Raw genomic sequence first — 72,089 nt, 5'->3', positions numbered from 1 at the left:
ACGTCCGGTCAAATCTAATGATTGTTCTAAAAATATGTTGTAATAACTATTATTTCACGGTAGCCTGAGAAACTGACCATATGGCAAGGATATTTTAATATGGACAGGATAGTAACTATTATTTGAAGACAGTCAAGTACGTGTTTTGGATAAGGAGGCCGATTGGTACAAACGAGGCGTGAAGGAGGCCATCTACGTAATGGGTTAGACATCTATTGTCTGCCACATACAATGCTGTCTTGACACCTTTTTCTGGGAAGTCTTTATCACCTACTGACTCCAATTAGGATAATGGAATCAACACCTTTGACCCCATGCTGGGTATAATTACCAGATGTGGATTCAGTTACATATTTATTCCCAGAATTTTTGTACAATCACTCAGAATTGAGAAAGCTCGTTGGAAGAACGAGTGAAACGTATTCAAGAAATCTACAGTACGTCCAGTTGCCTTGATTTATTCTTTACAGATATATACCATTACCTGGATAAATGAGAACCTTCACAGACACAGTAACTATTATTGTGTAGGAGGGAGTTTGTTGCGGTCAATTTTCTAAACCCCTTTGTCAGTAATTGATGAGTACACTTCAGGGTTCAGAAGTGAAAGACCACCTTTTTGCCTTTGCAAAGCAGATTTTGATGGATCAAATTCAACAGGCTCTGGGGTAACAGTATAGCCATTTGTTTTTAACTTGAAAGTTTGATTTTTATAACTTCTTAACACTTTTCAAACTTTTTTTTTACTTTTTATTTTTGTCCCACTAGGGGACTTCAACTTTTGAGGGTCTGATCCCTTTTACAATTAGTGCAATGCAGACAGTCACAATGCATTACAGTACACTTTGTGTTGTTATGCATTGTGACTGTCAGTGTTACACTCAAAGTTGCCTATGAGCCCCAGCCCGTGAGTACAGTTTCAAAGTATATCATAGTACAATATTCTCCTAGAAATAGTGTATGGACAGCAATAATGATGGTGATTATAGTATTCCTTCTCTGTAAAGACTCTTTGCAGTCTCTCAGCAGAACCACAGGCTTGCAATAAGGTTTGTGTTAAGTCCTTCTGCAGTTCACAAGCTGAGGGGTGTAGAATTGACATATGGGTGGCCAATCCATCTCAAACTATGGAAGATTCAATTGCAATGCTCCCTTCCACAGCAGCAAAGCCGTTCTGCCATAAACTAGAACAATATATTGCTGTCTGGGTCCAAAGCATTACTATGTGAGTTCTAGAACTTCTAATCTCCTTCTCCAGTTCTAGACTTTCTACTCTCCATCCTTGCACTGCACCATTTTATCTCTTTTAGGCTACTTTCACACTAGCATTTTTACTGGATCCGGCATGGCTCAGTAAAAACGCCTCCGTTACTGTTAATTCAACCGTCTGCATTCGGTTGTATTATCTGTAACATAGCCAAGACGGATCGGTCATGAGCTCCATTGAAAGTCAATGGGGGACGGATCAGTTTTCTATTGTGTCAGATAGTGTCAGAGAAAACTGATCCTTCCCCATTGACTTGCATTGTGGGTCATGACGACCGATCTCAATACCGGAAAATAGAAATCTTAGCGTGAAAGTAGTCTTAGACCCTTTAGCTAGCCTTACTACATACTATTACTAGAGCTACAGTGTCCCAGGCAGTTAGCTAGAACAAATACAAAAAACATTATAGGAAACAGACCTACACTCCAACAGAGGCAGACCATGGGGCTGTTATGGGACCTATTCATCTCAGTCTACAAATACTAAGGCTCCCAAGCCACTGTCTAGGGCTTGGGCCCTGATTTCTAGCTTACTGCTTCCCCTGTGCTCATGCGGGTGGGAACATGGGCTGCAACTGTCCTATTCCTTGTGTCAAGCCACTTATGAAGCAGAGACAACGTCAGAAGCCTCTTAAGGGAAAGGGAAAAAACACTGTACTGTTACTTAGTGGTCCAAAGTCAGGTGAAAGTAAATTTAGCATTTTATTTGGAAATCAAGGTCCCAGAGTCCGGAGGAAGAGTGGAGAGGCACACAATCCAAGTTGCTTGAGGTCCTGTGTCAAGCTTCCACAGATGGTTTGGGGAGCCATGTCATCTGCTGATGTTGGTCCACTGTGTTCATCATGTATATCATGTCCAAAGTCAGAGCAGCCGTCTACCATGAAATTTCAGAGCACTTCATGCTTCCTTCTGCTGACAAACTTTATGGAGATGTTGATTTCATTTTCCAGTAGGACTTGCCATCTGCTCACAAAAAGTACCAATAGCTGGTTGAATAACTACGGTATTACTGTGCTTGATTGGCCAGTAAACGAGAATAGAGAATCTGTGGGGTATTGGCAAGAGGAATAGGAGAGACACCAGACCCAACAATACAGACAAACTGAAGACCACTATTAAAGCAACCTGGCCTTCCATAATACCTCGGCAGTGCCACGGGCTGATCGCCTCCATGCCACGCTGTACTGATGCAGTAATTTATGCAAAAGGAGCCCTGACCAAGTATTGAGTGCATATAACGTACATACTGTTTAGTAGGCCAACACTTCTGTATTAAAAATAATTTTTAAATTAGTCATGTAATATTCAAATTTTCTGAGATACTGAGTTTTGGGTTTTCAATAGCTGTACGCCATAATCATCAACATTAACATGTTATTGTATTATTTACCGTGCAGGGGGTGGGGCAGGGGAGGAGCCAGGGCAGGTAGTATGAGGGGGCAATTTATGGGAGGGGCTAGGAAGAGGGCATAGGAGCATAATTCAGATTCTTGCCTTGGTCCCAGTGATTTTTTATGTACGCCCCGGAGCTATATATATATATATATATATTTTTTTTTTTTTATTTTTATTTTTTTCCAGTAGCACCATTTGGTTGTACAAATCATTTATTAACCACTAACCAACCAACCATAGACATTAAGCGTCGAGGCGGTTTCTGAACGTCCTTGCAGAATTGGCAGCTAATTTTCAGTGACAACAGGGGTCCCCTAAGGCCCCTTTCACACGGGTGAGTATTCCGTGCAGATGCGATGCGTGAGTTGAACGCATTGCACCCGCACTGAATCCCGACCCATTAATTTCTAGGGGGCTGTTCACATGAGCTGTGATTTTCACGCATCACTTATGTGTTGCGTGAAAATCGCAGCATGCTCTATATTGTGCGTTTTTCACGTACCGCAGGCCCCATAGAAATGAATGGGGTTGCGTGAAAATCGCAAGCATCTGCAAGCAAGTGCGGATGCGGTAGAAAATAATACAATCCACAGAACACCGATCCCAAGCCCGAACTTCTGTGAAGAAGTTCGGGTTTGGGTACCAAACATGCGCGATTTTTCTCATGCGAGTGCAAAACGCATTACAATGTTTTGCACTCGCGCGGAAAAATCGTGCGTGTTCCCGCAATGCACCCGCACATTTTCCTGCAACTGCAACACCCGTGTGAAAGAGGCCTAAGGGCTGTTGCACACAAGTAAGTCCATTGCGGGAATCACGCTCACACACTGGACTTGCAGGAGCGCATGGCATTATCATGATTTATAATGCTATGTGCCTCTGCTTGACCTTACAGATACATAAAGCTGTCACTATGATCCTGTATCAGTAAGGTCACGCAGCGGCACATAGCATTATAAATCATAATAATGCTGTGCGCTCCTGCAAGTCCAGAGCAGAAGATCACGCTCACACACAGAGCGTGATTCCCGCAATGGATTCGCTCGTGTGAATCAGCCAGGGACAGGGAGTCAGGGACAGTTTTTTTTACTGCCTCTGCCTTCTCCATCTGTGATTGAGCACTTTGTATACAGATCAGGAAACGGCAATACGCTCCTGTTCTAGTCCTAGTGATCATGGGATTGCCAGGGGCTGGGTGTCTGCACAAGCTGATCGGACCCTGATCAATTTTGTACAACCTCTGTACTGCCATGTAAACCTTTCTAGAACCCCAATCCCTGTGTAGCTGGAGTTAATATATCAGCCCCAGTTACAAGAGAATTCAGCAATAAAAAATCTAATTAAATGTCTCATGAAGGTTCAAAAAAAGAAAAAACTAATCACATGCCACACCGCACCACATGACCATGACCATAATCACCTATACGAAAACAATCATTATGGAAAAATATATATTTTACAGTATCTCAGTACAGTATCTTACTTTTTTGTAAATATTTTATTATATCTTTTCATGGGACAACACTGAAGATAGCAGTTTGATAACACTTTCATCATGGCATTCCAATGGACTTTTTACCTTTTGTGTCGCACTTATTTAATCATAGAGTGTAAGTTCCTGCTAGAGGGTTCCCCATCTGAATTATTTGTCGCTATGTAATGCCTGATTTTGTCTACACATCAAAACTCTGAATTGTAAAGAACTGAGAAATACGGTATGTTGGCACTTTATAAATGGAGATGATCATTATTAAAGATCTTACCTTTACGGTCCATTCACACATCCGCAATTCCATTCCGCATTTTGTGGAATGGAATTGCGGACCCATAAATTTCTATGGAGCCGCACAACGTGCGGCCCCGATCCAGAATTGCGGACTCACACTTCCGGGTCCGCAATTCCAATCCTGAAAAAAATAAAACATGTCCTATTCTTGTTCGCAATAGCTGACAAGAATAGGCATATTCTCTTAGTGCCGGCAATGTGCGGTCCGCAAAATGCGCAAAACACACACGGATGTGTGAATGGACCCTAAATCCAACAATATTCAAACTGGTTTGCAGGGATTTTGTAGGACTGCAGCGCACAGTCCTCTGCTGCCCTCTAGTGCCAACATTAATACTTACAATGAATTAAGACTATTCCTTAGAAAAACTCTACACAAATAACTGCATCCACATTTGTTCCTGGCCTTTGCGTCTTTATCTACAGCAGATGACAACATGTGAAGAAGAGGTATTTTAACCTTGCTTTTTTATAACATCTTGGACTTTATGTTAGTGGAACATTTAGTTTTTACACATAAAAAAAAAAATTATGAAAATTTTGCAAAATGTGCAATTTTCCAAATTTGAATGTGTCTGCTTTTCAGTCAGTAACAATATAGTTAATGAATAATATTTGCCATATGTCCACTTTATGTTGGCATCATTTTTAAACATAAGTTTGTTTTTGGAGATGTCAAAAGGCTTTTAAAGGGGTTCTGCATTTTCATTTAACTGATGATCGATCCTCTGATCAGCTGTTTGAGAAGGCAGTGGCGCTCTAGCAGCGCAGAGGCCTTCTCGCTGTTTACCGCCGGCCCACTGACATCATGACTAGTATCAACTAGCGTGGGCGCGGTTAAGTTCCATTCAAGTGAACAGAGCTTAGCCCCGCCCACGCTAGTTGATACTAGTCGTGACGTCAGTGGGTCGGCAGCCCGGAGGTAAACAGTGAGAAGGCCGCGGTGCTGCTGGAGCGCCGCTGCCCTCTCAAACAGCTGATTGGCGGGGGTCCCAGGTGTCGGACCCCCGCCGATCAGAAGCTGATGATCTATCCAGAGGATAGATCATCAGTTAAATGAAAGTGCAGAACCCCTTTAAGTTTGGCAGCAATTTCAAATTTTTTTTAGGAACCAATTGAGTTCTCAAGTGGCTTCGAGAGGTCTATATATTAGAACCCCCATAAATCATCCCATTTTAAGAACTGCACCCTTCAAAGTATCCAAAATGATATATAAGAAACCCTTTAGGAATTAAAGCTGGGGATTTTTATTTACTTTGGGGGCATTACAAAACTTGTTGACTGTAGAGAAGTTCACCGATTTTGCTATATTCAACTATATTATGCTTTTTGTGGCACTAAAAATAAGTATTTGTTCCAGGTACAATCCAACTTTTCAATTAACTTGTAGCTGAAATTCCTCTTAATAAAGGCTTCATAGCTAAGTTGTATTCATCGCTACCAAAGATGGATCCGTCTGAATTCCGTTTTGAATCACGGGTTAGATGGTTAGGTGATATATTTTTTCTGGACCAGGAAGAATAGCAGAGGATCTATCAGTTTCTTTACTGATCTATCAATCTTTACAATTACAATTTAAGATGACACATAGACTATATTATTCAGCCACATGTCTCTATTCTGTTAAAGGGGCTGTCTGGGTTCAGAGTTGAACCTGGACAAACCCATAATTTCACCCAGGCAGCCCCCGGACAAGAACATCGGAGCATTTTATGTGCCGATGCTCTCCTTTGCCTTGCGCTGAATCTGGAGTTTCGGTGACGTACGGGGCTCTCCATAGGGCTGCCAGGTGGAGGCTTCAGCGCAGCACTGAGCCCAGTAACGTCACCGGCACTGATGGGCGGGCTTTAGCGCTGCCCTAGTCTCTAAAACGGCTAGGGCAGCGCTAAAGCCAGCCCATCAGAGCCGGTGACGCCACCGAATACACTGCTGGGTGGAAGCTTCTGCCCAGAAGTGTATTATTGTAAATAAAAAAGCCCTTGCCCTGTCCGATCTAGCGCAGGGCAAGGGAGCGCATCAGAGCATAACATGCTCCGAGGCTAACATCAGAGGGGCTGCCTGGGTGAAAATATGGGTATGTCCGGCTTCAGATCTGAACCCGGACAACCCCTTTAAACTAAGAAGTTCTGACCATTGCCTGAGATGTGCTGTTGTAGGGGCAAATTGGATCCATCTTATGTAGTTTTGCCCAAAGTTTTTCAGATATTGGCAGGAGGTTCTTAAGAATATTTATGGAAGATGCTTGGTTAGTAGACTTTGGATCTACGGTATTGTGTCCTGGGGATATAACGCCGCCGCTTTTATTGAGTCCCACTCAATTGGCAAGAGTATATAAATTATTGTTTGAGGCTCGCAATGCTATTACTAAACTTTGATTATCATCTCATTTTCCTACAGTTCAGGCTTGGGAGAGGTCTGTCTCTTATTTGAAGTTACTGGAGTTTAGGCTTTTTAGATATAAGAGCAGGGATAGTGATTGGTGTGCAATTTGGAAATTTTGGTTTAATAACCTACAGTATATTCTAAAGACTGGAGTTAATGACTGGACTTTGTAATGATAGAGCCTGCCTGTAGCATAAGTGATGTGAAGGTGTTGTTTTATTTTGCCTCTCTCCCCTCCTGGTGATCATCTGGGTGGGGTGGTAGGGGGCTTTTGTAATGTATCTGCATTTGTATTTTTTGTATGTTCCCAATTTGCGTAAAGGACTTATTCCATGATTAATATAAAAAATGAAAATATGATATCATATAGTGCATGACAGTCTCTTTCTAACAAACTTAGAACTTTAAGAAGCTTAATAAATAACCCCATTATTGAAACTATACCAGTGATAAGTAGAGGCCTACTTTCTGTGTATGATTTTATGTACATATACGCTGTGTGATTCTCTATACTGTATGCCACCATTTTGAAATATTGTCTGTATGTTGCTGCTCAGTCTGGAATACAGTCATCCCCTTAGTAGGAAATGTAATTGTTAATGAGATGTTTCCTGGATTGTACATTCAAGCCCCATGGAATGGCATACACCCTAGATATGGCAGCACCTCCTACAGCAGGGTGTCCAGGAGCTTGAATACCAGCGGTTGAATACAATATATCAAAAGCTGTAACTCATTCCTTGTACGACTCGCATATTAATCATAAGTGGTGTAACTAGAAATTACTGGGCCCCATTTTTGAATGCCCCCCCTCCCAAGCAACTTCTTCACAACCCCCTTCCTCCCGTACAACCCCCTATTCCTGTGGCTAGTCAAAATCTCTCTCTCAGACAAGGCTCGGCTGCTGCTCCGTCTGTTTCCTATAGTGTCTCTGTATAATACTGTTGAGGGGTCATGACAATGAACTCTGGGTTCACTCCGAGGCCTGTGTGTAGGGGCGTGAGAGATTAAGTGCATGAAATAGATCGACCCTTGTCAGTCACACAGTGGTGTAGCAAGTATTGCGCCCCTAACCTTTGGCCACGCTCCTTTTTACAGATAATGTAGTAGATATCACCTCCTGCAGTCCTATGTAACACCACAGATAACACCGTGATAACTCTCTGAGTACAGATAATGTAGTAGATGGGTGTGAGCCCCCAGAATTCAGAACACGCACATTGTGACCTGAGGTCTGGGGCCAGGCTGAGGCAGTATGGCCCTAATTCTATATCCACCCTCCCATCTCTACAGAACATACAGGGTAATACAGCGCACATACCTCTAACATCCAGTGATATCTCCTTTGGTGTAGATGTTCTCTTTCCTCATCTTCTCCTTTCAGACCAGACCACCATTTCTTATCCATTTCTCATCTCTGCAGTATACTACTTTTCCATCATCCTCCCATCTTCTGGACAAATCATCCTACCATCCCCAACACTCTGCCTGCCGTGCTCCCCAATATTATACTGCAGAAAGAGATAAACTCCCTGATAATAGTAGTACCATGCAGATAGTGCCCTAAAATAACTGCACCCAGCAAATAGTGCCCCTGACACTAATAGTGTAAACATAACGTCCCCCAAAAATAATTGTGGTAAGCTGATACTGTGCCAAGGTGCCCCCACAGTAATAGTGCTCCCAAAAGTCCCACTAATAGGAATAACTTTCTGCTAGAGCACACATGGCAGTAATAGTGCTCCTACAGTGCCCCCAACATGTCCCCACTGTGCCCCAGAAGTAATAATGCTCCCATAGTGCCCATACTAGTAATCATGTTCCCTCTAGACCTCCAGTAGTAATAAAGCCCACCATAATTCCCCCCAGTAGTAATCATTCTCCTTATAATGGGACAGTGCAAAAAATACCCCCTGTTAATGCCCCCAGTTGAGCTAATGTCCCCATAGTGCCCCCATAATGTACCAGTATAAAATACCCCCATAGTGCTCTTCTTCCCCCTTCCTCCTAGTGCCCCCATAATGTACCACTATAAAATGCCCCATATATAGTGCCCTCAGTTTCCACCCTAATTTGCTAGTATAAAATACCTCTTCTTAGTGCCACCATAGTACTCCTCTCTCCCATTCCCCATAGTACCCACCATAATGTGCCCCAGTATAAAATTCCCATATAGAGAGCCCCCCATACAAAATACTCCTTCTTTGTGACCTCAGTAGATGTCCCCAATAATGTGCCAGTAAGAAGTGGCCCCATAGTGCCACCCAATAATGTGCTAGTAAAGAGTGCCCCCAATAATGTGCCAGTAAGAAGTGCCCCCATAGATACCCCCATAGTGCCCCCCAATAATGTGCCAGTAAGATGTGCCCCCATAGATGCCCCCACAGTGCCCCCAATAATGTGCCAGTAAGATGTGCCCCCATAGATGCCCCCCAATCATGTGCCAGTGAGAAGTGCCTCCCATAGATGGCCTCCCAATCATGTCCCAGTAACAAGTGCCCCCAAATTGTGTGCCAGTAACAAGTGCCCCTCACAGATGGCCCCCCAATCATATGCCAGTAGCCAGTATTGTACCATATAAAAAAAATAAACACTTATACTTACCTCCATGGCAGCGATGTGATGCAGGCCTGTACGGCTCAGGCGGCACAATGACGTCATCACGCTGCCTGCACCGACTTCTGCAGGGGGCTACACTGGCCACCAATGAATTTAATACAGGGGAGGGAGGGGGGAACCGCACTGGCCACCAATGAATTTAATACAGGAAAGGGAGGGGGCCACACTGGCCACCAATGAATTTAAAACTGGGGAGGGAGGGCGGTCTGCCCCCTGCTGCCTGGCAGCATCCGATCTCTTACAGGAGGCTGTGATCCGCACAATTAACCCCTCAGGTGCGGCACCTGAGGGGTTAATTGTGCGGATCACAGCCCCCTGTAAGAGATCGGATGCTGCCAGGCAGCAGGGGGCAGTCGTGTACACAGTTCTTAGTATATTCTAACTTGAAGCGTCCCCATCACTATGGGAACGCCTCTGTGTTAGAATACACTGTCGGATCTGAAAAAGCTGTATGCAGACGGATCTGCGGATCCGTCTGTGCTAAAGTAGCCTACGGACATGGATCACGGACGCGGATGGCAATCTTGTGTGCCTCCGTGTTTTTTCACGGACCCATTGACTTGAATGGGTCCGTGAACTGTTGTCCGTCAAAAAAATAGGACAGGTCCTATTTTTTTGACGGACAGGATACACGGATCACGGACGTGGATGACAAACGGTGCATTTTCCGAGTTTTCAACGGACCCATTGAAAGTCAATGGGTCCGCAGAAAATCACGGAAAACGGAACAACGGACACGGATGCACACAACGGTCGTGTGCATGAGGCCTTAAACAGAGAAAAAGCACCTAATAATTTGCTATGCAATTTCTCCATAGTACAGAAATACCCCAAACGTGATCAGAAACTGCTGTTTCGGGACATGGCAGCACTCAGAAGTGAAGAGGTGACATCTGGAGCCATAACTTGTTTTATTTCTTTGTTGACTGAGCTGTATGAGGGGTTGTTTTTTGCAGGACAAGCTGTAGTTTTTTGTGCTATTATTCTGGGGGTACATTTTGCTTTTTGATCACTTTTTATTTCTTTTTTTGGGAGGTGAGGTGGGCAAAAATTGCAATTCAGTGTTTTTTTTATGTTTATCTTTTATGGGATTCACTGTGAGGTATAATTGAAATGATAATTATATTCTATGTGTTGATATGATTATATTGCCAAATTCTTTTAGTTTTATAGCTATCTAGTTTTTAAGCGTTTTACTACCTCTGCATTATACATAGGAGATGATCGCTGCATGTAAATCCTGCCCTCACCTCCACTCATGATAAGGCAAATCTCTGGGAACTAACGGTTCATTTCCAATAACTGGCTGGTTAGTTCGCCTGTGTGAAGGGTCCTTTAGCCTGGAAACAGTCTATTAGAAGTGCATGTACAGCCTGAAACACAATCAAGTCAATGGACAGGATGATCCAAACATACAGTATACATTTGAAAATATTTCGAAGATATTCAATGGTCCTGGGGCAGAAAAATACACTTACGTGGATCGAAATGCATAGCACTGTATACCATCACTAGATCAGCAGCACAACAATGTCCACCCATGGATTCCGCTTTCTATATTGTATTGGCCCTCACAATGTTGGACCCCAGCTTTCAGGCCCCAGATATTAAATACTAAAGAAACTCCTCTTCAATCACTGATTAACATGTTTATTGATCGAATATATATAGACGGTTCAACTATACAAAATCTATACCAAGATTGTGATCATGTGCTCAATTAAATACGTAAATAAATTAATATTATCATCCTCTATTTCTTTCTCTAGAAACTTTCATCCGAATGCGCAGCTCCAACCATGAAGTGAATCAGCTTAGTGCATTGTTTACTGATAGATCAAGGAAAACCAGGAATGGCCATCATATCATTAGTCATTATTCATTTTCCAAAGAGGACTTCACAGTTTTCCACGTAACCTGTTGCTGCCACTCCTTCCTCTATACCATGAATCATTTATTGCAAAGTTAATGTAATGATTATTGTAAGAGCCGCTGATAAGTTGTTAGGAGCGTTATACGGATGCTCCATTATCATGCTTTACTTTATTGGCTGTTGCCAGATTACTAGGAACACCCCTTCTTGACATTTGACTTTGGTTGCATGTGCCAACATACGGTCCTATCGCTAGGATTTGAGACGCCAGGCATTGCGATCACCTAATAATGTACGGATGCATCCAGAGAACAGAGGGTTCAGCGCTGAGAACTCTGCTTTGCAAAATTACTATTGATATGATGGCTGTTCATGGTTTCCTTGATCTATACGTAATTGATGCACTAAGATGATTCACTTCATGGCTGGAGCTGTACAATCTAAAGCATATTTCTTTGTGTTTTCCTGGCTGTAACGGTGATGTCCTGTGTACTGCTGAGGCCAATAATTGGCTGCACGGTGATCTGTGTGCACGGAACGTCACTGCTGCAGCCAGGAATACGACCTCAGTTGTGGGGAAGACCAGAGAACAGCACTGGAATAAGCAGGGGAAGCACAGCACTGAAAAATTAAAGAAAATGGGTAAGTTTAGATTCATGGAGGCCTGATCTGAGGTCCTGATATGGAGGTATAACTTGAAGGTATGATTGGAGTCTCATCCGAGGTTTAATATGTACAGTGTCTCACAAAAGTGATTACACCCCTCACATCCTTGTAAATATTTTATTATATCTTTTCATGGGACAACACTGAAGATGTGACACTTTGATACAATATAAAGTAGTCAGTGTACGGCTTGTATAACAGTGTAAATTTGATGTGCCCTCAAAATAACTCAGCACACAGCCATTAATGTCTAAACCACTGGCAACAAAGGTGAGTACACCCCTAAGTGAAAGTGGCCAAATTAGTCATTTTTCCTCCCCAGTGTCATGTGACTCGTTAGTGTTACAAGGTCTCAGGTGTGTAAAATTTGGTGTTCTCACTCTATCTCATACTGGTCACTGGAAGTTCAACATGGCCCCTCATGGCAAAGAACTCTGAGGATCTGAAAAAAAGAATCATTGCTCTACATAAAGATGTCCTAGATTATAAGAAGATTGCCAACGACCTGAAACTGAGCTGCAGTGCGGTGGCCCAGACCATAAAGTGGTTTAACAAGACAGTCTACTCAGAACCAGTCCTCGCCATGTTCGACCAAAGAAGCTGAGTGCACATGCTCAGCGTCATATCGGGAGGTTGTACGAGTGCTGCCAGCATTTGTTGTAGAGGTTAAAGGGGTGCGGGGACAGCCTGTCTGTGTTCAGACCATACACCGCATACTGCATCAAATTGGTCTGCATGGCTGTCGTCACAGAAGGAAGCCTCTTCTAAAGATGATGCACAAGAAAACCCTCAAACAATTTGTTGAAGACAAGCAGACTAAGGGTCCATTCACACGACCGTTTTTTCTTTCCTGATCTGTTCCGTTTTTTGCGGAACAGATCAGCACCAGATGTGGACCCATTCATTTTCAATGGGTCCTGGAAAAAATCGGACAGCACAATGTGTGCTGTCCGTTTCCGTTGTTCCGTTCCGCATGTCCGTTTAAATATAAAACATGTCCTATTCTTTTCCACAAAATTCGGATCCTGGTACAATACAAAGTCAATGGATCCGCAAAAAACGGAAGACATTCGGATGTCATTCCGTATGTCATCCGTTTTATGCGGAATCCGTTCCTGGAAACACATAACAAATGTATTTTTTATTTTTTTTTCAATTTTTTTTCAAAGAAATCCAAACAACTTTATTTGATTATTGCAATTTATACATGGTTCCGTTTTTTGCGGATCCGCAAAAAACGGATGACATACGGAAACATTTTCAGGAACAACGGATCCGCAAAAAACGGACCGAAAATCGGGATATAGGAAAATACTGACGTGTGAATGTAGCCTTAGGATATGAATTACTGGAACCATGGCCTGTGGTCTGATGAGACCAAGAGAAACTTATTTGGTTCAGATGGTGTCAAGCATGTGTGGCGGCAACCAGGTGAGGAGTACAAAGACAAGGGTGTCTTGCCTACAGTCAAGCATGGTGGTGGGAGTGTCATGGTTTGGAGGTGCATGAGTGCTGCGCCGGCTGTGGGGATCCACAGTTCATTGAGGGAACAATAAAGGCCAGCAAGTACTGTGACATACTGAAGCAGAGCATGATCCCCTCCCTACGGAAACTGGGCCGCAGGGCAGTATTCCAACATGATAATGACCTCAAACACACATCCAAGATGACAACTGCCTTTCTAAAGAAACAGAGGGTAAAGGTACTGGACTGGCCAAGCATGTCTCCAGACCTAAACCCTATTGAGCATCTGTGGGGCATACTCGAACAGAAGGTTGAGGAGCACAAGGTCTCTAACATATACCAGCTCTGTGATGTCGTCATGGAGCAGTGGAAGAGGATTCCAGTGGCAACCTGTGAAGCTCTAGTGAACTCCATGCCCAAGAGGCAGGGCCAGTTTTAGAAATAATGTGACCCAGGGAAAAATCTAAAGTGGGGCCCCAAATCTTGTAATAATGTGCTAAAAACACAGTCCGACGTCCAACACCTAGAACCCCCGCCGATCAGCTGTTTGAGCAGACGGCGCATGCTGTTCACTGCTGCTGTTCCATAGACATACAGCGGGGAGCAGGAAAAGAGAAGGGAGACGACACGTGCGCACCACAACGCACGCTATCTCCTCAAACAGCTGATCGGCATGGGGTGCCGGGTGCCCCTACAGTACCTTAGTAGTAATAATATTACCATAATGTCCCCCTGTAAGGCCCCCTCTAGTTCCAATATGTAATGTTCCCCCAAGATTGCCAGTTTATATATAATGTTCCCCTGTAATGCAGTATGTATATAATGCTCCTCCATTCCTCCCTAGTAGTGCCAGGTATATATAATGATCTCCCCCCCCCCCCCCCCCCCCCCAGTATTATCTGTGGCTTGTGTTGCTGTGTCCTAAAGCATGCCGTCTCAATGACATCACCACTCCTGCTCTGGGTCTCACGTGATCATGTCATCATGCAAGAACCAGAGCAGGAGGTTGCGTTGATGTCATTGTGGCTTCTTGTGCTGTTCTAATGCCTCACAGGCTTGAGGCCTAGCGGCCTGAGGCTTGTGAAGTTGGACGGCCATGAGTGCACCCCCCTTTATGGGTAGCGAAGTGGCGCCCTAGGCGGATGACTACCCTCCCCTATCCATCATCCCGGCCCTAATGCAGAGCACATTACCACAGGAGGTACAACAGGAGGACTATAACTCCCAGCATGTCTAAGCCATTATTATTTAATATCAGAGCACATTACAGAGAAACTTATAAGAGGATGGGACTACAACTCCCAGTATATCCAAGCCATTCCTATATAAAATCAGAGTACATTATAAGAGGAGAGGACTACAACTCCCAGCATATCCAGGGTGTTGTAATGTACCCTGATATTACATAATAATGTCCTGGACATGCTGGGAGTTTTAGTCCTCTCCTCATACCTCATTTTGTAATGTACTCTGATATTACATAACATGAGGTATAAGAGAAGAGGACTACAACTCCCCGCACTTCCCTGGCACTTATGAATCCTTTAATTCTTCCCATGCATCACTGCTCTTCTTCATTACTTTACTGCATAGCTCCACCTCCTGTTCTGGTCACATAATGGTGAGGTCATCGCAAGTCCTTCACCCCCCCCCCTCTTCTCTCCTGAGCTCCGCTTCCTGCACATGACATCATCGCAGGTCCTACAGCTCCAGTAGAAGAGTGTTGCTGGTGTCCGGAGCTGTCAGTTTGCAGAGCAGCACTGTGGTAATGACTTGTGTTATGTGCACAGGAAGGGGGCCTTACACTGCATTGTAAAGTGCAGCTTTTTCAGCTGTCCGCCTGTTTGCTTCCATAGACATTCAGCTGAACAGCAGCACTGAAGCAGGGGGCCCATTAGACCATGGGACTCTGGTCAATTGCCCAGTTTGCCCCCCCCCCCCCCCAAGAGGGTTAAGGCAGTGCTGGAAAATAATGGTGACCACACAAAATATTGCCACTTTTGACATAATTTAGCCATTTTCACTTAGGGATGTAGTCACTTTTATTGCAAGCGGTTTAGACAATAATGGCTGTGTTGAGTTATTTTGAGGGCACACCAAATTTACACTGTTATACAAGCTGTACACTTGAGGGGTGTACTCACGTTTGTGAGATACTGTATATATGAGTATGATATGAGTACAAATAGGGAATGGGGTGCAAATAAAGAAAAATGAGGAGGACCTCCTCTTGCCACTCCATTCTACTCTCAGAGGAGAGCTCACTGTGCAGTTCTTCTCCATGGTTTGTTAAACCTCTGTATTGTCTTGACCACCGCGCTGCAGCTCATTTTCAGGGTGTTGGCAATCTTCTTATAGCCTTGGCCATCTTTTTGTAGAGGAACAGTTCTTTTTTTTAGGTCCTCAGAGTTCTTTTCCATGACATGGAGGCCTGATCTGAGGTCTGATGTGGGGGTATGACATGCAGGTCTAAAGGAGGTCTCATCTGAGGTCCTGATATAGGGGTCTAACATAAAGGTCTGATAGGAGTCTCATCTGAGATTTAATATGGGGGTCTGATCTGATATAGGGGCTGATGTCAAGTCATATGTGCTAGCACTGGTGCCTTGCAGCGCTGGGGTCCTAGGTTTAAATCCGAGCAAGGACAACATCTGCGTGAAGTTTGTATGTTCTCTCCGTGTTGCATTGGCTTCCCTCCAGGTACTTTGGTTTCCTCCCACACTCCAAAGACACTGGATAATTGGAACTTTGATTGTGAGCACCATTGGAGACAGAATGATGATACTGTCTGTAAAGCACTGTGAAATATAGCAGTGCTATATAAGTGTATAAAAAATAAATATAGGAGACTGATTTGAGGTCTGAAATGGGGGTTTGATCTGATATACTGTACGGTGTGGCGAAAGCCACTTCGCCACAGTGTTTTGGAGGGGGCTGTTTGCCCGCCTCCTGCCCCTGGATTACAGGCCCTCTCATCAGCCAGGCCTCCTTTGTTCACAAAGGACTTGTACTAACTTGAACCCCTGGTCTAATTCTTGCCATTTTGGGATGTTAAATGTCTATGTGTATTGTAAAGGGTGGGACATTGTATACAGTGAGTAGTGAGGTCTGTTCCATTGTCTCTCTGTGTGTATTGGCGATGTCCCTTTGTCCTGAGAGATAATTGAATTACGTCTCGGTAGTCTCCAGGACAGAAGACTATTGTGTATTCTCCTGCCTGTGATGATTGCATCAACCCAGTGTGAGGTAATTGTATCACAGGCAGAGGGGAGGATTTTGTGTGGGAGTGTCTGAGTGTATTGTATGTGGTTATTGGCAGTTTTTACAAAACCCTGTGGGTGGTAACCTTGTTGGAAGATGTGTATAAATCAATGCTTGTGTGTTCAAATAAAGAGTTCCTGCTTTACCCCTTCATGAAGTTTTGGCTCATGTTTGGGGAATGGGATAACTACACTCTTGGGGATTGCTATATCACAATACTTGTGTGAAGGTATGGTGGCTCACTCTGTTTATAGTTATGGAGTGGGTGCTACTAAGCCTGGAATGACTCACCCAGTCATAGGTAAAACAATGTGAAAAATATAGAAAGGCTGAGCACTCACCACCTGGGCCAGACAGAGACACAGACCATGTAGTAAGTGACAATGACAATATTTATTACACCTATTTGTAATCTAGGCCAGTGTTTCCCAACCAGCGTGCCTCCAGCTGTTGCAAAACTACAACTCCCAGCATGCCTGGACAGCCTTTGGCTGTGCGGGCATGCTGAGAAGTGTAGTTTTGCAACAGCTGAAGGCACACTGGTTGGGAAACACTGATCTAGGCTATTAAAATCTATATTAAAACAATAGGATATTAATAGGTAATGAAACAATCATAAAAATCGCATAATATTGGAAAGCATAAAATACATCAACACATCTAATATATATATAACAATATTGAAAGCTAGAAGAATAAATATTATCGGTCAGATAGAATAAGAAATCGATAAGAAAAATCGATGAAATGATCGATGGGGAATTCGATAAGAACTTTGCCAATGAAATGCTCGATATTCGTGCAAATGGAGCTGTAGACAAAATTCGTGATCGATAAAGTCAATTCGATCGTTTGAAGTCAATTCGATCATATAAACAAAATCGACATATAATCAGTTAGTGGGTTACACCTCTTAGTATAGTTCAATTGCCGTCTGACATGAGTTTACGGTGGCGTCCCACGTGGCTCACAATGTCAGATACGGCGGTACCTGATTCCAGTTGCTTTTTTGGAGTAGTTCGGGTAGTCGTATAGTCCCCAATCTGAACAGTCTCCCGATGATATTCACCGATTTTAGAGTCAGGACCTGATTTGGAAATATCGAGGTGTTCGCTCCACGCTGAGAAAGTCGAAATTTCAACGGAGTTGAAGTCCAATTGTCAGGATGTTGGGGTTCTGTAAATGTTCATCAGCTGATGTCCGGGTCTTACAGTAACCAACGCGTTTCGGGGTCCTTTCCTGGCCCCTTCCTGACCCTTTACTAAGACGTGTAGCCCACTAACTGATTATATGTCGATTTTGTTCATATGATCGAATTGACTTCAAACGATCGAATTGACTTTATCGATCACGAATTTTGTCTACAGCTCCATTTGCTCCATCGAGCATTTCATTGGCGAAGTTCTTATCGAATTCCCCATCGATCATTTCATAGATTTTTCTTATTGATTTCTTATTCTATCTGACCGATAATATTTATTCTTCTAGCTTTCAATATTGTTATATATATATATATATTAGATGAATTGATGTATTTTATGCTTTCCAATATTATGCGATTTTTATGATTGTTTCATTACCTATTAATATCCTATTGTTTAATATAGATTTTAATTGCCTAGATTACAAATAGGTGTAATAAATATTGTCATTGTCACTTACTACATGGTCTGTGTCTCTGTCTGGCCCAGGTGGTGAGTGCTCAGCCTTTCTATATTTTTCATATCACAATACTCCCCTGAGTATAAGCTCTTGTAAGAGCTTGTTCATGGTTCCTGTTCTATGGATTTAGGAGAGGTTCACCCACTGGAAGCTGAAGCCCGGTCTTGGGTCCAGCGTGGGTGGAGGACGGTGAGACCCCAACCAAGCTGCGGCGATTCGTGAGGTCTGTGGTGGTTATGGTGTCCAGTTGAGTGCTTGGAGCCCTCGGGTAGCACTAGGAGCATCCATCGACAGAGGTACCCGGTCGGGGTGCCAGGAGATCCGTTACATTTGGTGGCAAGCAGTGGGATGGCATCCTAGTGAGAGGAGAAGCAGCTTGGAGACACCGTTCGTGGATTTACAAAATTGAGGGCAACGATACTTTCCGTACAGCGCCCCTGGTTACAGCAGGATGGAATCGGCTAGTCTTCAAACAGCGTTCCACTATGAGGAGGAGGATGAACCGGACTGGAGGGAGGCAGTCCAGAAAGGCGTCTGGCACGAGGCCCTGGAAGATGTACAGCGTCGGCGGGGTGAGTGTCTCCCCAGTTAGGAGCAGCAATTGCGGATGCAAGTGGCCCTGCGAATGCCCCTTCTGGGAGAGCAGCCCCTGGATGAGTGGGTGACAGAACTGGAGAGCCTGGTATGGAAGGAGCTTTGGCTAGACAACGCCTACCAGGCACTCTGGTGGTATGTGATTCGGCACTCCCCCTGAATGGCTGAGCACGACAGACCCGAGGGTGGGGATTATGATGGCCCTGGCCTGTTGTTTGAGGCCTTCACAGAACCGAAGTTCGGAGATGCTGGAGAGTCCCAGTTCTGGGATATCTCTGACTACAGGGAGGCTATGCATGGTCGGGCTACAGCGAGAGAGGTGAGACAAGACCTGGCATCTCTAGTGTCAAAGGAGTAGGAGCTGGAGAAGGATTACCAATACCTCTTCAGCTCCATTCGGTCCCAATATACACTGCCAGAGAGCTGGGTGGCAGTCCCAGACCTACAACCCTACAGCTGGGAAGACCCGACTGAAGTATCCCCTGCTTCAGTACCAGCTACAGAGGTAGGGGGCCTCATAGACTGGTCCTGGGGGGAAACCCATATGGCAGGTGAAGATGGGACCGAGATCTCTCCACCGGCCCTACAGGGATGCTGGGCAGTTGGCCCAGATCCTCAACGGCAGCCGGAGTTTCAGGGAGTAGGGACAGTTGGTTCTGCTCCCCAGCGGCAGTGTACCTTGAAGGGAGAGGAGACAATCCGTCTCTCTCCCCAACCACAGGTGGACAGCACCCCTAACTCCGATGGGGCAGATGGGACCGCAGTCTCTGCACCAGGCCTACCGGGATGCTGGACGGCCGGTACGGATACCCCACCAACCCCGCAGGAATGCCGGGAGGAGGAGGTAAACGATCCCTCCTCTCCACAGCTGATCCGCAACAAAGTCTTGGGGGTAGAATTCCCTGACCCCATCCCAACAGAAGAGCTGGCATCTGGGCAGAGCGCAGTTGGCCTCTGCCCTAACTTTCCCTTTGTCACCGGGTAGGACTATACCCCGGTTGCTCCAGCAGAAGAGCTGGCAACGGGGCAGAGCACAGTTGGCCTCTGCCCTCCTTTGTCCCCTTGTCCCAGGCGTGTCTACCTGCAGGTCCCCCCAGCTGAAGCGCTGGCACCAGGGCAGAGTACCGCCGGTCTCTGCTCACTCAGTGACCCACAAAGCCAAGAGACCAGTGCCCATCACAGCCATGGTGAAGCCATGGGACCGAAACAAGCTACAAAATTGCCCGGGTGCAGTAACCAAGTGTTGGGGGGGCACTGCACTGCGGATTGTATATTATTGTGGGGGGGGGGGCTGCCTTGTTGATTGTAATTTACTGTGGGTGGGTGACTCGACTAACTCAGGCACTGACCGACAGAAGGTCAGCTACCTGGTTAGTCTCCCCCGAATGGGAAGATATGTGGCGAAAGCCACTTCGCCACAGTGTTTTGGAGGGGGCTGTTTGCCCGCCTCCTGCCCCTGGAATACGGGCCCTCTCATCAGCCAGGCCTCCTTTGTTCACAAAGGACTTGTACTAACTTGAACCCCTGGTCTAATTCGTGCCATTTTGGGATGTTAAATGTCTATGTGTATTGTAAAGGGTGGGACATTGTATACGTTGAGTGGTGAGGTCTGTTCCATTGTCTCTGTGTGTATTGGCGATGTCCCTTTGTCCTGAGAGATAATTGAATTACGTCTCGGTAGTCTCCAGGACAGAACACTATTGTGTATTCTCCTGCCTGTGATGATTGCATCAACCCAGTGTGAGGTAATTGTATCACAGGCAGAGGGGAGGATTTTATGTGGGAGTGTCTGAGTGTATTGTCGTGGTTATTGGCTGTTTTTACAAAACCCTGTGGGTGGTAACCTTGTTGGAAGATGTGTATAAATCAATGTGTGTGCTTGCTTCAAATAAAGAGTTCCTGCTTTACCCCTTCATGAAGTTTTGGCTCATGTTTGGGGAATGGGATAACTACACTCTTGGGGATTGCTATATCACAATACTCCCCTGACTATAAGCTCTTGTAAGAGCTTGTTCATGGTTCCTGCTCTATGGATTTAGGAGAGGTTCACCCACTTGGAAGCTGAAGCCCGGTCTTGGGTCCAGCGTGGGTGGAGGACGGTGAGATCTCAACCAAGCTGCGGCGGTTCGTGGGGTCTGTGGTGGTTGTGGTGTCCAGTTGAGTGCTTGGAGCCCTCGGGAAGCACTAGGAGCATCCATCGACGGAGGTACCCGGTCGGGGTGCCAGGAGATCCGTTACATACGGGTTATCTGAAGATCTGATATAGGAGTCTAAGTTGGATTCTGATAAGCAGGGCCGGTGTCAGAACCTGGCATACCCAGGAAAGTGCCGGGGCCCACTGTAAGTTAGGGGGCCCACTCGTTTCCGCGGCGTGGCGGCGGCCCCTTTAAAATTTTTACATTCTTCAAGTTCATTCATGTTGTGCAACACCCGCCGCCCGGCCCCTCTCTCACATGATCTTCTGACTCCAGGCAGAGCGTCTGTGCACTGTGCGGTGCGAGTACTAGTTTCCACAGCGCACGCTGCACAGGCACAGATCTGTAAGCCTCCGCCAGCAGCAGGACTCGCAGCTGCAGAAGATTCAGACAGGACGCATAGCCGAGCCCAGAGGAAACCTGGCACCCAGGCCAGTCCAGAGGACACCATGGCTTAAGCAGAATGCTGCTGCCGGACTCGTTTTAAATTTAGAATTAAGGTGAACTGGTCTACAGTAACAGACAGACCAAGACCAGTTCATGTAGTATGTTACTTGGGGGGCCTGGCGCCTGGGGCTATCTACAGTGTCAGACTGTCAGTACACCAAAACACCAAAATAAAGGCTCAAAGGAGCCAATAATTGAATAGAGAACAATTACCATGTGTTGTTTTGCTCTTGCTCAGCAGCACACATGCCTCTAAGGCCAAATGCACACGGCCGTGAGCGGTCCGTGGTATTCCGGCCTGGCATCCTGCTGAGAGCTGGAGCGTACGGCGTCATTGGTTGCTATGACGCCGTACGCATTATTCTGCCGCTGCACTACAGTAATACACTCGTATAGATCATACGAGTGTATTACTGTAGTGCAGTGGTGGCATGAAACGCACGGATACCACGGCCGTGTGCATTCGGCCTTACAGGCATGTGTGCTTCTGAGCAAGAGCAAAGCAACACATGATAATTGTTCTCTATTCAATTATTGGCTCCTTTGAGCCTTTATTTTGGCATTTTGGTCTAAGCGGCCTAAAACACAATATAAACGCCTATAAGAAAATACCAGAACGCATGAAATCAATTATACAGTTTATTGGCAAAAATTCATAAGAGGAAATTCTCCTCTTATGAATTTTTGCCAATAAAGTGTATTATTGATTATTATTTTCTTAAAGGAGTTTATGTTTTAGGCCTCATGCACACGGCTGTTGTGTGCCCATGGCTGTATTGTGGCCCGCATACGGCAGGTCCGCAACGCAATACACAGGCACCGGCCAATGTGCACTTCGCATCACAGATGCAAACCCATTCCCTTGAATAGGTCTGCAATCACAGAGATGCAGAACGAACGCATGAATCAGAACCCCCACGGAAGCACTACCTCCGCACCCCAATAAAATAGAACGTATTCAATTTTTTTGCGGGGGGCGGACGGTTAATGGACCCATTCAAGTTGAATGGGTCCGGATCCGTCCCGGCCGCTGCACGGATGGTGCCCATGCACTGGGGACCGCAACAGATGCACAACGGCTGTGTGCATGAGGCCTAAGGGCTCTTTCATACGAGCGGATGCCGTGCGGGTAATCCACTGTGTGAAAGACAGCCAAGCCCCGCTCCGCACAGCAGAAACATGGAGCAGTAACATGATTGATAATGCTCCGTGCCCCTCTGTGACATTTTTACTACAAAATGACAGTGAGATACAGTTGTCACCATGATTTTGTAGTAAAAAGATCACAGAGAGGCACGGAGCATTATCAATCATGTTACTGCTCCGTGTCTCTGCTGTCCGGGATGGGGCTTGGCACTCTTTCACGCAGCGGATTACCCGCACGGCATTCGCTCGTATGAAAGAGCCCTTAGGCCCCTTGCAGACTAGCATTCCTCCCGCAGCGAGTCCACATCGCAGCACGCGGCCTGACCTCCCAGCGCTGCCGGAGGTCACATAGCATTATATTGATTTATGATCTAACCCTTAAAGTTCTGGAATGTATTGGATAACACTGGCATAATGCTGTTAGCGTAATCTAAAACATTCCAGGACTGAAAGGGCTAGATAGCATCATAAATCAATATAATGCTATGTGAATCCCGTCAGCGCTGGGAGGTCAGGCTGGATGCTGCGATGCGGACTCGCTGCGGGAGGAACGCTCGTCTGCAAGGGGCCTTAGCACAGGGGAGCCCACTGAGGCTTTATCGCCCAAGGGTCCACATGAACCTGGAGCCGGCCCTGCTGATAAGGGGGTCTAATTTGAGGTCTGATATGGGTTTTTATTTGAGGTTTGATATAGGCATCTGATGTCTAATATGGTGGTCTGATCTGAAGATCTGATATGGGGTCTAATTTGACGTCTGATATGGGGGTATGATCTCAGAATCTGATAGAGGGGTCTGATCTGAAAGGTAAGGGGGTACTAATTATAAGGGAGTATTTTTTCTACTATTTTTTGTACTGGAACTTATTAGGGAACATTTTCTGCTGCACATTATAAGGGAATTATGGGGAACATGATAACTAGAATGTGCTCAATTGGGGCATTATTACTTTTGGGGGCACCATATGCAATCTGGGAGATATTATTATGATATTATTTCTATTGGTGGGACTTTGGGGAGCACTGTTGCTGTGAGGGGTACCCTGGTACAGTATCAGCTTTGTACAATTATTTTTGGGGGACATTATGTTTACACTATGAGTGTCAGGGACACTATTTGCTGGGCGCAGTTATTTTTTAGGGCAATAATTATTGAAGGGGCGCTATATATTTAGTAATAGTATTTTCAGGGGGATTATCTGTCTCTGCAGTATAGTATTGCGTGGGCACAGCATTGGGCTGTTGAGAAGGTGGAAGAATGATCGAAAAGTAGGAAAATACAAGATGTCTGTTTGTCAAACTCTGCAGAGACAAGAGATGGCTGAAAGATGCGGAAAGAGAATGTCTACATCAGTGGAGACATCACTGGATGTAAGAGGTAAGTGCTGCTGTGCCACCCTATATGTTTTGTAGAGCTGTCTGTAACGTTTTCGAAGTATGGGCCAGATTTATCATGCCTCTGACAGCTCACTCCACTTTCACATATGGCTAAAGTCAGTTTTAGCCAAGTCAGATTTATGATCGGCCCTTTAAGACTGTAATAAATGTGGTTTGACGGTAGCAGTTTATACGTCAGTGGCAGCTTTACAAAAGTCGCACATCTTTACGAAAAAGTTGCACGTTTTTATGAAAAAGTCGCATGTTCTATTAAAAAGTCTCATGAGATAAGCATGGTCCTCACTGGAGTGAAATTGACTTTTTTTGTGACTTTTTAGCGACTTTTTAAATAGTCCCAATAGTAAATCTGTCTAGAGATTCATTTACATAAGAAAACACGCCCACTTTCAGAAAACTGGCGAGCATAGTGCAGAGCAGAAAAAAGTCGCAAATTTGTGCGCAGTTTTAGCGTTTGGGACTTTTTGGGGACTTTTTCACTCCATTATTCTGACCTGAGCTAATGATAAATCTGGCCCTATGTCTTTAAATGTAGGGCACAGGTGTAGGGGTTAGGTTGAGAATTTGGCATGGGGGGAGGGTGCGGTTTCAATTTTTACCTCAGGCAGTAGAAAGGCTAGGTGCACCCCTCCCCCTGGCCACAAAGCAATGAGGGAAGAGGGGGCCCAAGCTGAACTTTTGTATCAAAGCCTGAGAGCCTTTAGCTACGCCCCTGGGTCATGCCTAAATTTGCTAGGTTCAGCCAGCAATAATATAATGTGTTTGGTCAGCTTTAGAGCATAGACAGATTCATTGTGAAGTAGAGATTACCACAAATATAGTGAACCATGTAAGTATATAAGAATAAAACACAACAGTACGTAAAACATTCCATCTTTAATAGGCTATAAAGGTACGGCCCCACGGTTAGGTTTCCTGATCTAGTTTTAGAAGCCAAAATCAGGAGTGGATCATAAAATGAGAAAAAGTATATAGGCTTCTCTTCTTTTTTGAATTCACTCCTGGTTTGGCTTCCAAAACAGCATCAGGAAACCTAAACCTGTGGCCGTAGAACTGAGCCTGAATTTACAGCTTAGACTAATCATCTGTCATTTCCATACACAATATAAATAATTCAATAAAGTTACTTAATATATTGTTACTACAAACCTTTTACTTCAAAACACAAACCAATGCAAATATGAACAATTGGGGCCCGTGTTCTGTTTGCAACATGAGTATACAGGTAAGTGGTGGCGAACCTATGGCACGGGTGCCAGAGGCGGCACTCAGAGCCCACCCGAACCCTGGAAAAAGTCTATGGTGTATGGTGTACCAATATGCCTTAGACTTTCCCCACCATTCATCAGTGCAGGGCGCACTATGAACGGCACAGGCAGCGCACTGAATGTAGGCAGGCTATTATAGATAAGTGATAAAGTACATAGAAGATATACTATAGGGGACTGTAGTACTCAAGTAGGTTTTGGGAATCACTTTGGGGACTTGGTATCTAAAAGCTTCACCACCATGGTGCTGCCCTAGTCATCGGGTGTGGCACACCCTTATATATGTGTGTTGTAAAATGGTATTTTTATCAATTTTATGACAATGTTTAGGAACATGGCACACACTGGCCTACTGCACTGTTGGAATCACACTGAGGGCTCATGCACACGAACGTATGTATTTTGCGGTCTGCAGAAAACTGATCCACAAAAAATAAGGAACGGACACGGAAAGAAAATACATTCGTGTGCATGAACCCTGAACCTTTATTCCATTCACTATGTGAATTACACAGAATCCTTAGGGCTCATGCACACAACCATATGTATTTTGTGGTCCGCAAAAACGGATCCGCCAAAAATACGGATGATGTACTTGTGCATTCTGTGTTTTGCAGAAGGGAACAGCTGTCCCCTAATAGAACAGTCCTATCCTTGTCCATAATGCAGAACGGACATACGGAAATATGGAAACGGAATGCACACGGAGTGTTTTTTTTTTGGGCGGACCCATTGAAATGAATGGTTCCGCATACGGTCTGCAAATAAAACGGAACGGACACGGAAAGAAAATACGTTCGGGTGCATGAGCCCTTACTCAACTAGTTTGTAGGGATGTTAAAGGATGAAATATATGACAAAGTCCTGTCCTGCCGTTTACTTTTTGAACTATTTTTTAGCACTATTTATTGATTGCATTTGTATGTACTGAGTAGCAGCTGCAGTCCACAAGATTGCATACAACCTAATGCTTTGCTTTGGAATGCAGCTTGTTCAAGGAAATGAGTCACCAACATGTTTATCAGCCAGTTAAAGCTAGATAACAACACATCTTTTTTTTTTCTGATCTGTTTTTATTTTCTGATTCAGATTCTGATCCGATTTTTTCGTATTCTATTTTTATTCTATTTTATTCTATGCATACAAAAATAGGCATTTTCTATGGTAGCGACGGCCATGTGCTGTCCGCAAACTGCAGAACGCATACGGGCCAGTATTCATAAAACACTATGGTTGTGTTAATGTAATCTTAAAAGGGTTTTGCCAAATGTTTATACTGATGACCTATCCTCTGGAAAGGTCATCAGTATCTAAATCGGTAGGGGCTCAACACCCGGGATCCCCGCCGATTAGTGGTTTGAGAAGGCAGCTGCAGTTCTGTGAGCTCCTCTGTCTTCTTGCAGCTCACCAGGCACAGTGTGGATATTATGGTGGCCCTCTCAGCACCATTCACGTCAATGGGGCTGAGCTGCTCCTAGGCCATTTGACACATGAATGTCTCGTCACTCGGCCTAGGAAAAGCAGAGAGAAGGCCACAGCACTCTCAGGAGCGGACCTCCACCGATCAGATACCTTAACCTAGCCTAAGGAGGATTCATAGTACATCTTTTTTTATTTTAGCCAAAAATGTTGTGGCTAGATGTCACCAGAAAATGTGTCATCAGAAAAGTATCTATTGCTTAAATCAATTTTTTATGCTAAACATATTTTTGTGAGTTTTTTGTTACCCATGTCAATATCTATATTGAGTTTTATTTTTTTATATAGAATCCTGCAATTTTCACACTTGCCAATAGGCCAAAAATAGGCCTGTCTTTTGAAAGCAGCTACTTGGGCCATAGACACAGTGGACAGTGGAGGGACCCCATTGACTTCTCTGTGAGAAGCATGCTCTGTGACCTGTGCAGAGGTCGAAAGGAGTAGATAAGCTGTGATATCACCTATTGTGAATGGTGGATCCTTTCTTATCTATACAGGGGTGTTACTTGTCATTGTAATTCTGCCTGTCGTGATGATAATAATAATAGCTACTGAAAAGTTACCTGTACTGAACAGGAAATCATGATCTATTATTAGGTCTAGTGGCCAGTGTGAAAATTTCAGAATTATATAATTTTTTTTTAATACAAATAAGTCATGGAAAAATAAAATAAAAAACTTACCAAAATTGTAAATTAAATATGCTTAACATAAAAAATATGTGCAAAGTGAGTAATTAAAATAAAAGTAAAATAAAACATCACATCACCTTTAAGTCATTAGATTTAGTAGTTGTATAACCACTGTAGTACTATATTTACCTGTCTAGTATATGATGGCAATAACTGGTCTGGTTATGGAGATATTATACTGTATGTATTTTACGGTAAGCAGGGGCATAAGTATAGCACTTGCTATGGGGCCCAGTCAGGTGCAAGAACATTGTACTTTATTTTGTGGGAAATAACAATATAGTGGCTTTTTTCTCTAATGTGGCTTTCATGATATATTGTAGTATTTATACATACCTATCATTTTTGCTACTTATGCTGTTGTTGTAATTCTCTGACACTATGGAACCTATGAATCATAGTTACACCCCAGGGCAATGTGCATTCATGTAACAAAAAACTTTAGTATAGTACTTTATTATATTGCCTATTCACATTGGCAAACACTCTCCCAAGTCAATGTCCCGGTGTCTAGCAGAGCCCCTTGTTTTCTATGTTTAGATGATCAATTAATGTCCTAAAAATGGAGCCTTTTCAATAAGGAAAAACAAGCAAATCCAGGCCTCTAGGACGTAGATTAGTATTATTATCTGAGAACTGTAGCAATGCTATTATGGACTGTTATATGTTCATTGTATGACGTTATGTACCCAATATAGCAGTGTTTTATTGCCACTGTTGTATGGAACTGTATTGTGGTATAATTTTGCCTACTATTGAACCGTATGGCAACAGCACATAAGTTTTCCTCCCTTCAAAAACATACAGACATGAGGTCCTGCGCACGTTTACCCATCGTCTCCATAGATCTTGATCTGAAGTTCAGAAAAGTTCCCAAAACTTGGCCCCTTCAGATCTGTTCCAATGACCTCTGATCTGCTACTGCTGAGAGGCCAACCAGCTGCAGGGATGATGCTGGGTTGTTTCTATTTGCTTCATTGGTCAGTAGTAATAAAGACCTTAAAATGGAAGCACTGAAGCTGATTTTCATCCACTCAGAATCTGGATTTCAGAACACAGTTATGTTTATATAAGATTGTCAAGGTGTTTGGATTTTCACTGTAATAGAATTACTTTCTTGGTTGAGCATATGTTCATAAAGCTCAACCTTGTAGGTTTCTTCACTATCATCCTTGCTTGAGTAAAAGTTTTGAAGCATCCTTTCACCAATGTACGGTTCTTTCTGTAGAGAAACATAGACCATTAGGTAAGTGCATTCATTATCATCTACAATTATAAACTATTTACTTATGGTCCCCAGTGTGGATTACCTAATGTAAGATTTACTCTTGCTTGCTTCCTAGGCCCCATTTTGCCATCTTGCAGTCCCAGGCTCATTTACTTATAGCTGTGTATAGACATGGCCAACTAGGCCGCTGCAGCCGATGACTGGCTTCCACAGTGCTGTATCTCCAAATGGCATGTGAACCAGCAGTGATGCGCCACTTGGTGATATGCGGAAGTCATCAGCTCCAGCAGCACACCTTGTCCATACTTATCCATAGGGTATTGGAAGATAGAAGAAGGGGACCCAGGGTGTAGGACGAGAGAAGCAGGGAGAAGGGGTTCTCCAGGATTTTTTCACATTGATGGCTTAATCTGAGGATAGGTCATCAAGATGTGATCACCAGGAGTCTGACTCCAGACTCCCCACTGATCGCTGTTTGAGGAAGCAGTGGCGCTCACCAGAGCTCTTCACAGTTTACCAAGCACAGAATCGTCTTTTTAGCAGTGCTCTATGGTATGGAGACTTTTTGGCAATGCTCCATGGGAAAAAAGTCAGACTTTGACTCATTGGGAGCCAGTTCCAGAAGTTGGCACTAGCAAGATGGTTCTCTTTTCCAGGGAGATATCCCTTGTGCATATTTTTTTCCGTGGAGCATTGCCAATAAGTCTCCATACCAGGGAGCACAGCTAAAAACTGTCCCTACGCAGCTCGTCTCTTTAAAGGAGAGCCAGCCCCCTACCTAAGCTGTGTTCAATCTATTGCACTGAGCCAGACAGAACCCTACTCCATATGGATTAGGAGCAAGCCCCCCTAAAACAGCTCTCTGATGAATATTTGTGTTGGCTATTTTCTCTTGTCATGTTCCAAGGTTTGTTAAAAAGTCAGACTTTGACTCCTAGGGAGCCATTTCCAGTAGTTGGGGCCATCAAGATGGTTCTTTTGACCTGGGAATTACCTCTTTGAATGATGGGAAAAGTAAAAAAAAATCTATGGCTGTTGAAATGAACAAGAAAAAGACATCCAAACAAACAAAATTGGCTGTGGGAGAGGGTTAATAAATAATTCCAGCACCATGAATGCTAGTCAAATACTTGATAATTCTTGTTACATAAACAGGTAGGGTTACATCTATGAAATTTTCTTACCAACACATCGGGGACATCCTCAGCTGGACAACAGAAGTATCGTATCATATTGGCAGATTTCCAGATTGCTAAAACCATTGGTACAAATGCCAGAACCACCCCGAAGACACAAAGAAGTCCAATGAACAGACCAGACTTGTTTACTTCTACAGGAACAGAGAACAGGATCACAGTTATTTATGAGCTCCATCATTTTGTCATCTAATTATAGCATAAACCTGACAATTATCCCTCTACTTTTTTTGTCATTGAGACATTTGCCACTTAAAAAACTATAAGCATGACTGTAGTTAGAGGGGTGTTCTGGTAATTTGAAGTTATCCCCTACTTGCAAGATATAAGATTAGATCGGTCTATGCAGTGCTTCATTATTTCTGGCAGATCCCATAGAGATGAATGGAGCTGCAGTGCACAGTCTCAAGCTGCCGCTCTGTTCATTTAGGGAGGCCTTGTGGGGTAAGGAGCCCCCATTCTCATGATCTGTGGGGTTCCAGCAGTAGGACACCAATGATCTAATTGTTGTCCCCTATGCTGTGGATAGTGGATAACTTCAAAGTACCGGAATATCCGTTTAAATCCAATATCCCATATTCTCTGTCTCATTGTCAGGAGCCCAGGAAGCTGAGAGAGTTGAAACATTTCCTAACAGTGCCTGCTTCAGTAACTTTTTTAATGTCATCTAAAAGTCTTGATTGAGTTTAAGAAGAAGCTGAAATCCACTTTGATTAAAAAAAAAAAGAAAAATCAAATAAAAGCCATCAAAAACAGGCACAAGGAACTCGCTTATGTGTTTTTGGTGCACCATGAGCCCTTAATCATAGTATGGTAGGGCAGCATACTGCTTGTCTACCGCCCCCCTGGTGATGGCTCAGCCTTTCTTAAGGAATTAGCAGAACTTGTATCTTGCATAACACTGAAACACCTTAGGTGGATAATTCTAGGAGACTTTAATGCATGGGTGGATACACATTCCTCTCAGTTAGGAAGAGAGCTACTTCTTTCTATGAATGAACTGGGCTTCTCTTAAGCCATCAACCTCTCCACCCAATAAAAAGGCCACACTTTGGACCTCATATTCCATTCAGAACTTTTAATATCCAATGTGGAAATTGATCCAGTAGTTTGGTCATCCACCATACAATCCACTTCTCCCTTACAGCACCAGCCAAAAAACGCCAAGTAAAAGAACTAATAAAATACCATTCCTTGAAAGGTCTGTCACCTCAACAGCTTCAGAACACCCTCAATCTTGATGAACTGACAGATCACAACTTAGGCCTTGAATCCATGGTCCTCAAATATAACCATTATGTCTCGGCTGCTTTTGACCCCATAGCTTCCTTACGCATTAAACGCTCCGCACCATTACATCACGCTTGCTGGTTTGAGAACTCTGTAAAGGAACTGAAGAAAGCGGGGCGCAGACTGGAACGAAAATGGCACAAACGTCAAACTCCGATCAACAAGAAAAAGTCCTTATTCCTGTCTCAGGATATTGCAAATGCAGCCAACAGACCTACCCAGCTTTTCCGCACAGTCAACAACCTCTGCAACTCATAGTGCTGGAAATCCAGCATCAGACTTTCACAAGACCTGTGTGGGAAATTTGCCCACTTCTTCTCAGACAAAGTCTCCTCCATACGATCTGCTTTTCAATTCACAGAAACCAAAGCAGAGCCATATAATGGATGCAAAAATAGCCTACCACCATGGTCTGATTTCAAGCTAATTACTGAAGAAGATACCCTAGATATCCTTTTAAACCTTCGCCAAACTACCTGCGAACTAGACCCTGGCCCAACTAAGTTCATGTTAAAATGCCCGGAGCTATTTAGACCAGCATTCCACAAAATAATCAACTGTTCCTTACAAGAAGGCAGGTTTCCCACCTGTCTGAAAGAAGCAATCGTCAAGAAACCATCCTTAGACCCAGATGCTCTAAACAGCTACAGATCTGTCTCCAGCCTAGCCTTTTCTGGGGAAAGCTATTCAAAAGGCTGTCTATCTCCAACTTGAAGCCAGGCTCTCAAGGAACAGCATCCTTGACCCTCTTCAATCTGGCTTCAGAAAACACCACAGCTGTGAAACAGCCCTCACCCAGATCTGCAATGATCTGCTCTTGGCAAGAGACAGAGGTCAATGTTCCATCCCGATTTTGCTCGACCTCTCAGTGGCTTTTGACACAGTTGATCACAAAATCTTGCTTAACAGGCTACAAGAGTACTGTGGCATAGATGGCTTAGTTCTCCAGTGGTTCAACTCCTTCCTGGCTAACAGAACTCAAAGGGTATCCTTGGGGCCCTTCCTCTCAAACCCTATACCACTAAAATATGATGTCCCCCAGGGCGCGATACTATCCCCTTTACTGTTCACCATATACATGCTGCCACTTGGAAAAATCGTATAAAAACATGGCCTGACCTATCACTGCTATGCGGATGACACACAGCTATATTTATCTTTCAAACCTGGCGTCACAGACCCTACCCCACAAATAAATGCGTGCTTAGCTGAGCTTCAGGAGTGGATGAATGATAACTGGCTAAAACTAAATGCTGACAAAACTGTGGTTCTTGTTATCGGAGGTCAGCGCTCGACAGCAAAGCAGCTCCAGTCTCTGCCAGAACACACACATCTTATCTTGCTTTTGCATGGTGGAATGGGATATTGGTGTTAACTGAAGTCACAGCTGAATTTTCAGGTTTTGAGTGGAGTCAGATTTAAAGTTTTTTTTTATCATGATTAGGGATGAGCAAATTGACTTGCTTGATTTGCATAAAACTTCGTTCTAGAATGTATTGGCTCCGATGAGCCGAACCCGAGTTCGGGAAATGTTTTTTTACAGTACAAATTAATTTAAGAAGTTATTACTTCATCTCATCTGAGCCAATACATTCTAATACTGCACGGAGCTCCTGCTCCGTACAGTATTAGAACAAAGTTTTATGCAAATCAACTTCGGATGCTTCATCCGAAGTCAATTCGCTTATCCCTAATCATGATAGTATATATAAAGTATGATTTGAAACCTAACCTTTAACCTGGATACAGACTGCATCACTGCCGCTGCTGTTCTTATTGATCGGACTTGCAAATGCAATGACCTCTGCACAGTACTCTTTGCCTTCCTCGGCTTTTTCAAGAAAAGTCGATGTATTAGAACTGCTTATCTTTTTCCATTTTGTCTGCAAAAAAACAAAAGATATGACAATAGACTGCAATGCAAAGTCCTCGATAGCATGTTACAGTATTTGGTAAATTCAGCAAAGTAGCCTTATTAAACTGGGATGAATAACAGAGATGAGAAAGTTTATAAAAAGTTAGATTCGACTGCTTTGCCGGATTTTACCCCCAAAAAATCAGCTTTGTGAAGAATTACTGTACTTAGTCACAAAGCGCATTTCTTTGTAAATAGTGGTGCAATGACGGGGAGCAGCGATTGCGCCGCTCCCCATCATTGTAGCCCTCAGATGCCTTCGTTCATAGCTGATCGCAGCATCTGATATAAATAAGAGTGTACATTTTTTTAAAAATAAATAAAAATCATACATACGGCCGGTGTGGTGACATCATACGTCACAGCACACTGGACTTCATGTGAGATCTTCAAGCAAGATGGCGGCGGCCGGCCCGTCGCAAGCAAATTAAGTAGAAAAGTATATTTATTTTTTTACACTATTTCAGGTTAAATCGATTTGCTACCACGAAGCACAACCAAATTTAGCTTTGCAGCGAATTGAATTTATCATGAAATTCAGATCAAAGTTCACTTTGTGGACTGCAATTCGCCCAACACTAATGAATATATCTGGATGAAACTTTGGTTAAGGCCTCTTTCACGCTATCGTTTTTTTTTTTCGGTTTATGGGCCGTTTTTTGGGTTCCGTATACAGAACCATTCATTTCAATGGTTCCGCAAAAAAACTGAATGTACTTCATATGCATTCCATTTCCGTATTTCCGTTTTTCCATTCTGTTGAAAGATAGAACATGTTCTATTATTGCCCACAAATCACGTTCCGTGGCTCCATTCACGTCAACGGGTCTGAAAAAAGAACCCGAACACAAAAGGAAATGCATCCATATGTCTTCCGTATCCGTTCCGTTTTTGTGGAACCATCTATTGAACTTTTTTTGCCCAGCCCAATTTTTTTTCTTTGTAATTACTGCATACTGTATATGCCATATGGAAAAACTGAACAGAAATGGAAACACAACAGAAACAAAAAACTAAACAACGGATCCATGAAAAACGGACCACAAAACACTGAAAAAGCCATACGGTCGTGTGAAAGAGGCCTAAGTCTAAGTTTTGGTTACGTAAATTGAATAGCCACCCCCATAAAATTCTGAAATGAATAGGTTCTGTAAGATGACACGAGAGGACCATTGACACCCAGGAGTTTTTCTGGTGGGAACCCACCCAGCTTACCTGATGAAAGGAAGGCGCCTGGTCTCCACGTTTGATTCACGGTCATTGCAGGAGTAAAAAAATCAAAAACTGCATCAGGAAACCTGACCGTGTGGCTGCACCCTTATGCTAGGTTTGTCCCTGATGTAGGTTAAAGTTGCTATGACACAACTAATTAAAGCAAAATGCTATAAAAACCTGCTCATATGAATATAATAAAATTACTTTTTTGTTCTTATTTTATCTTTGCTTTTGGATTTATTATGTAGTATAACTTATTTCTACAACATATTTTTGCAGTCATGTACAGTAGTGTTCAAGTCAAGTATTGTTTTCTTTTTTTAGGAATGCAGCCTACAACTAGCCAGCAGAGGGTGCTATATACTGCACATTTTATTTATGAGCCATTCAAAAATGATTGTGTATTGGATTTTATAGCTTTATATATTGTTCTTATCTTACTTTGACACTATATTAAACTATTTAGCAACATTATAAAAAGCCGCCTATCCATTTTAAGAACTTTGTGATATGTTTTCCGAATATGCTTTTGTATAATAAAGTCAATGGGAACAAAACTTCTCTGAAACATCTAAAGCCGAGTTTACGCTTTGCACTTGTGTTGTGATACAAGGCAAATCCCTTGGACGTAGCAATGAAGTAGTCCATTAGACAAACATGTTTTTCATTAGAGCCATCAGAAGAATAATTTTTGCAATATCATAGCAAACATCAGAGTCTCAAATATAAAACTAAGCAAATAATTATAAGCATATTAAAAGTATATAGTCTAATAAAGAAGAAAGATGATAGTTATTTACCGGTAATTGGATTTTCGTCTAGCCTCCACAGAGGCACAGTACTAACAGAGAGTTACCCCGCTTCCCTAGGTACAGCAAACAACGTGGAGATCTATTAAAGCCCCCCCCCCCCCCCCCCCCCTTACCTGCTCCAGTTAATAAGGGAGGACTCTGCATTGGATGCAATACTTTGCTATTTTATATATTTAAAATAAAACAACAAAAATGTAGGCATATAGCGCAAATGAAACCAATAATGTTACAGCAAAAAAACATTTCAGGATGGGAACAAAAACCATGCTGCTGTGGAGGCTAGAGGAAAATCCAATTACCGGTAAGTATCATCTTTTACAAGTGCCTCCACAGCGGCACGGTACTAACAGGAGGATTATCGGAGAAAACATCCTATGGTGGGACTACAGCAGATAAAAGCAAAAGACAAGTCTTGATTGTTCATGATATCTAACTGATAATGCCTAAAAAAGGTAGATGGGGATGACAAGGTGGCCATCTGGCAGATCTATTCCAGAGAGACTGATGCAGATTCGGCCCAGGAGCGTGATACGGAGCATGTTGAGTGGGCCTTCAGACCTTCAGGAGGGTCGACATTTTTGGAGTTGTAACAGAAGACTATTGCTGACTAGATCCATCTTGCAATGGATGCTTTGCTCGTTGCATGTCCCTTATTGGCCCTAGCAAACTGGACAAAATGCTGAGTTGTCTTCCTGAATGTTTTGGTTGCTTCTAGGTAGGCTAGGTACACACCTATGCACATCCAGGTTATGGTACCGAACTTCTTTTTTAGAACCAGATGGAGAACAAAATAATGGTAAAGACACTTCCTGTAGGCAGTCAAATTTTGAGACTACCGTAGGTAAAAAAAAGAGGGAGAGTGTTTAGGAATTATTCTATCCTCTTTTATATTTACATAAGGGGCCTTACAGGAGAAAGTCTGGATTTCACCTATTCTGCTAGCAGTTGTTATCATAATTAGGAATACGATCTTGAAGGAGAGAATTTTTAATGCTATATTAGATAAAGGCTCAAAAGGGGGTCTGCTAAGGCTGAAAGAACTAACTTAGGCTGACTCCTCCTATAGACTGACTCCTCCTCGCCTCCTTAATGAATCTCTTAATAAGCTCTACATTTGCTAGCTCAGTTTCCAGAAAGGCACTCAAAGCCGCAATCTGGACTTTAATGGTACTGACTTTGTCTAGAGCTGATTGAAGGAAATCTACAATGACAGATACATTTAAGGCTACAGTATTGTCCATTCTATGTTTAGAAAATTTTAAAAAAGCTTCCAGGTCCTAAGGTATATTTTTGAGGTAATGGGTTTACGGCTACGTAAAATAGTCAAAATTACTGCATCTGATAGAACTTTAAACTTGAAAAATTTCCGTTCAAATTCCATGCCGCCAGATGTAGCTGTGCCATCATGGGGTGGAAGACAAGACCACGGTGAAGAAGATCTGGTAGGGATGGCAAGATCCAGTAGTCCCCTGGCAAAAAGTCCCTTTTATAAGACAGGGAGCAACATTTTTCTGTTTGCCTGTTCTGGCGAGTTGCAAAGAAGACTCAGCAGTTCAAGCACCATTCTTCTTCTCTTAAGATGTCTCTGCTTAAAAAGTCAGCCACTTGGCTGTTCTCTCCTTTTCTATGAATTGCCGATATAGAAGTGAGCTTTTTTTCTGCCCAAAAGGAGATCTTTGCTGATATATTTGCCAAAGATATGCTCCTTATACCTTCTCGTTTAAGTAGGTAACTGTAGTGATGTTGTCTGAGAGTATTTTTATGTCTCTGTACTTCTGGCAGAAGGGCATTTAGGGCTTTCCATACTGCAGATAGTTCCCTTACATTGGAGGGCACTTGGCTTAACTCTCGATTCCATTGACCTTGTACCACCGATAGAGTGGAATGTGCTCCCCAACCTGTTTTGCTGGCATCCGTTATTACAACTATAGGTTTGTTTTGACACCAACAAACTACTCAGGACAGGTTTTTCCTGTATAGCTACAACATTAAGGAAGTTTTCACCTGATGGGGAATTTGTACTTTTTTCTCTAATGAGAATAGGTGTCACGACCCGTGGTCATGGTCGTGACTCTTGTGGCCGCATGCAGTTGCCTGCGGTCTTGGTGTTGTTGTCAATCACAGGTGAGGGCTTTTGTATGTTGCCTCACCTGTGGTTGCCGCTGGCAACATTGGGTATGTGGCAGCAGAGCAGCCTGAGCGGTGCACCTGGCAACCTCTCCCATAGGTGTGCCTTTTATCGGTGTGCACGGGGTGTTATATGTGTTGTGTGCACGTCCCCTTTATGTTGCCGTTTTCCCTTCCCTGATGTTGGAAGGGTTAACTTCCTTCCTAGTGTGTGTGTGCACTGGGTGTGTCTGACTGTTGGGTGTGGCTTCTTGGCCCTATAAAGCCTCAGTGGAAGGCAGTAGTCAGAGTGGTCATAAAATGTTACATTGTCTGATGTGATGTGTATGTGGTTGCTTGGTTATTGCACCTTATGGTTTCCTGGTTTCCCGTGTGATGTATGGTGTGTGCTGTTGTCATTTCTGTTGCTGTGGACAACAGCACTTTTACATGGGTTCCAGGCTGTGTGTCTGTGGCAGGTAGGTGAGGTTGTAGTTTCCACATACCTGCCACTGCCATAAGTTGTATTGGTTTCCCCTTATTTACGGCTTGGCCATTCTAGGCTCCTGTTCCTCCATGTCCAGGAGGAACAGGTAGTCTACCCAGCTCCTAGCTTAGGGACCTGCGGAGGGTTAGTAGGGACCCAAGGTTCCAGAGCATGAGTCCTCCTACCTTTAAGGTCGGCTCATGCCGCTAGGAGTTAGGGTCAGATTAGGGAGGCTTTAGGAGGTGACCTGTTCCCTGATCCTGTGGTCCTGGCCAAGCAGCGACCAAACATTCGCGGGTACTGCACAGCTGAGGGTTTCCCCAATCCTCAGCCATGACAATAGGTTTTTGTCCCAGTTGTTTAACATAAAGTCCTGTAAGATTGGAGTGTGCTTGTGCCGGGAGTGCAGAAGACACGAGTCCCAGAATCATCATTAGGTGTTGGATAGATACTGGAGCAGGTAAAGGGGAGGGGGCTTTTTTAGACCACGTTATTTCCTGTCCCTAGGGAGGTGGGATCTAATGTTAGTACTGTGCCACTGTGGAGGCGCTTGGAAAAGCTGGAATCTTTGTTTGCAAAGCAAAAATATATTAGGCTACTTTCACACTAGCATTTTTGCTGGATCCGGCAGGGTCCAGCAAAAACGCTTCCGTTACTGATAATACAACCATCTGCATCCGTTATGAACGGATCCAGTTGTATTATCTTTAACATATCTTTAACATTGCCAATATGAATCCGGCATTAACTCCATTGAAAGTCAATGGGGGACGGATCCGTTTTCTATTGTAGCAGATTGTGGCAGAGAAAACTGATCCGTCCCCATTGACTTGCATTGGCGGTAATGCCGGATCTGTCTTGCTCTGCATCCCAGGACGGAAAGCAAAATACAACTTGTTGCTGGTAGGGTAATAATAAATAAAACCATACCTTTCACCCCACCATCTGTTGCTGTATTTAGGAGAAATAAGTGTGTCTACAAATATGCAAATACAGGCTTAGGTGAACTGAGGACTGGCTCTAGCCACTCAGTGCACCCTAGCCCCTCCCCTTTGCTTCCCTGGACACTCCTCCCTTCATTTGATTGACAGGGTCAGACAGCCAGGTGGGAAAAAGTGTCCAGGAAAGCAGAGCGGAAGAGCTAAGGTGCTAGGGCCCTGCCCTCTGTGCACTGAATCCCTCATTTGCATATTTTTTTTAAACCCTTATTTCTCATAAACATAGCAACACATCAGGCAAAGAGCAAAGAAAAGTATGACTTTCATCAGCAGAATCAGCCCTGCCAGGCATAATGGCTGGTTTGATAGGGTTGATTATGGTGATAGATGACCTTTACGGGGCAAACTCTAGTTCAGTGCAAGGCAAGTGAAGCAATGTATCTGCAAAGTGTCTTAACCTTTAGGTAGACTAACTGAATAAAACTTCTGCTCCGAGGTAAACATGGTGGTGTGCTGTTAATTGCAAAGGAAATATCGTATGGCTTTTTACAGTATATTTTGAAAAACATTCAGAAATTGTGAGGTGGTGTCTAAGGGTACGTTCACACATGAGTATACTTGGGTAATCTCCATGGATTTGCTGCAGCAGAATTATGTGTGGACAATCAGCAGCAAAGTAGATGCAATTTAAAAAAGTTTTATCCACAAAGAACTCTGCACATAAACTGAAATGCGGTGCAGATTGTATTGTCTGATGTGGATTTCACCCTTTGTAATGTATTTAGACACCAAAATCTGCTGCAAAATCCACATGATTTAGGGTCCATTCACACGTCCGCAAAATGGGTCTGCAACCGTTCCGCAATTTTGCGGAACTGGTGCAGACCCATTCATTTTCAATAGGGCCAGAATGTGCTGTCTGCATCCGCATTTGCGGATCCGCATTTCCGCATCTGTGCTTCTGTTTCCGCGAAAAAATAGAACATGTCCGCAATTGCAGACAAGATTAGGCATTTTCTATTATAGTGTCGGCGATGTGCGGTCCACAAATTGGGGAATGCACATTGCCCGTGTCTGTGTTTTGCGGATCCGCACACTTTCTCTGCTAGTGCGGATTTTGCAGCTGCTGGTTTCAGGTAGATACGCCGAGGAAAATCTGCAGCATAACTTTCCAGCCCTGTGTGCTTAAGCTTAGCCCATCTACCGTATACTCACATCATCCTTTTTCCCTTTTTGCCAATAAAAGATATAAAACTGGAAATACGGCCCATAGTCTTCAATGTTGGCTACCAGGTTAAGTCCACTGACTTGGAGGTCCACCCTTGGAGGAATCAGCAGGGCTGTAGATGGTAAAAGAACAGCTTATTTTCTAATGCCGGCAACAATGTAATTAACGTCGTTCAGTTGGACAGGTATTCATTGAATTTATACTGTATTGTCTTCAGCCACAAAGGGTGCAGATGAAGAAGTCCCAACTAGGCCAGGGTGCTGATGGAGGCCCAAAAGAACCCTCTGCCACATAACAAGTTACCAGTGGTATACATGACATTTTGAATGTGGGGCTTCTGGCAAAGATTTTTGGGGCCCAAAACCTTTTTTTTTTTTTTTTTTTAAGGAAATAAACCTTTAGTGCTCAATTCTCCAATTTAGCCTCATTCACACTGTACTTGTACTGGTCATCATACATAGCCTGATTAAAGTGGTTATTCACATGACTGGGCTGAGCACTGGACCTCATACAGTGGACAAGTATTTGTAAAGATCAGTGATTTTTCAACTTGGAAGAAAATCTTTGTGATTGCAATATTTCATTTAGTAAAGGGAAAGAAAGGAAAGAAACAGCACAGAAAGGAAAATTGGCAGATCATCTATCGTTATAACATATTGGGTGAGGAGCTCACCACAATGAACAGAGGCATGGCGACTCAATACCGGATAGATATCATCCTCATAGGCATCCTCCCTCCCTATTACTCATTAGTTATGTAATATGTATGGTAACCTTATGTGATTCTTACTCAAATAGGAAGACACTTACAACCGAGAGGAGTGAGAACATAATGCACCCATTTGATTACGGTAATTTGGGGGCAGTCCATCCAGTATTGCCATATATGCATACAGACAGTGCTCCTTTGTTATACATGGTAGAAAATTTTACGGTAATCTGTGTTGTAATTGCAGAAAAAGAACACTTTTGGCATTTGTCCATTTGTGGGCCTATGCTGAAAATGAGGGACAATTTACAGTATAATATGGTACACGTGAATGGAGTTTTTAAAACTCTATCCACATATAGCAGACAAAATAATTTGCTCACTGAGAATTTTGTAGATTCGATTGCAATGCAGAAGGTGAAATATGCTGCAAATATCTATTATATTGTTATTTAACCACTTGCCTACCGCCACATGACTTTATATGTCGCGGCTGTAGGCTCTTATCTGTAACCCGACGTATAAAAGCGAACTGCCGGCGGCCATTAGACGGCTGTGGTCACAGGGAGGTGTGCTGTGGCCAGTGGGAGCAGTCAGGCAGTAATAGACACTTGTAGCATCCACCATTACATTGTAAAATCGGCAGGGAGCTTTTTTTGTTAGGTAAGAGCGCCACCTGCTGGCTTTAACATGAAATGTCAGCTTCAGGCTGGGAATTAACCTCTTCCTGCCTTGACTGTGGCAGAAAGGGAAAAAAAAAAAAGTTAATAAAAATAAATAAATAATAAAATAAATAAATAATTTTAAAAAATAATAAAAAAAATTGTAAAAAAAAGCCCTTAAAATGTCCAAATTTCCTCAAGATGAATAACATTAAAAAAAAAGTCACTTTGAAGGGGCGTGTTGCGTTTTGGCGCTGTACAATACTTTTCTGGCAGTATAGAACCAGCAATAGAAAAATAGGCTGCCAAAATGCGCTCCAGTCTTATGAAGTCTTGCAGCGAGCCCAGCCAGTAGATAAATGAAATAAATAGCATCCATTTTCAGGGCACAACCGTACGGCAATGGTTTTAGAGATGTTTTTTTTTTGTAATAGTAAGGAAAAAAATTGATAAGTAAGGAAAAATATTTATTTTTCATAATTTTCACAGTTTTTCCCTAATTATTTTTTTTAAAATATTATATCCATCATCTAATGGCAAAAAAAGAAAGGTCTAAGTTGTACGTGAAAAATAATATGAAAAACATGTAGGCTGGCTCAGAAATTAATCAGTTATTTGCAGTTAGATAGGCCCATCGCTACAACCGAAAAACTGGCCTGGCAAGGAAGGGAGATAAACACTCTGGTAATGAAGTGGTTAACATATGTCAGAGGCCAATGTCACATGACCATTCAGAAACACCAGGGTATCCAGCCTTCTGAAATTCAATATCTCCAAAACTACAAGGGTACCTGCACACAGTGCAGATTATCAGCGGTTTTTCCGCGTGGATTTTTGCAGCGTAATACAGAACCAGCAAAGTGAATGTGAGGAGACATTGCTTCTTTTCTTTATTGAGATTGACCTGCCATGATGTGGGTTTAGAAATCCACAGCATGTCAACTGTTTGTGCGTTTTTTTCTTTTGGGGGGGGGGGAAGATTTCACCCTTTGCAATGCAAAAAGTAAGATCTGCTGCAAATGGGCATCATATCCACAACAGCAAAGCAGAGCAAATGCTTGTTCATGTAGCACCCCAAATGATTGTCTCTGGGCAGCAGATCGTCCTGTGCATTTAGGGCACTGCCAAATAATTAGAGGATTTTCTAATATGTGGTTGGGTATAAAACTGTTATAATACATGTTATGTAACATGTGGCTGAAACAGAAAGTCCACCTCAAGCCCTAGCTGCCATTCCACTTTGGATGCTTTGATTCGCTCAACACTAGTTCTTATGGTCAGAAAGACCAGATTTAACTCTGAACCTAAAAGTATCGCTTTCTTCTTTGCTTTTGTCCACCTCAAAGTTTTTCCATTGTAAGCTGAAATGTAAAAAACCCCTCAAATATATGATTTCTTTCTATCAATCTTCTACAGGTCCTGCTATGAATGACTTATGGTCTTTTTACATGGACCGATGATCTGGCAGAATAACGGGGTGGTGTGCCTTTGTATAAACTCTCGTTCCCGATAATCTGGAGTGTAAAAGGTGTCAGAAATCACCCAATGAATGAGGAGACGCTCGTTCATCGGGTGATCATGTTGTTCATATCGGGTGATCATATTTCTAGGCACGAAAAATCACCATTCCTGTTCTGCGGATAGCAATGACCTGATGCATAGGAAAACTTCTATAGGGACAAGCAATTAGTGTATCAATCAAGTGTACAGTGGAAGTGATTATCGAGAACGTTTAGTTGGTTTTAAAAATTGGCTGAAAGATTGGTCCATGTAAATGGACTCTTACGTAACCAAATTAAAGGAGTTAAAAAATAATGAAATGCTAAATATGGGGCACATTTATCAAGCAGGTACAAAGTAAACTGGCTTAGTTGCCCATAGCAACCAGCTCATTTGGAAAATGAAAGGAGGAATCTGATTGGTTGTTATTGGCAACTAAGCCAGTTCTACTTCACACCAGTTTGACAAATGTACCCCTATATCTATTAAGGGTTTTCATTTGTCAGGTCATGGTATATGTAATATATTTAGCTATCAAGTCTAAATTAGCTAGATCTATTTTTTAAAAGCTTAAAATCCTATTCATCACTCACCAAAGTAGTTTCCTCCATTCTACTGTGGAAATTTAATTCTGGTGTTATGGGCTACATACACATTAGATTATCATCAAGGTGTGAACCGTCAACAACTATAATTAGAATACTCTAATTATCAAAGTAACAGTTTATCGAGATATTAGCCAAATCAGATACTTCTGTAGACAAATCTCCTTAAGGAGAACCAGTACCTCTCAAAGGCTATGCCAAAGGTATTTCACCCAGCCAACCAGTACCTTGTTCTGTGCTGCTGAGGAGCTAGAACTCTAAAACAGCACTGTCTACAGTGTTGTCTTTGGTTTAGCTGATTTCCCTCGTCAAGTTTCAAGGTTCTTTGATGGGTAGCACATTGTCTTACAGTGTAGCCACCTATAGATAAACCTAGAGAGACAGTCTTCTTCTTCCTGGAGGAGACCTAACTTACACAGGGCCAGTTCTAGGTGAAATGGGGCCCTGGGGCGAAAAACAATATGGCCCCCCCCCCCCCACCCCCAGATGCACATTTCTCCAGTACAACTGACTTCAAACAGAACTAGGACGGGCTAGTACACTGGCACGGGTGAGATGGTGTCTGGGATGGATCCAATCCAGTTTAATCAACCAACCTACTAGACTGGGATGGATCCCGATCCAGTTTAATCAATCAATCTAGCCCGCCCTGGTTCTGTTTGGAGTCAGTTGGACTGGAGAAATGTGCATTTGGGGTGGGGGGAGGGGGCCAGTTACTGGTAGTACCAGCAACTGCCCCCCCCCCCCCCCCCCCCATGCACATTTCTCTCTCCAGTCCAACTGACTCCAAACAGAACCAAGGCCGGCCTGTAGTACACTGGGACTAAGTGAGTGGGATTTGGGAAACTGGGAATGGATGGATCCGATCCAGTTTAATTAACAATAAGTTTAACCAAACCAACCAACCTACCAGACAGAACTGGTCTGTAGATGTAGACTGTACTTGTGGAAGTGGAACTTGGCTGGCTGCCTATCTTCAGTCTTCTGTGGGCGGCGGGCCGTGGGCCTTCCCTTGCACTGGCAGAGACAGAGTCAGACTGTGGCTGGCTGCCAATGGCGCTTGCTCCCCTTCTTCAAGTTCTCTGCTCTGGGGGCAGAGCCTGTGGCAACGTCAGCCAGACGCGAGACGCGCCTGCCTGTGCCGTGCATGCCGCTCCAGTCTCGAATCTCTTAAAGAGACAGGCAGCGCAGCGCAGGCAGAGCAGCGGGGTGGCCCCCTCCAGAGCAGACCAGACAGTTTAATTACATTACTCCCTCCAGACCGGACCGCCCGGAACTCCTGCAGGGGGTTATTATTAGCACTGTCTGCAGCGCCGGCACAGTTGTCCCACACAGAATAGAAATAGAATTATAGAATAGAAGTTGTGGGCCGGCGCTGGGGGCCCCTAAGGAGTCGGGGGCCCAGAGGCAATTGCCCCCCTTGCCTCTATGGAAGCGCCGGCCCTGAACTTACACATTCTGTAGATGTTCAACATCTGTGTAATTGATAGTTTGCTTCCCAGCTATTGAAGCATTTCTTATCCTGGTATCCAAAATAAACTTCTTTCATTAGGGTGGCAAAGCAAGTTTGGGCAGAGTCAGTGAAGCAATTAAATACCAGCATGAATCAGTTATTGGGTTATAGGTGCTTATTAAAGTAACACTCCGAAAGGCATATACATTTCATGGGAATCTGGCCAAATACAGGCTTACCATACACAAGATCAGTGAACTCCATGAGTACCATCAATTTAACTAGATGGGTTTTAGAACTCTAGATTTTATTCCTTAGGAACCACTTACTTTACTGGAAGTCTCTGGCATAACATGTGTTACATGTGAATTTGTTGCAGATTTCATCCGCAGCATGCTAAGAATGTAATATTGGCACTGCAGTTATTTTTTGGCTGAGGATTGTTTCACCAGCGCTTGAATGACATTTGCTAAAATCTCATGCACTTTGCTAGTACTGTAATACACTGTGGATTTACTGCACTGAAATCCATGATGGCAATTTTGCAGAGGATTTTTGTTGGAATTATGGAAGGTTTGGATTCTTTCAGAACTGGCCACATCTACCATAGTCTTGTGCTAAAATAAAAAACAAAAAAAGTTTTCCCGCATGATTTTGCACCCCAAATCCCCATAACGAAAAAGTGAAAACAGAATTTTTGAACATTTTGTAAATTTAATAAAAGGGCAAAACAAAAATGTCACATGGACATAAGTATTCAGACACTTGAAAGGTAGGTCTGAGAGCCTCCAATTTCTCTTGATCATCTCTTGATTAAAGTTCACCTGTGGTGCAGTAAATTCAGTTGATTAGACATTATATGGAAAGGCACACCCCTATCTATATAAAGTCTCACAGCTGACAATGCATATCAGCGCAAAAACCAAGCCATGAGGAGGAAATGACTGCCTGTAGAACTCAGAGACAGGATCTGGAAAAGGGTACAAAAAATTTCTGCTGCACTGTAAGTTCCCAAGAGCACAGTGGCCTCCATAATTCTTAAATGGAAGAAGTTTGGAACAACCAAGACTTTCCTAGAGATGGCTGCCCCACCAAACTAAGAAAACAGGGGAGAAGTGTAGCATCCCACATTTGTGTGAAAGGGACACTGCTTATTTATGTATTTATCTAATGTATGGTATTTCACATTATCAGTCTGGCATTGACATTTCACCCATTCGCCCCTAGGCGGTGCTGGCACCACATAATATATATAGCTTGGTGTGTCTAGCTCAGAGAGAAAGAGGAGAATGTAGAAGGAGAGAGAGTAGTGAGAGGAGGAAAGCAAGTGTATGGAGGAGAGAAACAGGCCTAAATCAACATGTAGCTGTTTTCCTTTCTTCTGGGCCCTGATCAAGCCTGGAGAAGACAAACCCAGCAACCAAGCACCAGACAGTGAGTCTATGTCTAAATATGAAGCAAGCCTAGTGAGGGTTACAGCTGAATCTAGCTTATGGACCTCATCAGCACAAGTGCCTGAGAGTAACTTTCCAAGTGCTGGGACACTTATGGATAATTAGTGCGCAGAATTGTCCTTATTCACTAGAAGCCTTCCGGGATATAGTGGAAAACCTAAACCTTTTTAGGAGAGCATCCTGCACATAATGTAGCAGAAGACTGATACCTGCCACAAGGGAGAACTCCCTTATTGGATAGCTCAAGATAAGTAGAAAACAGCATATTTAGTACCAGAGTGCTATAGTTTGGACTTAGAATAATTACAGAAGTCTTGCCTGTAAGGCTACTTTCACACTAGCGTTCGAGCGGATCCGTTCTGAACGGATCCGCTCGTATTAATGCAGACGGTGGCTCCGTTCAGAACGGATCCGTCTGCATTATAACTTAGAAACATTTTCTAAGTGTGAAAGTAGCCTGAGCGGATCCGTTCAGACTTTACATTGAAAGTCAATGGGGGACGGATCCGCTTGAAGATTGAGCCATATGGTGTCATCTTCAAGCGGATCCGTCCCCATTGACTTCCATTATAAGTCGGAACGGATCCGCTCGCCTCCGCACGGCCAGGCGGACACCCGAACGCTGCTTGCTGGCGCAACGAACACAGGGGCCCATCCACCAAAGCACCATAAACACCTACACCTTTAAGGGCACATCAAATTCCATCTGGCTGGTGTTTCCTGCAATTGAGAGTGCTCCAGAGGATTTAGTGCTGTCTTCCTCATCACTGCACGCCGGCCCAGGGAGGTTCTGCTAACCGTGAGTACATGAACTACTACCCTCATCAGCCCACCGTAGCCTCACACGTTTCCCCTGCAGACCCGGCCGCTGCAGAAGGGCATTGGTAAGAGAAGTGACCAAGAAAATAACCCAATGGTCATTCTGGTTGAGCTCCAAAGATCCTGTGTGCAGATGGGAGAAACATTCAGAAGTACCTCAAACTAGACTTGAAGGGGACCTTTCATGCGATTTTATTAAGGGAGATATATACCTGTACTTGCGGGGTACCCCCCGCTGATGCTGCCACCCTGCTTGATTTTTAAAAATATGCCTCCTGTGCCCCGCCGGATTTCTCCAGCTTAGTATGCGAATACTGAGCATCGGAGCAATGAGGAGGAGGACTGGGTGTTTCTCTGTGCGCGTCTCCTTCTCCCCTGGCTGTAGAGCTGTCCAATCGCAGCGCAGAGAGTCACAGCCAGGGAGAAAAAACCTTAGCATACTGAGCGGGAGAAATACGGCGGGGCACAGGAGGCATATTTAAAAAAATCAAGCAGGGTGGCAGCATCAGCTGTACGGTATATATCTCCCTTAAAGGGAGTCTGTCACCACATTTTAGCATGTTAGACCGTTAAAATTGGGTTATGTGATCCAGCCAGAACATAAAAACGGTACCTTTGTGGTAGAAAATGGACTTTTCTTTTTGCCGAAAATGAACTTATAAGATTATGTTCTGAGCCCTCTCAAGTGCCCAGGGCGGTCTCTCAATCCTCGGAGCCCCAGGCAGCACCTCCTAAACGGCTCATAACCCCGCCCTCTGTGCGCCTCTGCCCGCCCGTTTACTCCCCTCCCCTGTCCTTTTCCACTGCCGCTGTGCGGTCCAAATCGTAGCGGGCGCATGCGCAGTAGGTATTGCGATGCCCTGCCAGGAGCAGGCATCTTCATAGAAGTTCGGGCTTGGGATTGATGTTCTGAAGATTGTATTATTTTCCCTTATAACATGGTTATAAGGGAAAATAATAGCATTCTGAATACAGAATGAATAGTATAATAGTGCTGGAAGGGTTAAAAAAATAAATAAAAAGTTAACTCACCTTCTCCTCTTGATCGCGTAGTTCCCGGTCTCTTCTTTAGCTGTGGGCTAAATGACCTGTGGTGATGTCAGATCACATGCTCCAATCACATGGTCCATCACCATGGTGATGGAGCATGTGATCTGACATCACCACAGGTCCTTTAGCCCACAGCTAGTAAAGAACAGACTGGGAACTGCGCGATCAAGAGGAGAAGGTGAGTTAACTTTTTTATTTTTTTTAACCCCTCCAGTACTATTATACTATGTATTCTATATTCAGAATGCTATTATTTTCCCTTATAACCATGTTATAAGGGAAAATAATACAGTGAATAGACTGTCACCTAGAACCCATGCGTGAAAATTGCACCGCATCCGCACTTGCTTGCGGATGCTTGCGATTTTCAGGCAACCCTATTCATTTCTATTAGGTCTGCGTTACGTGAAAAACGCAGAATATAGAACATGCTGCGATTTTCACGCAACGCATAAGTGATGCGTGAAAATCACCGCTCATGTGAACAGCCCCATAGAAATTAATGGGTCAGGATTAAGTGTGGGTGCAATGCGTTCAACTAACGCATCGCACCCGCGCGGAATACTCGCCCGTGTGAAAGGGGCCTTAGGGATAACTATGTGAATGTCCTTCAGTGGCTCAGCCAGAGCGCTGACATGAACACAATCGAACATCTCTGGAGCAACCTGAAAATAGCTGTCCACTCACGGTCCCCATCCAACCTGACAGAGCTTGAGAGGATCTGCAAAGTAGAATGGCAGGAAATCCTCAAGTCCAAGTGTGCAGGCCTTTTGGCATCTTACCCAAGAAGACTGGAGGCTGTAATCAGGGTCTGAATAAAGGGTCTGAATGCTTATGTCAATGCAAGATTTTAGTTCTTTCCTTTTCAATAAATTAGCAAAGATTTCTAACATTCTATTTTCACTTTCTCATTATGGGTTATTAAGGGCAGAATGATGGGGGAAAAATGTTTTTTTTTTTTTTTTTTTTGGCACAAGGCCGCACCATAACACAATATGAAAAAAGTGAAACGGTCTGAAAACTTTCCATGAATTTATAGCTTCTCTATACATTATAGCAATACAAACATATTTGTCATTACTTACCAGGCTATAAATGTGGGAATAATGTAATACAGTATATAGGAGATATTTAATTAGAAATGGCACTTACTTGTCTTTCTGTTGAATGGTGGCTCAAGTTCTACCCAAGCAGATACCTGGTTGTCTAGTATTGACCGAACCCGAAATCTATACAAGACACTGGCGGATACCTCGTCAGTCACATTGCATTGGTGAGCAGAGATTTCCTGGCAGTTCTCAGGATCATGCCAATGATCTTTCATATATATACTTTCATATTCCCTAACAAAACAAAATAAGTGTTGATAATGTCATATCGGGGAACAGCCACATGGTCAGGTTTCCTGATGCAATTTTGGAAACCAAAACCAGGAGTGAGTCACAAAAGGAGAGAAAATTCAGACAGCTTACGCTAGACTCGGCAATCAGAAAATGTGCACACATGGTGTGTGATAGATTTGGTGCATTTTCCTCCTAGATTTAAATACATAAAGAGAAAGTCCAGCACCACATTCCATGGTGCTGGACATTCTTATTATGGATTTACTTGGAGATGCCAGAGCCGTGCACTGGCTGGAGTGAGCTGATTGAACTCTTTCATGTTTTGTTTCCTAAGACTTTAGACCAGGGCAGGCTCGGACTGGCCCACAGGGCTACAGGTGAATCCCCCGGTGGGCCCCTAGTCTCCCTACCCCTGCACAAGTTGCACATAACACAGTTGACTTACTGCACTACATACATACACTCACCTAAAGAATTATTAGGAACACCATACTAATACGGTGTTAGACCCCCTTTTGCCTTCAAAACTGCCTTAATTCTACGTGGCATTGATTTAACAAGGTGCTGATAGCATTCTTTAGATATTTTGGCCCATATAATAGGATAGCATCTTGCAGTTGATGGAGATTTGAGGGATGCACATCCAATCCAGGGCACGAAGCTCCCGTTCCACCACATCCCAAAGATGCTCTATTGGGTTGAGATCTGGTGATTGTGGGGGCCATTTTAGTACAGTGAACTCATTGTCATGTTCAAGAAACCAATTTGAAATGATTCGAGCTTTGTGACATGGTGCATTATCCTGCTGGAAGTAGCCATCAGAGGATGGGTACATGGTGGTCATGAAGGGATGGACATGGTCAGAAACAATGCTCAGGTAGCCCGTGGCATTTAAACGATGGCCAATTGGCACTAAGGGGCCTAAAGTGTGGCCAGAAAACATCCCCCACACCATTACACCACCACCACCAGCCTGCACAGTGGTAACAAGGCATGATGGATACATGTTCTCATTCTGTTTACGCCAAATTTGGACTCTACCATTTGAATGTCTCAACAGAAATCGAGACTCATCAGACCAGGCAACATTTTTCCAGTCTTTAACAGTCCAATTTTGGTGAGCTCGTGCAAATTGTAGCCTCTTTTTCCTATTTGTAGTGGAGATGAGTGGTACCCGGTGGGGTCTTCTGATGTTTTAGCCCATCCGCCTCAAGGTTGTGCGTGTTGTGGCTTCACAAATGCTTTGCTGCGTACCTTGGTTGTAACGAGTGGTTATTTCAGTCAACTTTGCTCTTCTATCAGCTTGAATCAGTCGGCCCATTCTCCTCTAGCATCAACAAGGCATTTTTGCCCACAGGACTACCACATACTGGATATTTTTGCCTTTTCACACCATTCTTTGTAAACCCTTGAAATGGATGTGCGTGAAAATCCTAGTAACTGAGCAGATTGTGAAATACTCAGACCGGCCCGTCTGGCACCAACAACCATGCCACACTCAAAATTGCTTAAATCACCTTTCTTTCCCATTCTGACATTCAGTTTGGAGTTCAGGAGATTGTCTTGACCAGGACCACAACCCTACATGCATTGAAGCAACTGCCATGTGATTGGTTGACTAGATAATCGCATTAATGAGAAATAGAACAGGTGTTCCTAATAATTCTTTAGGTGAGTGTATATTCAAAGTACAGCAACTCAACCAGCCTATGTTCATATAAAAAAATATTATAGACACGATCAGGGCTGAGATAACTTTTCTGCCAGTGTCCTCTTTTCCCCAGGACCTACCTTCTCAAAGTTGCTGCACGGACCGCCATATTCAATCATCTGATAGCATGTTGCTGCTGTGTGAGCAGGTAATATTTGAATGTATCCATAGGGTGGGCCCCCAAAATTAATTTTACTGGTGGGCCCTAGGCACCCGAGTCCGAAACTGGACCAGGGGAAGGCAACTTCCGGAACTCCAGCTATGGTGAACCTACAACTCCCAGCGTGCATACTTGCATTGCTCTTCTAAGAACTCTCAAAGAAATGAATAGAGCATGCTGGGAATTGTAGTTTCACAACAGCTGCAATTTCGGCTCATTGAAGCCAGACTCCTTTTCTTACACGCTTTTTAAAACAGCCTAGTGTGATCTAAAAAGTGTCTAAAAAGCATAATAAATATAATACAAGGCATGTTAGAATTATTCCCATGCTGCATTTGTTCTCTTCTTACAATAAGTTTTTCAGCTTACATATAGATCTAGCATCTCCTCGTGTATACAGTATAGCCAAAAAGGTGTCTATGAGCTCACCGTAGGGAGCCAGAGTAAAAAAACTAAAAATTGCTCTTCATCAGAATTCATAAAGCTCACACGTAGGACATGTTTAGATTTAAAGTGAATCTGATAATGGAATATGTCCTACTAAGGCTCCTTTCACACCTGCGTTCAGGTGTCCGCTCGTGAGCTCCGTTTGAAGGGGCTCACAAGCGGTCCTGAACGCAGCCTTCTGGCCCTAATGCATTCTCAGTGGAGGCGGATCCGCTCAGAATGCATCCGTCTGCCAGCGCTCAGCCTCCGCTCCGCTCAGTGAGCGGACACCTGAACGCTGCAAGATTTTTTTAAATTCTATTTCCTGAATATGATTATGGGGGCGGCCATTTTGCCTGAACTGTTCTTAACAGCATTTCCAAAGCATTAAGAAAATAGCTTTACGGCAGCCCCATGGTCCACAGACACAGTGGTCAGGAGGAGACCTCAGTGAAATCTATGGGAGCATTATCTAGGCAGCTGTGACCTGTGCAGAGATGATTGAACAAGGAAGGAATAGATAAGCTCTGACAATCACCTATTGTGAATGGTGGATCCGGTCTTATCTGTCATTCTAATCCTTCCTGTATTTATATCACCTCTGTGTATAGATAAGGAGATAACTGCAGTAAAGTGATCTGTACAGACCAATAAGTGGCACCTATTATTATTCTTAGTGGACGCTGGGAAAACTGCAGGATTTTATGTTTTTTTGTTCAAATATAGATATTGACATAGAAAATGAAAAATACCATCACCAAATTAAAAAATATATATACAGTACAGACCAAAAGTTTGGACACACCTTCTCATTCAAAGAGTTTTCTTTATTTTCATGACTATGAAAATTGTAGATTCACACTGAAGGCATCAAAACTATGAATTAACACATGTGGAATTATATACATAACAAAAAAGTGTGAAACAACTGAAAATATGTCATATTCTGGGTTCTTTAAAGTAGCCACCTTTGCTTTCATTACTGCTTTGCACACTCTTGGCATTCTCTGATGAGCTTCAAGAGGTAGTCACCTGAAATGGTTTTCACTTCACAGGTGTGCCCTGTCAGGTTTAATAAGTGGGATTTCTTGCCTTATAAATGGGGTTGGGACCATCAGTTGCGTTGTGGAGAAGTCAGGTGGATACACAGCTGATAGTCCTACTGAATAGACTGTTAGAATTTGTATTATGGCAAGAAAAAAACAGCTAAGTAAAGAAAAATGAGTGGCCATCATTACTTTAAGAAATGAAGGTCAGTCCGTCCGAAAAATTGGGAAAACTTTGAAAGTGTCCCCAAGTGCAGTCACAAAAACCATCAAGCGCTACAAAGAAACTGGCTCACATGCGGACCGTTACAGGAAAGGAAGACCAAGAGTCACCTCTGCTGTGGAGGATAAGTTCATCCGAGTCACCAGCCTCAGAAATCGCAGGTTAACAGCAGCTCAGATTAGAGACCAGGTCAATGCCACACAGAGTTCTAGCAGCAGACACATCTCTAGAACAACTGTTAAGAGGAGACTGTGTGAATCAGGCCTTCATGGTAGAATATCTGCTAGGAAACCACTGTTAAGGACAGGCAACAAGCAGAAGAGACTTGTTTGGGCTAAAGAACACAAGGAATGGACATTAGACCAGTGGAAATCTGTGCTTTGGTCTGATGAATCCAAATTTGAGATCTTTGGTTCCAACCACCGTGTCTTTGAGCGACGCAGAAAAGGTGAACGGATGGACTCTACATGCCTGGTTCCCACCGTGAAGCATGGAGGAGGAGGTGTGATGGTGTGGAGGTGCTTTGCTGGTGACACTGTTGGGGATTTATTCAAAATTGAAGGCATACTAAACCAGCATGGCTACCACAGCATCTTGCAGCGGCATGCTATTCCATCCGTTTTGTGTTAAGTTGGACCATCATTTATTTTTCAACAGGAAATGACCCCAAACACACCTCCAGGCTGTGTAAGGGCTATTTGACCATGAAGGAGAGTGATGGGGTGCTGCGCCAGATGACCTGGCCTCCACAGTCACCGGACCTGAACCCAATAGAGATGGTTTGGGGTGAGCTGGACCGCAGAGTGAAGGCAAAAGGGCCAACAAGTGCTAAGCATCTCTGGGAACTCCTTCAAGACTGTTGGAAGACCATTTCAGATGACTACCTCTTGAAGCTCATCAAGAGAATGCCAAGAGTGTGCAAAGCAGTAATCAAAGCAAAAGGTGGCTACTTTGAAGAACCTAGAATATGACATATTTTCAGTTGTTTCACACTCTTTTGTTATGTATATAATTCCACATGTGTTAATTCATAGTTTTGATGCCTTCAGTGTGAATCTACAATTTTCAAAGTCATGAAAATAAAGGTATAACAGTAAGGGCAGGGGGATCCCTGGGCGCCGCTCTACATGTCTGTATAGTTAGTTTAGATTTTTTATTCTAGTGAAAGGTCCTCTTTAACATACAAATAAATCAGAAGACATAAAAAATATAAAAAATAAAACAGAATGAAATCAGTCATTACCCTTGTGCTTGAACCGAATACGTAATATTTCCGGCTACCGTTACTGGATCCCAGTGCAGAAAATGCTTCAGGTTGGTGGACACCATAGAGATATTTTCTGGGGCGGGAAGCAAATTTTGGTCTATAATAATAATATAAAAAAGAGAGCACAAGATAATAAAGAAAATGGAGACTCAAATGGTTCATATGAATATATTCCTAGGTTGCTATGGTCGTGTACAAAAAAAACGGAAAAGCTTTGCATAGAAATTCCCACAGATTCACAGCAGTTCCGAAAGATAATAGGCATACCCCTTTAATAAAGTGTAACTCTTTTAGGGCAGGTTCACATGCTACAGGTAAAATGCAGATATCCACACTCACCATTTATCTACATGTTTAAGAGCTAAAAGGAGCTCAGAGACTGGCGGACCCGTGGTGGGGTTCATACATACCTGGTCCCCGCTGCTGGGTTCTGGCCCCCTGGCGTCTCTGCAGTTGTGCAATGCTCTGTCATCAACATCCTGTTGACGGGCGCCATGTAACCGCCGCAGCTAATCACGGGCCACAGAGGTGACCTGTCACCCATATGACATGTCACTCCACTGGATAACTCTTGCATAACTCTTGGATAACCCCTTAAATTTCCACAGAACAGACTAAAATTTGCATCTGGTTTCATACAAATCCCATTTTCTGACATTTACTGCATTGTTGTTGCAGATTTGCAGTGTTAGATCTTCAGCTTTCAGTTTAAACTCAACATACAGTATACAAAGTAGCCAGAGACTAGTTATAAAAGGAACTTGTCACCTCTCCTGATATGTTGGTTTTAGTAACTACATTCCCATGTAATAACAGTTCTGAATAATCTTTTCTTATGACTCTACAATGTGTCACTCCTTTATTATTCCTGCTAGAAGTTATGAATGAATTACTAGCAGTCTGTAATGAACGTCCAGATGTGTGTTACCAGTTTGGGGTGTGCCCCTAAACAGTCTAACATTATCCAATCAGTGCTGCGAGTGTCAGACTGTGCACTACTGGTAGTGCACAGTGTCAGACACCCCCACTACTGGTAAAACCCATCTGGACCTTCATTGCAAATTGCTAGTAATGCGTTCATAACTTCTAGCAGGAATAATGAAGGAATGGCAAAACATAGAGTCATAAGGATTGATTCCAGAATTGTTATTACATGGGGGATGCAAGTAGTAACTAAACCAGACATGTCAGGAGAGGTTCAAAGTCACTTTTAAGGCTTCTTTCACAATGGCGTCATAATTTACTGCCAGAACAGCCTGCCGGATCCGTACTAACATTTGCACGAGTGCGCTGCCGGAAGTCCGTCCCGGCCCTATTCACTATAATGGGGACGGGCTGCAAATGCGGCCACAGCACGGTAAACATGCCAAGAGGTGGCTGGACAAAAACCGCAGCACACTCGTGCAAACGTTAGTACGGATCTAGCAGGCTGTTCCCCTGCCAGAACAGTTCCCCAGCCTGCCGGACAATCCTAATGCCAGTGTGAAAGAAGCCTAATGCCGTTATATATTAGAACCAGTTACCTGTTTTTTTAGAAACAGAGGAACAGTGAAGATGGAGCTGTATAAGTAGTATCTACTGCAGTAGTAATACTGGATCTGTATTACTCCTGAAGAAGGGGGCTTGGCTTCAGATCCCTGAAACGTGTTGAGAGTGCCGTGAGTTTTGAATAAAGGAAAATTGACCAGAAGTTGGATGTCCGGCTGCCATCATTTCTACCATCCTAGAAGCAAACCCAGCCAGGGGGGGTCTGTCTGAAGGTGTCTTGAGCTTTATCCAACAGACTTCCCCCCCAGTAAAGTGAGTTCAACTTATGTTTTATGCTACAAACAGTGTTTTCTTCCCAAATTTTTATGGTTGTATAACATTTTAATATTTCTTTCTTCAGACACATTCCAACACAAGAATGACGCCATTTTAGTGGGTCACAATTCTACGGTTATTTTGTGATGTTTCGGGGGTGCCTTTCTCCTCTTTTTTGAAAGCCTCCTATATCCATCTTACGCTGTATACTCATTGATCCCTCTAGGTATACCATGCAATCTTCCCAAATGACCAAAGGCGTACAAACTCTCAATATTTCTCTAAAATGGCCAACTGCGAGGTAGTCCTAGATCAGATGGTCAGTCCATCTTAGTAGCGTGGCGGTTGCCATAACCCAAACCACGTGCTTTACCTTTACTGTCTCTGTCCAAGCACTGTCCCTTATGTTCCTCAACCATCTATGGAAAGTTAATGCTTCACCCCCTCAGAGGTTATTTCTTAGTAAAGTTGCTTTAATGGCAGCTTTAAATCATACAGGGATGGTGTCTCCTTGGATCCACACACAGGCTTCTGGTCTACATTTCAGCAGTAGACACTAGGCCTCTCTCTTGCTTGTTCACCAGTAGACTCACTAACTAGGGGAAATAGGACCAGCCCACTGTCCATCAACTAACACACTGCCAGTTAACTGTTTTCTACCCATACATAGCCCTTTTTGGATTTTAACAGCTTTAGTAGTGAATCATAACACTAAGCCTTTAGCAGTGTACCAGCATTCACTGCAATATTATGAAAGCTCCATCTCTGCTTTGTGCCTATTTATAAAGTGTACTCTTACCTATAGGGCTAATGAAATTTATAAACTATTTTAAGAATATTTTTGTCTTGTGTTCCCAGGTTGCTATAAAAGTGCATGGATTTAGAGGAGTTTCTGGGATTTTAATATTGATGACCTACCCTTAGGAATGGATATACCATCCATATTTACTGGAGTCTGACTTTCGGCACCTCCACCATTCAGCTTCTCTATATGCTCAGCATGTAGTACATAAAGTCAGGTCCATAAATATTGGGACATCAACACAATTCTAGCATTTTTGGCTCTATACACCACCACAATGGATTTGAAATGAAACGAACAAGATGTGCCTTACCTGCAGACTGTCAGCTGTAATTTGAGAATATTTACATCCAAATCAGGTGAACGGTGTAGGAATTACAACAGTTTGCATATGTGCCTCCCACTTGTTAAGGAACCAAAAGCAATGGGACAATTCGCTTCTCAGCTGTTCCATGGCCAGGTTTGTGTTATTCCCTCATTATCCCAATTACAATGAGCAGATAAAAGGTCCAGAGTTCATTTCAAGTGTGCTATTTGCATTTGGAATCTGTTGCTGTCAACTCTCAAGATGAGATCCAAAGAGCTGTCACTATCAGTGAAGCAAGCCATCATTAGGCTGAAAAAAACAAAACAAACCCATCAGAGAGATAGCAAAAACAGTCTTAAAAAGAAGCAACACACCGGAGAGCTCAGCAACACCAAAAGACCCAGAAGACCACGGAAAACAACTGTGGTGGATGACCTAAGAATTCTTTCCCTGGTGAAGAAAACACCCTTCACAACAGTTGGCCAGATCAAGAACACTCTCCAGGAGGTGGGTGTATGTGTGTCAAATTCAACAATCAAGAGAAGTCTTCACCAGAGTGAATACAGAGGGTTCACCGCAAGATGTAAACCATTGGTGAGCCTCAAAAACAGGAAGGCCAGATTAGAGATTGCCAAACGACATCTAAAAAAGCCTTCACAGTTCTGGAACAATATCCTATGGACAGATGAGACCAAGATCAACTTGTACCAGAGTGATGGGAAGAGATGAGTATGGAGAAGGAAAGGAACTGCTCATGATCCTAAGCATACCACTTCATCAGTGAAGCATGGTGGTTGTAGTGTCATGGCGTGGGCATGTATGGCTGCCAATGGAACTAGTTCTCTTGTATTAATTGATGATGTGACTGCTGACAAAAGCAGCAGGATGAATTCTGAAGTGTTTCGGGCAATATTATCTGCTCATATTCAGCCAAATGCTTCAGAACTCATTGGTGCAGATGGACAATGACCCAAAGCATACTGCAAAAGCAACCAAAGAGCTTTTTAAGGGAAAAAGGTGGAATGTTATGTAATGGCCAAGTCAATCACCTGACCTGAATCCGATTGAGCATGCATTTCACTTGCTGAAGACAAAACTGAAAGGAAAATGTCCCAAGAACAAGCAGGGACTGAAGACAGTTGCAGTAGAGGCCTGGCAGAGCATCACCAGGGATGAAACCCAGCGTCTGGTGATGTCTATGCGTTCCAGACTTCAGGCTGTAATTGACTGCAAAGGATTTGCAACCAAGTATTAAAAAGTGAAAGTTTGATTTATGATTATTATTCTGTCCCATTACTTTTTGTCCCTTAACAAGTGGGAGGCACATATGCAAACTGTTGTAATTCCTACACCGTTCACCTGATTTGGATGTAAATACCCTCAAATTAAAGCTGACAGTCTGCAGTTAGATCACATCTTGTTCATTTCATTTCAAATCCATTTGTGGTGTTGTATAGAGCCAAAAATGTTAGAATTGTGTCGATGTCCCAATATTTATGGACCTGACTGTATAGTAGGGGTTGTAGAGAGTATTCCAGTATAGTACCATTCACTCGAACAGGGCAATACCCATCGCAGCTACTGCTATATACATGAGTGTTGTAAACAATGTAGAAGCAGCGATGCTAATAGGAGATCCCCAGGATAGGTCATAAATCCTAAAAATACTGGACAACCCCTTTAAGTGCATGCTGCACATCTTTGCTTTACAAAGGTCAAAAGTTTCTGTAAAATTGATATTAGAATCGGCTGCAACACAGGAGGCACATGCCAGGCCCTCTCTCTAGCTGAAATTTACCAATCTGTGAGAACGTGGCCTAAATATCTACATTACATAAAATGAAACTGAAATATCCTCAATTCTGCGAGACTTGATACACAATCTATAATCTCCCTAAAATACACTTGAAAATTGATTTAGGGCTTGTGAAGCTTGGAGAGTCCTGTGCATTAAGTATATAAGGTAAAGCAATGCTTCCTGGGGGGAACATCTCTGTACATATGGAGCCCGATGGAACACGCTGCAGTTTTTTTCATTCTGAGATTCGTGTGGAATTTGACAGCAAAAAAAAAAGAACTCACACATGTCTCAGATTTCATAAAGGAGTAAAATACAAAAAAAAAAAAACGCAAAGGCAGTGGCTCTGTGTATTCGGGTGTAGGTCTCCTTTTAAAAATTGCCTATCTAGTTTTACAAATATTCTTTTTCTTTTCTTTTTTTTTTTTACTTCTTAAATATCACTATATTTACCATGAAAATCCAAGAAAATCGTGAAAAATAATGGAGGAAGTGACATACATCCGTATGGAGGGGTCATTAATATCTGTTCTGTGAGTGCCAGACACCCTGCATCTCCACCGATCAGATGTTCCCTGCTGCCTCCAGCACTGAAACTAGCTCTCAAATGGAGCAGGAAGCACAGCTCTGTTCATAGCATAGTGGCCGTGCCGGGTTACTGCAGCTCAGCTGCCATTGCAGTGAATAAGAGCTGAACTGCAGTAACCTGACATGACCACTTACCAGACATGAGCAGTACACTTCCTGCATCCAAAGTGCAAATTCCAGCTCCGGGGGCAGCAAGAAGGTGCGGGATGTCGGCCCCCCATCAATCAGATATTAATAACCTATCCTGAGGATAGGTCATCAATCTTAGGTGCCTGAAAAAAACCTCCTTAAATGTGAGAATAAATAATAAAAATATATTTAAGTAGTAAGGGGGCATTTACATGACCGTAGTTATAGTTCGCATCCAATACGCATTTTTTGCACAACCAATGCAGACTCTTTCATTTCAATGGGGCCGCAAAAGATGCGAACAGTACACCATGTGTTCTGCATCTGTATGTCTGTTCCACTGCCCTGTAAAAAATGGCAGGACACGTCCTAGTCTTTCGCAGAACAGAACGGGCAGCCCATTATAGAAATGCCTATTCTTGTCTGCAAAACGGACAAGAATAGGACACGATCTATAATTTTTCCGGGGCCACGGAACGGAGCAACGGATGCGGAGAGCACACGGAGTGCTGTCTGCACCTCTTGGGGCTCCATTGAAGTGAATGGATCCGCATCCGAGCGCAAAAAATGCAGCTCGGATGCGGAACCAAACCACCCCTTATGTTGCTGAAAGTACTGTCCACCTCTGGGGAAAATATGGCCAGAATTCTCACCAGTATTTGACACAAAATGGCTAGTCCAATAGTCCACTGTATAGATGGCTCCTATTCTCTGTTCCATACCTGTTTGGGTTTTTTTGCGGCTCATATGCGGAACCATTCACTTCAATGGGGCCACAAAAAAAAAAAAAAAACTAAATGATCCCGTGTGCATTCCATGTCCATATGACCGTTCCACAAAAAAACAGACCATGTCCTATTATTGTCCGCATTATAAGGATAGGACTGTTCTATTGGAGGTCAACCCTTTCCTTCCTCACAATGCATAATGCACACCACTGGTATCTGTGTTTTATGGATCTGCACTTTGTGAACCAGGAAAACATCCAACGATCGTGTGCAAGAGGCCTTATTCTATAATACTTTTTTTCAAATCAGATGATTTTCATTGATTTTAGGTAACACGGATACACATAGAGGTACATAAACCCCAACACAAACAACCCTCTCACCCACCGCCCTCCCGAATCCCATAACACCATATCACACAAATACACAAAGGTACATAAACCCCAACACAAACAACCCTCTCACCCACCCCCTTCCCGGATTCCATTACACCATATCACACAAATACACAAAGGTACATAAACCCCAATACAAACAACCCTCTCACCCGCCTCCTACCCGAATTCCATAACACCGTATCACACAAATACACATAAAGGTACATAAACCCCAACACAAACAACCATCTCACCCACCGCCCTCCCGAATTCCATAACACCGTATCACACAAATACACAAAGGTACATAAACCCCAACACAAACAACCATCTCACCCACTGCCCTCCCAAATTCCATAACACCGTATCACACAAATACACAAAGGTACATAAACCCTAACAGAAACAACCCTCTCACCCACCGCCTTCCCGGATTCCATTACACCGTATCACACAAATACACATAAAGGTACATAAACCCTAATACAAACAACCCTCTCACCCACCGCCCTCTCGGATTGCATTACACCATATCACACAAATACACATAAAGGTACATAAACCCCAACACAAACAACCCTCTCACCCACCGCCCTCCCGAATTCCACTGTATCACACAAATACACATAAAGGTACATAAACCCCAATACAAACAACCCTCTCACCCACCGCCCTCCCGGATTCCTTAACACCATATCATACAGAGGACAGCTCTTGAGTCCCAAGTAACATTAACAAAACGTGAGCAGGTTCACCTCAGGCTTATTTTGCTTGACCACATACCAGTTTCCAGTGTAGCAGCATGCCATAATCCCATGACTCCACACAAGGTAAAATATGCAATTATTTCCAAATTCAAATCATATTTTCTTATTGTGTTCTCTGTGCAAACCTGTTGAGCTTGTTAAAACTCCCACTGGTACATAACTTAAATCAACACATTACGGAATGAAAAGAAAATTATGTGAAAGGGTACAGCCACAGGGACAGGTCTCCTGAAGCAGTTTTGGAAGCCAAAGCCAGGAGTGAACTCAAAAAAGAGAAGTCATATCTGTTCTTTATACTTTCTCTTCTTTTATGATCCACTCCTGATTTTGGCTACCAAAACTGCCAAATATCTGATTGGTGGGGATATGGGGTGTTTAACTCCACCAGTCAGACAATGATGGACCATCCTAAGGTTATCAGTAAAATCCTGTAATGCACCTTTAAGACCTCTTTCACACAGGTGAGTTTTCTGTCCAGGTGCAATGAGTGTAGTGAAAGCATAACATCCGGACTGAATCCTGACCCACTTATGTCAATGGGTCTGTCTACACCTTTTTCATGCATCATCTCTCCATTCAGAAAAAAATCGCAGCATGTTCTGAATTGTGCGTCTCTCACGCAGCTCTGGCTCCATAGAAGTGAATGGAACTTGCATGAAAAACAGAAGGCATCCGGATACAAAGCGTTTTTTACTGATAGTTGCTAGGAGATGTAGATTGTTATCCTTCAGTTTTATTTCACGCGTGTGAAAAATGCATCCAATCCGGACTGAAAAAACAAACACACTGAAAACAGTCATTAAAAAAAACTGATTGAACTTGCTGGCAAAACCATTGTTTTTTCCCTGAACACATCCTGACACAATCCGTATCACTTATGTGAAAGAGTCCTAAGGCTAATTTCACATCTACAGTCGTGGCCAAAAGTTTGGAGAATGACACAAATATTAGTTTTCACAAAGTTTGCTGCTAAACTGCTTTTAGATCTTTGTTTCAGTTGTTTCTGTGATGTAGTGAAATATAATTACACGCACTTCATACGTTTCAAAGGCTTTTATCGACAATTACATGACATTTATGCAAAGAGTCAGTATTTGCAGTGTTGGCCCTCCTTTTTCAGGACCTCTGCAATTTGACTGGGCATGCTCTCAATCAACTTCTGGGCCAATTCCTGACTGATAGCAACACATTCTTTCATAATCACTTCTTGGAGTTTGTCAGAATTAGTGGGTTTTGTTTGTCCACCCGCCTCTTGAGGATTGACCACAAGTTCTCAATGGGATTAAGATCTGGGGAGTTTCCAGGCCATGGACCCAAAATGTCAACGTTTTGCTCCCCGAGCCACTTAGTTATTACTTTTGCCTTATGGCACGGTGCTCCATCATGCTGGAAATATACATGTTCTATGCAGTCGTCCTGTGTACAATCTTACCTGCCAAGGAGCCGGAAATCAAGGCTATCAGTATGACTTGAAGTACATTTCCCATTGTCTGCTCACTTCACCGAAGTCCCATGTTAAGTTCCAAGCTGAAAGACTGAGCTGTGTATCCATACTCTGATCAGAAGACTCAGGACACAGCAGTACCGCATACAGTCATATCTGACACCACACTGAGACCTGGAAATCCTGTTCTTCATCTACAAATTTCTCTCAACAGGTGTGGCCAAAAGCAGCAGCGCGGGTACAGCAAGGAGGAACATTGTTCTGCTGCTTATTGTAATATAGTAGGGCACACCTACATTCAGTAACACATGGGGACAAACTGTATAGAAATTTCAAATTTAATTGTTGCTAAAAGTATGACATAACCTAAATATACATATAAAACCACTACTTGTATACTTAGAAAACGTGACGGTTAAAACCAAGCATAAAATGCACACTGATGATACCACTCGTATGAATGTTCAAAGATATAATAATCGATCAGCACTGTGTATGCATCTGTGATTGCAGCGAGAGGACAATATACACACAGTGCACCGATGTTCTGCAGACTGTGAATAGAATAGCACAAGTGAATTGCTAAACAGATAAGTTGTTGCTTATAACTAATAGCTAGATAATGCACAGTTTCACTTGTGTTGTTTTTATCTTGTTCTATCCGGAAAAAAGCAAGTTAATGTACTATCGATTCATAGTCATATTGGTCTCGATTGACCTATTGTGATATTTGAAAAATGGAGCACAAGAATTCTGTGCCTGTACAATCGTTGTGTATCCGTGACAGATACTGTCCTGTTTCTTATTACTCAGGTATGGTTCTACTCACAGTTTCGTAGGAGTCCACCAACTTTGGGTTTTCCTATGGGATTTATAATCCCATGTGGTCTTCCTGCATGAGGACACACTGCAGATCATTGTACATCTGAATAGTGCAGAGCACTCATTCTGGTGTCTAATATTAATCTATCATACTTACCAACACTCCAGTGGGTAACAGACAAATAGACTATGCCCCCCTGGAAGACCCTGAACCATGTGGGACCACCCACTTATGGGAGGTACTAACATAAGCCCCATGCATTTTAGGCCAGAGACAGCAAGGTTTCAAGTAGAGCTTCAACATGCAACAATTAGAAATGGGAGTGAGACAAAACATTTTTTGAGCATTTAATGAAAACAATGAATAAACTGAAACAGGCTGTTTTTCAGCTGATCAAAAGTTTAGGACCACACCTCCAAAAGAAAACTAACCCCCCCCCCCCCAAAACAGAAATCCAACCTCCAAACATGAAATCAGTAATGAGTAGCTCCGCCGTTATTGTTTATCACTTCAAAAATTCATTTCGGCATGCTTGATGCAAGCGTTTCCATGAGGTGAGTGGGAACATTTCTCCAAGTGGTGAAGACCAAAGGCCATCTACTGTCCATTTTTGTAAACTTTCCTTGCCATCCATCCCCAAAGGTTCTCAATTGGATTTAGATCAGGGAAACACACAGGATGGGCCAAAAGAGTGATGTTATTCTCCTGGAAGAAGTCCCTTGTCCTGCGGGCATTGTGTACTGTAGCATTGTCCTGTTGAAAAACCCAGTCGAGGGCCCTCAGTCATGAGGAATGACCTCTGCAACATCTGGACATAGCCAGCGGCCGTTTGACGCCCCTGCACTTCCTGAAGCTCCATTGTTCTACTGAAGGAAAAAGCACCCCAGACCATTATGGCGCCCCCTCCACTGTGGCGCGTTGAAAATATCTCAGGTGGGATCTGCTTGTCATGCCAGTAACGTTGGAAACCATCAGGACCATCAAGGTTAAATTTTTTCTCATCAGAGAATAAAACTTTTTTCCACTTTTGAATGTCCCATGTTTGGTGCTCTCTTGCAAAGTCCAAACGAGCAGTTCTGTGGCGTTCAATGAGACGAGGTCTTTGAAGACATTCTTTGTTTTTAAAGCTCTTCAGTCTCAGATGCCGTCTGCTGGTTATGGGGCTGCAGTCAGCACCAGTAAGGGCCTTCATTTGGGTCGATGATCGTCCAGTGTCCTGACGGACAGCCAATTGGATCCTCGGGCTCAGTGCTGATGAAATTCTTTTGGCTCTTCCACTTGACTTTTTTGTTCCATAACCCTCAGGATCATTTAAGAAATTCCAAATGACTATCTTACTGCATCCCCCCTCAGCAGCGATGGCGAGCTGTGAGAGACCCTGCTTATGCAGTTCAACAACCCAACCACGTACAAAAAGGGAGAGTTTTTTTGCCTTGGCCATCACAACGTGTGACTACCTGACAGAAAATTACAACGAATCCACATCTATGCACAGATTTGGCCTTTTAAAGGCATGTGGTCCTAAAATTTTGATCAGCTGAAAAACAACCTGTTTCAGTTTAATCATTATTTTCAATTAATTGAATGCTCAAAACATGTTTTGTCTCACTCCCATTTCTTCTTGTTGCATGTTGAAGCTCTACTTGGAACCTTGTTAAGATCCAACAATGTAAAATAAGATTTTTTTGCCATTTTTCAAATGGTCCTAAACTTAATCAGGACTGTATTAGTTATTACAATATGTATACAGTGCTATGTAATAGGTTGATGCTACAGTACTTCAGTGCCATAGACAGAAGTAATCCATAGCCACAGTCAATATGATATTTTTTGGTGAATCATTACGATTCTGTAAGATCCTGAAAGGCCGATGTCCAGCTGCTGATATCAATGAAAAAGAATGGACAGGTTGAATTCCCCCACCCTGTTAATGGCTAGAGTTTTTTCTTTCCTACCTACACAGAATTAGTGCACCCACAAAATATTTTTTATACGTATGTAAGGAAGCTATTTAGAGTGTGATGGGCATTAAAACTGAATTAAGCCATATATGCTTTAGTGGTTATGTGTATTACTATGCAGCCTGTCCAGCTGACTACACATTAGATAGAATTAGTTGAACAAACAATCATCTGGTGAACAATCATTTGGCAGACACAGCCATACACATTTTAGTTCATACTGGCTGTTCTAGTCATTCATACTAGCCATATATGTTCAATAAAACCTGGCAACGGACCAACAATCTTTTTTAAAAGGTGTCTTCTGGGGTCAATATGAGATTGTCAGAGGTCCGACTCCCAGAACGCCCGCCGATCAGCTTTTTGAGGAAGACACAGCTCTCACCGGAGCTCTGATGAGCGCCACTACTACCTTTCAGTGTACCGTCCATATGATAGTGGCTGTGCTTAGCATCACAGTTCCGCCTCATTAACGTGAAGGGGACTGAGATGAGCCTAGGAGGCCAAGTGACCAATGAACGTGATGTCACAGGCCTAGGAAGAGGCTGCAGCGCTCACCTGTGTGCCCCGCTCTCCTCGAACAGTCGTGGGTGCCGGGAGTTGGGCTCCCACTGACCTCATATTGATGATCTTTCCTGAAGATAAGCCATCAATATGAAGATCCCAGAAACCCCTTTAAATTAAAATAAAGAACTTTCGCCTATCGGACAAAAACTTCCAACTTTTTTTCAGACAATGGAGGTCTGTCATCAGTCAACTAAAGTGATTATTTGTTAAATAAATTCATTTTGATCATCTGTAGACTAATGTTGTGTGTATGTATGGGTTTTTCGGAGAAATGCAGTCAGCTTTTAGAGGGATGTTAGTTGTCGACCAGTTTCAGTGCTTAGTGATCACAGCCCTTTTTAACTGTTTTTCAAATGTTTTCATTAGTAAGCTGATATCTCCACCTAGTGGTTACTCATCGTATTGGCATGCAGCATTTGAAGTATAGTATGTTATGTAAGGGTCATTTCACAATCCGATATTATTCAGAAAATCTGTGTAGTTTTCATGTCGGTTTTTCAGGCAGTTTTGTGAGACAAAGCCAGGAGTGGATTCAAAAAGAATTAAAGCGTTAAAGCCCTGAATTCACCTCCTGCAGCTATGTTTTTCATTAATGGTGCTTCTTCTAATAGAACATGCCAGGGATACCCCATAAAAAAAAAAAAAATATTAGCCATAGAACTCCTAGCTGAAGACATCAGAAGTCACCAGAAGCTCATGGATATTGATAGGACAAGCAGGACATAAAATAGCTTTGTTAACAGATGACATCATCCTGACACTATCTCTGCATACTTGCCGGGTTGCAGCCGGATCTCCGCCAATCCCCATTATAGTGAATGGGCACGGACGTGGTCGATTCTGGCAATGTTGGAATGCAGAGAGATCCGGGCAGGCTGTTCCTTGCCGGAACAGCCTGATGGGTCTCAAACAGGGCATAACTACAACTGACTGGGCCCCACAGCAAACTTTTGTATGGGCTCCCCACCCTCCACGACTATCCTGGCATCACATGTGTTCATATGTAAGGGTGGGTTCACATCACGTTTTTGCCATCCATTTGACGTATACGTTGGGAAAAAAGGGATACCAAAGTGTAGAACACCACATTTTTATATACTGCAAAGTCCGATAAAAGAATACGTTAACGTATAATTTTTAAAAATGTTTTTGTTACAACGGGACTCTATGGTGATGGATGCCACTGTATGGTATAAGTCTGAGGCATCCGTTAACATATACGTTTTTGTATATATTAGACGAAGGGTAAACTGTGATGTAAACCCAGCCTTAGTGTGCCATAATAGTGCCAAGCACTAGTACACAGCGGAGCGGCGTGGCAGAGAAGGGAGGCTGTCGTGTACTGCATGCCATAGTACAGAACGCTGGCAGAGGGCACAGCCTAGTCCTGGTGGTCAGGGGTGAGGACTGTGTTCCCCAAGGCTCATTTACTTTATTGGGAACTTCACAGTATCATGTACTGGATTCTACAGTATATACTGTAAAGATATTAGCCCTACCCCCAAATAGTAATTAGTGACTACATATTACCAACATACAGAGACTAAATAACACCACCATACTGGATCCACGACTGGATAACAAACACTGTAACATTATAGCCCCATACCATGACTGGATAACGCCGCCATAAAGTAACTGGATAATGCCTCCATACAGTGACTGGATAATGACTCCATACAGTGACTGGATAATGCCTCCATACAGTGACTGGACAACCAGCGTACAATGACTGAATAGCACCGCCGTACAGTCACTGGGTAACACCTCCATACAGTGACTGGGTAACTGCCATACAATGACTGAATAAAACCATCTGCACTGAATTCTGACCCATTCATTTCAATGGATCTGTCTACATGAGTTTGTTTGTCAAGCATCATCTTTGCGTTCAGGAAAAATCACAGCATGTTCTGGCTCCCTAGAAGTGAATAAAGCCTGCGTGAAAAACAGAAGGGATCCGGATAGAATGTGTTTTTCACTGATGATTTCTATCTGATGTATATTGTTATACTTCTGTGTTATGCAAGAAGGTGTGGACCCACTGTGCACCTGACCGGCTATACTCTGGAGGGGCGTGACTAAGCACGATTTGGTCTTCACTAGAGCCTCTGATGGTGAGGTTAGGCTTGGGTAGTTGCAAGGTGCCACTCCAGAGCAGCCCCTGAGTCATTGGCAGCTGACAAGGGGGTCAGAGATACCTGTGAAAGCACGTATAGGTAGTAAGTGGTCAGGAAGTCCGAAGTCAGGGCAGGCAGCGATCAAGCAAAGTCCGTAAACGAAGTCCGAGGTCAGAGGCAGGCGGCAAACAAGCAAAATTTGATAAATCCAAAAGCAGGGTCCGGTACACAGAAAAAGTAATAAACGTGAATCAATTATCTCCGAACTACAAAGTTGCTGGCAGAGTCAGGGGTAGAGAGGAATTATGTTCACCTAGAGTCGCCTCTCCAACAGACCCTAGGCTCGGGAGTTTCTCGGCTTCAGGGAACAAGCACAGAGAAAATTATCAGAACCACGACAATAGAAACAAAGTCAGCCTGACTCAGTCGACCTGCATGGGCTCTGGAGCTGCAGACAACATGGAAAGCTAAGCAATAGGATCTCGTTGAAGGGAAGATGCCAGGCGAAAAGGTCTCCTCTCACATGCCACCACTCTGGCACATTCCTGGAACCACAAATCAATTTGAGTAGCCAGGGAGACGAGGTCATCCAAGGTAGAAGGAAGATCCCGTCCAGGTAGCTCGTCCTTAATTTTCCCACAGGGACCTTCCCAAAAGGTAGCCACAAGTGCCTCATTATTCCAGCCTAGTTCAGAGGTCAGCGTACGGAACTGGACTGCATATTGGCCCATGGATTGTCTCCCTTGACACAACCGCAGTATAGAGGATGCAGCTGAGGTGGTGCATCCTGGCTCGTCGAACCACCCTGCGGAAGGCTTCTAGGAAGGCCTGTAGATCCATTATGACTGGGTCCAGACCAGTGCCTCCCCAGTAAGGTGTGACATAAGAAAAGTCATTTTAGCTCAGTCGGGGGAAAATTGGTGAGGCAAGAGTTCAAAATGAAGGGTGCATTGATTTATGAACCCCCGTCACTGCTTAGGGTCATCATTGAAGGAGGAGGAACTGAATGGCGAGGTCCAGATCCGGGTACGTAGGGAGATGGCAGAGTTTTTCCCTGAACAGACACAATCCATATTGCTCTTGTGAAAGAGACTATAGTCTGTCTAGCCACCCTTAGCCTAAGATATTGTGAACACATGGGCTAGTTTCTTACACCAGCACATAGCCTAGGAGGCTTGTAGCTCACAAGTAGTTGACTAGTATAGTATATCCAGGTAATATCTGTAAGTTATAATTTATCATTATTTGTCCAGGTCGTCTTGATGGCATTATAAGTGATGTTCACATGATTGAAATGTAATAACTTTCTTTTGTTTACTATCCTCTCCATATTCAACTGTATCACCGTTAACTCTGATAAAATACATCTACTAGGCCTGAAGCCTATCAAAGGCCAGTGCAAGTGGCACAATGATGTCATCATCATCATAGCGCCTTAGCCAGGCAGTAAACAGCTCAGGTCACAGATTGGAAAAGGTCAGTGTCCTGCACTGCATTTTGACAGTAGCGTGGAGGTAAGTATTTGAGTTTGTTGTCTCTCCTTGGCAGTTGGGCCCTGGGAGGGTCATTATTCCACTATGGGCACATTGGTTTAACTGGGGGGCACTAAAAATGGGTATCTTATGTTATAAGGGGGCATTTTTGTCCTGTAACACAGAAGGGGACATTTTTTGTACTGGCACACATTATAAGGGGCGCTTTTTGTACTGGCCCACATTTTAGGTGACATTTTTTCTACTGGCACAAATTATAGGCGCTATTTTTTTTCTACTGGGACACATTATGAGGGGGTATTTTTTGGTGCAGGCACACATTATAAGGGGGCATTTTTTCTACTGACTCACATTTTTATGGCACTTTGGCAGAGAATTATAACTATTGGTGGGACTTATGAGAGCACTAATACATTACAATCTGGCACAGTATCAGCTCAGCACAAATATTTTTGGGAGACATTATGTTTACACCATTAGTGTCAGGGACACTATTTGCCGGGTGCAGTTATTTTTTAGGACACTGTGTGCCAATATTTATTGAAGGGGACACTATCTGTGTGGTACTAGTATTTTCAGGGGCATTATCAGTTTCTGCAGTTGTAACGCCCTAGAGTGGCATTACCACTTCTGCACCCGGCTACTGTCTTTACTGGTTAACCTCATGTCATCATGTGTATTTATTCCAGGTCCAAACACTGTGCATTTCCTATTTTGCAACTGCAGGTCGCAACAAACAAGGCATAGCTATAGTTACATAGAATGGAGCTTTCCATTAAAAGCTGTGGAGGAGTTGGCCAGTCCCACTTCCTGCAGGAAGGGTGGGGACCAGTTTCTGCTGGACATGCCCAGGACAAGCAAAGCCAACCCAGCCAGAGCACCTTCAGCTCTGCTGGATATGGAGGCCACCGTTTAGAGCCTCAGGAGCCAGAAGGAGATTTCCATGGTCTAATTAAGAGACAGACTACAAATAAATAAGTTGCAGCACAAAGAAGAAGCTAAGTTATAAAGCAAGCCTGTCAGTACAGCAGAGTCTGAGAGCAACAGATGTAGCAGAAATGAGATTGCCTGCCAGAGTTTAATGTTAAAGCCTGCTGGGACCAAGACAAAGTCTGTAAACCATTTTGGAGAATGTATATGCCAAGTAAAGCTGTTATTGAACTTCAAAACAATGTCTGGACTCAATTTATTCTTCATCCCCAAGTTAACTACCCCCCTTATTTGCTGCTTCAGAAGACAACGCCTGGGGTCCAGAATATCCAGGTAGGAGCACCGTGACACATACAAAACAGTAAGGGACATTGTAGGCCACCCTATACACTCAGCCATTCCTACACCTGGGTACCACCACCAACACCATTTCTTAAAGGGACTCTATCCACTTGTTGCTTCACTGCAACTGGTTCACAAATATTTCTTAAAGGGACCCTTTGCCCTGTACACAAAGCGCATCTCTTTGTAAGTAGTGGGTGCAATGACAGGGAGCTCCCCGTCATTGTACCCCTCAGATGCCGTGTTCATAGATGATCGCCGCATCTGATATTAATAACAAAAAATAAAAATTAAATCAGACCTAGCTCATCCATTTGCTCGCGACTTGCTGGCCACCACCATCTTGATTGAAGATCTAATGCATCTTGCACGGCCCATGATGATGTCGTCACATCAGCTGGTGTGATGAAGTGATATGTCACTATACACAGGATTTCGTGCAGCACCTTCAATCACAATGGCAGAGGCCAGCTCTTCGCACTCAAATGGATGAGGTATGATTTATTTATTTATTGTATCACCATTCAGGGGAAATGGATTCGTTACCATGAAGCACGAGGAAATACAGCTTTGCGGTGAATGGAATTTTCCCTGAAATTCAGATCTAAGTCCACTTCAGGTTTGATTCGCTCAACACTACTAGGGATATGAAATCAGTTTTTTTACTTACTGGTCAAAT

General features: G+C 43.3%; 1 protein-coding gene across 1 annotated transcript; it reads right to left on the bottom strand.

The window, feature by feature from the left end:
* Positions 1-27,537: 27,537 nt before the first annotated feature.
* IL20RB (interleukin 20 receptor subunit beta) lies at positions 27,538-63,354 on the bottom strand. Its single transcript, XM_044292508.1, has 7 exons — positions 63,163-63,354; positions 54,408-54,528; positions 49,408-49,598; positions 39,991-40,115; positions 33,035-33,185; positions 30,001-30,146; positions 27,538-28,810 (listed from the first exon to the last, which is right to left on the bottom strand). Exons 1-7 carry the CDS (start codon positions 63,215-63,217, stop codon positions 28,667-28,669), a joined length of 933 nt encoding a protein of 310 aa, XP_044148443.1. The 5' UTR covers positions 63,218-63,354; the 3' UTR covers positions 27,538-28,666.
* Between the last annotated feature and the right edge of the window lie 8,735 nt (positions 63,355-72,089).

The sequence above is a fragment of the Bufo gargarizans genome, chromosome 4 (assembly GCF_014858855.1).
Source record: "Bufo gargarizans isolate SCDJY-AF-19 chromosome 4, ASM1485885v1, whole genome shotgun sequence".
NCBI classification, from domain to species: Eukaryota; Metazoa; Chordata; class Amphibia; order Anura; family Bufonidae; genus Bufo; species Bufo gargarizans.
This window is presented reverse-complemented; position numbering and strand designations above follow the sequence as displayed.

Excerpts from the sequence above, each read along its gene's own strand:
- IL20RB (XM_044292508.1), bottom strand. The coding sequence starts at position 63,217 with ATGGGAAATGTACTTCAAGTCATACTGATAGCCTTGATTTCCGGCTCC. Across the intron at positions 33,186-39,990 it reads AAAAAGGGAAAAAGGATGAT|ACAAAATGGAAAAAGATAAG; the intron begins GTGAGTATACGG and ends GTTTTTTTGCAG. Across the intron at positions 30,147-33,034 it reads AGTCTGTATCCAGGTTAAAG|AAGTAAACAAGTCTGGTCTG; the intron begins GTTAGGTTTCAA and ends CTGTTCCTGTAG.